Source organism: Lepidochelys kempii, chromosome 9 (assembly GCF_965140285.1).
Source record: "Lepidochelys kempii isolate rLepKem1 chromosome 9, rLepKem1.hap1, whole genome shotgun sequence".
Classification (NCBI taxonomy): Eukaryota; Metazoa; Chordata; order Testudines; family Cheloniidae; genus Lepidochelys; species Lepidochelys kempii.
In genome coordinates, this window is record NC_136388.1 from 5,177,742 (window position 1) to 5,249,607 (window position 71,866).

At 48.4% G+C, this 71,866-nt stretch overlaps 1 protein-coding gene and 1 pseudogene across 1 annotated transcript; both read left to right on the forward strand.

Moving 5' to 3' along the window:
* The first annotated feature begins 16,774 nt into the window (after positions 1-16,774).
* On the forward strand, positions 16,775-18,730 carry SST (somatostatin). The gene is made up of 2 exons (XM_073358735.2): positions 16,775-17,016; positions 18,334-18,730. Exons 1-2 carry the CDS (start codon positions 16,879-16,881, stop codon positions 18,544-18,546), a joined length of 351 nt encoding a protein of 116 aa, XP_073214836.1. The 5' UTR covers positions 16,775-16,878; the 3' UTR covers positions 18,547-18,730.
* A 17,814-nt stretch (positions 18,731-36,544) lies between these two features.
* Positions 36,545-40,768, forward strand: LOC140916848 (cytoskeleton-associated protein 5 pseudogene; annotated as a pseudogene).
* Positions 40,769-71,866: the final 31,098 nt, after the last annotated feature.

Here is a 71,866-nt window from a genome sequence, read left to right on the forward strand (position 1 = left end):
GTCCAGTGTCTATGTGGAAAAGGACAATATTTGTGTAGGGGAAAAACTAATTGCATCCATGTATAAATAATACCCAGCAGCCTAAGTAATAGACCAAAATACTGCACTGTCCAAGGGCCCTGTTTTGCTATGAACTCTTCTCTTTATCGGCTACACCCCACTCTGCCTCTCAACTCTCCACTCAGGCTAATGAAGCCTGGAGCGTATTTTGAACTAAGGAGAGCAACCCCGCTGCTGCTCAAGCATTATAAGCGTGGCTCAAAGGCCACTGGGCTTTAGCTGTCGGATCACCGTGGTGCCCGCCACCCTGCTAGCATCTGCTGCATTGTGCAACAGTGAAACTGAGCTGTGTTTGCAGCCTCTCCAGGAAATGAACGATCCAGAGCATGGGGGTGGGTTACGTTATTGCACTGTCTGGGCTGCTGGCCAAAGGTGGGACAGTCCAACCTGTCTGGACCCTAGTGCAACATGATGAAAGAAACTCACTTCCTCTGTTGATAAACCACTGGGCAAGGCTCCCGTTTGTTAATTTAAGGCCAGGGTTTCCAAACCTGGCAACGTAAATGAAAAACTATGCAGCACCCCCAAATTCCACAGACCTCAATGGGAGCTGCAGGTGCTCTGCATTTCCTTAGGTCAGGCGCCCACTTGTGAGATGCCTGGCTTTATCTTTTTAAAGGCACATGCAGTCTGATCACCACACCACGAATGTCCGTGCAGCTGGACACTGCCTCGGCAACGTGCCAGATGATGAATGAGCTACGTGGAAAAATAATCGGACCTGCTACCTTTCACTCAAAGGGGCGTCGCAACTAGAAACAGGCGGGAATCTTTGGGGTGGAGAGGGGCCACAATGAAGCCAGGAGTGGCGCTGTAAAGGCAGGGATGAGACGTTTAAATTTGATGCAGCTCTGAAGGGGGAACCAATGAGGAGGAGGAGAGATGTGGGGAAAGCAACGAAGGAGGGTATGACACAGGGTGTCCGATAGGCAAGGAGAAGGCAAGAAACAAGACAGCGCCTGGACAAGCATTTTAGCTACCGGAACAGATTTTCCATTGACACTGGAGGAAGGTGTGACAAGACCCAGGCCAGGCCTGGAGGTGAGTGCTACCAATCTGACACCACCCAACGAGTGCTATGTTCACAGAGGACGAGCTCCTTGGGCAGGGGGTTCGCCTGAGTCTGCAGCATCTTGGGCTCCTCTACCAGCATGGAAAGTTTTTCTCCTACCACGAGCCAGAAGAGGTGATCAGTGAGGCCCAAATAAAGACCAGGCCTGCTACCACGTGGCCACCAGCTCACCACCACTGTCCAGCTGAGAACAGAGCTGGGCTAGAGATAAACCGGGGGGCCAGGGCTACTTCTAGGGGTGGGTCAGCAGGGCAGTTGCCCTGGGTACCAAACTGCTGAGCTGCTTGCCTTTTTTTTTCTTCATCTCTGTGCTCTGATTGACTGGCCATTTTTGCTTGACCAACTTTTTCCCTTTTGCTCAACCTCTTGGGTTGTGGGGGAGCCATTTGCCCTCTTGGGCCAGCTGACAAAACAGCTACTGCCTGGAGTGCTTCAGTCTGGATCCAATCGCTCCCATGGATGGGACTCTGGCTTGGGCCCATGAATGGTGTTTTCTGGGACAAGAGCGAGGTGAGCAGCTGGACCTAGATGGGATGGGCCAAAGGCGTCTTTCCCAGTTGGTGGCGATCAGTGACAGAGCACAGCTGGCCGTCTTAGTGCTCCGGCATCATATCTGCTCAGAGAATCCAAGGTTAAATACACTCCCAAATCCTTCCCCTCTGATGCGTGAAACCTTCATGTCAGATAACACTTGCACATGAGCCATGTTACTGTGGTACCATATTCGGAAAAATGTCAAAATAAAACATCTTGAAAAGCTTGAAACTTTTTCTTTTCAACAATTTAGTGGGTCAGAAAATGCTTCCAACTTGACCATGGGTCACAAAGTTTGTTTTTTGCCAAATCGGTATTTTCCAACCAAAAAAAACACTTGGTTGCAAAACTCCCGACGCTTTGAGAAGAGCTCTGTGTAAGCGCGAAAGCTCTTCTATCTCCCCAACAGAAGCTGGTCCCACAAAAGATATCACCTCCCCCACCCTGTGTGTTTGTTAGCATGCCACTTGGATCTCTCCCTGGCACTCATCTGGTCCCTGTTTCCATAGTCTCTGAGCGTTGCACAGTTGTTACTGTATTTTGGAGGATTGAATGTTTTTCTAAAAGTTCTGCTCTAGGAATTATTGTAGGAAGTTCTCTGGCCTGTGTTATGCAGGAGGTCAGACTAGGTGATCACAGTGGTCCCTTCTGGCCTTGGAATCTAGTTAGGCTCAAAAAACCCCCTATACGCCGGGGCTGCGCTGTTTTCCCCATGTACACATGGGAACCAAAGCACCGGGAGACAAAGTGACTTACCCAAGGTCTCCCAGGAACTCAGTAGCAGAGCAGGAACTTGCACCCAGGTCTCCCAAATCTTAGCCTAGTGCTAACCACTGAACCATAGCTTCCCAAGTGGGAGAGTTGGACTGGATTCCATCCCCCACAGACCAAACTTTGAGTTTTCAGGGTGCAGAGAGTTTTGCCCTCTATGCAAATCAATCCATGCAGAGATCACACACAGCCCCAGTTTGACTCTAGTATTTTTATTATGCTCATAACAAAAAATGTCAAGGGCCCGATATTCCTCATTTGCATGCTTAGCTGCATGCACAAAATCGGTGTTTGCATGGACTAGTGGTCAGTGAAACACAGCAGGCCGCTTGTTCCCATGTGCACTCAGTTTTGCCCGTGCAATTGCAGTGGTGTGACTCCACACCAAGGTTTGCCTGCAGAGTTGTGTACTTGCATTTAAGGATGTTTGCATCTTGAAGAAGTAGTTGAAAATGGAGTGGATCGAGCGTTTTTCAATCAAATGTTTTTTTGGTTGAAAAATGCCCATTTGTCTAAAACAAACTTTGTGAACCAGGGTCAACTTGGGCAAATTTCCTTAAAAGGCTGGGGAAAAAGAGTGTCAAAATGTTCAGAATGCTTTGTTTTGACATTTTCAAAAGGAAGCATTCCAGTTTTCCAGGACAAAATGACTTTGCGTTTCAAAACGTAAGCTAATTAGACTGAGTGGGCGAAAAGGGCAAAATAGAAAGTACATGTTCTGAAATGATTGAAAGAAAACTTTCTGAAACCTTTCAATGGACCCAAAATTTCAGGTTTTCAGTTTGTGGATACTTTTGTGGAGAGTTTGACTGTTCGTCCAGATTTGAGATTTTTGGGGGGTGGGGTGGGGGAATTCCCACATTTGAAAATATTCACAGGACAGGAAACAGTTTCCCACACAGTAATAGTTGATTGGTTTATTTATTTTTATGAAAAATACCTTTCTGATAAAGCAGGCGTTTTCAGAAGGTCATTCCTGATGTGGTCAAAATTGGGGGAGGTTTCATCTAAAACTCCCCAAACCTGCAAAGTGTTTGTTTTTCACATTTTCAACATCCCCTCCTGATATTTCTGGAGGTGCAGCAGGAGCTGGCTCAGAACGGGATGTGGAAATCAAGCCACCAAACACTTTTAATGGTAAAACAGATGCAAAATCACCTTGTTTGAAATTTAAGGAATGTTTACACATAGGAATTATCTTTGCAACTTTCCAAATACATGGAAATTGCCCTAAATATATTGATGGATGTGATAATTCCAACACCTGTATTTTATTTATTTATTAAGGCAAATAAAAAATAGCTTCTTCAGGCTTTAAGGTGCAGCGTTTGTCTCTGAGTTTTGGAGCACTCTGATAATATCAGCTATGATTTATAACGATTATGATTAATATTACCTAGCTGTTACATAGCTCTTTCCACCAGTAGATCTCAAAACACTTTACAAAGGAGATCAGTATCATTCTCCCCATTTTACAGATGGGGAAATTGAGGCACACAGAGGAGAAGTGACTTGCTCAAGGTCATCCAGCAGGCCAGACTATCACAAATTGTATCCAGGTCTCCTAGAGTCTAGTCCCATGTTTCTATCCACTAGGCAACACTGTCTTAATATGAAGAAGTTGTTTGATAATGACTTTAAAAGTCTCTGTTGACTGGAGGTTAGCGAGAGATAAATATATATAATAATTCTGGATACCATATAAGACCTTATATAAACAGATTACATAGAATAATAATGATGATGCATATGGGATAATCCAATTTTTATTTTAATAATTTTCCCATGAATTAATTGGAAGTCTTAAACACATACATCAGCTGCTGACAACTGCATGTACATAAGTTAGTGTGACATGCCTTCAGTGATGGAGGAATTTTGTTATTATGCAGATAGTGTGAAGTGTGATTTTCGGGAATGCTGTTGTAATCTGTCAAAGTGCCACAAGGTGACAGTGTAGGACAAAGTTTGAGTGTACAGTAAAACAGCTCTAGACTGAGAGCTTGAATGTGTTAAGTGTGTTGTGTGTATACACACACACACACTCTCACACACACACAATGATTAGGTCCAGACTGTAAAAGAGGCCTGTACCTTTCAGTGTATTTTCTAGTTAAAATAGTGTTTAAAGTTTTAAAAAAATAAGCAAAACAGTGCACTCAGTAGGATTCATTGACCTCTCACTCTTAATACAAGCCAGTTATTTATTTTTTTCATTCACCTCTGGCCTCCCGGATCCTTTTATCTGGCAGGAAGGCAAAATTCATGGTCAGCAGCGTGAGACTCTGTGTCCACAGAGACAAGACCCTCTGAGCCCTTGTTACAAGGCTTGTGCAGCTGGGTATTAATTTCTCGGGAAAGTCCGGGGTAGCTTAGAGGAAGGAGAAGATGGAGCCCAATAGTGGTTCTCTGTGTTCCCCCATTTGTCTGTAGCCTCCTGTTCTCTCTTGTCTTACGTTTACACAGTGAGCTCTTTGGAGCAGAGACTGTCTTTTTGATTCTGTGTCTGTACAGCGCCTAGTGCAATGGGGTCCTGGGCCATGACTGGGGCAGGTGCTACTGTAATACACCTAATAAATACTAATAATAGATTGGAGCCCCTTTTTCACTGCAGAACCCTGCTCATTCCTTGAGGTTTAACAAGTCAGTGGGGTTTGTTTTAAATGTCAAGAACATAAGAACGGCCAGACTGGGTCAGACCAATGGTCCATCTAGCCCAGTATCCTGTCTGCTGACAGTGGCCAATGTCAAATTCTTCAGAGGGAATGAACAGAACAGGGCAAGTGTCGAGTGATGCACCCCATCAGCCAGATGCAGCTTCTGGCACTCAGAAGCTTAGGAAAGCCAGAGCATGGAGTTGTGTCCCTGACCATCTTGGTTATTAGCCATTTAAGGGACCTATGCTCCAAGAATTAAGCTAATTCTGTTTTGAACCCAGTTATACTTTTGGCCTCCACAACATCCCCTGGCAATGAGTTCCACAGGTTGTCTGTGCATTGTGTGAAGAAATACTTCCTTTTGTTTGTTTTCAACCTGCTACCTATTAATTTCATCTGCCAACCTCTTGGTCTTGTGTTATGTGAAGGGGTAAACAACACTTCCTTATTCACTTTCTCCACCCCATTTCTGATTTTATAGACCACTGTCATATCCCACCTTAACAGTCTCTTTTCCAAGCTGAAAAGTCCCAGTCTTATTAATCTCTCCTCATATGGCAGCGGTTCCACACCCTTGATCATTTTTGTTGCCCTTCTCTGAACCTTTTCCAATTCCAATATATCTTGTTTGAGACAGGGCGACCACATCTGCACGCAGTATTCAAGGTGTGGGCGTACCATGGATTTATATAGTGGCATTATGATATTTACTGTCTTATTATCTATCCCTTTCCTGTTGGTTCCTAACAGTCTCATAGCTTCTTGACTGCCGCTGCACACTGAGCAGCTGTTTTCAGAGAATTATCCATAATGACTCCAATGTCTTGTTCTTGAGTGGTAACAGCTAATTTAGACCCCATCATTTTGTATGCATCACTGGGATTAGGTTTTCCAATGTGCACTACTTTGCATTTACCAATGTTGAATTTACTCTGCCATTTTGTTGCCAGTCACCCAGGTTTGGGAGATCCCTTTGTAACTTTGCCGTCTGCTGTGGACTTAACTATGTTGTGTAATTTAGTATTGTCTGCAAACTTTGCCACCTCACTGTTTATCCCTTTTTTCCAGATCATTTTGAGCAGCATTAATCCCAGCACAGATCCTTGGGGACCCCAGTATTCACCCCTCTCCATTGTGAAAATTGACCATTTATTCCTACCCTTTGTTTCCTGTCTTTTAATCAGCTACTGGTCCATGAGAGGACCTTCCCTCTTATCCCAAGACTGCTTACTTTGCTTACGAGCCTTTAGTGAGGGACCTGGTATTACCAGGCTCAGGCATTCACAAATCATGAGCTTTCCCCGTCTTCCCCCCAGATAATGAGGTTGGCGTAAAAATCATTGGAAGTTAATGCAATAAATTAAGGGTTCTGTTTCTTCACCTTGTGACAATAGAGTCTGTAAGGGTCATGGTTTCAAACTTTTCTCGGCAACCATGTGGGCTGGCAACTGACTTGTTTTAAATAATGAAAGTTGAGCTTTTCTCATAATCACTTAAAGCTGGGGCCTTTAAGAAAAACACCAAATATCAGATGACTTGTGATATAAATCATGAAAGTTGGCAACACTGAAAATAGGGGCATTTACGTTATCATTTGCAGTGGAGAGATTTAAACATTCCCCTAGCAAGATAAGTAAGGCCACCACACATGTTAAAGGGCCCATCTCACCCAGCCGTTTCCACAGTTTGCTGGGATTGCCTGATTAATATTATTTAACATACTGGGTTTAGTGTATGAGCTGAAAACAGTCTTCCATTCCATTTTTTGTGACAAGATCAAGGAAATGTATATTTCCAAACCTCGTTACCATCTTCACTTGGAACCATCTTTCCACTCAAATAATATATTTTGGCTTTTCCCACCCCTTTGGTCTCTGAATTATACATTTTAGAAAAGAAGGAGTTTTAATTAGAGAGGATTTGGGATCTCAGATTAATTGTTCCTGCCAAGATGCATTGGAGAAATAACACTTTGTCAATAGCGTACTATTGAACAGTAATTTCGTGAGATTCTGAATTTATAGGTCCATCAATGGCTATTAGCCAGGATGAGCAGGGATGGTGTCCCTGGCCTCTTTTTGCCAGAAGCTGGGAATGGGCGACAGGGGATGGAACACTTGATGATTCCCTGTTCTGTTCATTCCCTCTGGGGCACCTGGCATTGGCCATTGTCAGAAGACAGGATACTGAGCTAGGTGGCCTTTGGTCTGACCCAGTATGGCCGTTCTTATGTTTCCTTTCTCGAAAAGCTGAGAGTCACTTGCAATGTTATTATCTCCTAATTTCATAATTACTTTGGGATTGCTAAATAAAGAATTTTTAAAACTGGAGGCAGTGTTGTCTAGTGGACAGCGCATAGGACTAAAACTCAGGAGCTCTGGGTTCTAGTCCCGGCTCTTCTGCTGGGTGACCCTGGACAAGTCACTTAACCTCTCTGTGCCTCAGTTTCCAATGTTTTGCAAATGGGATGAAGAAAGTGCTTTGAGATCTACTATGTAAAGGTGCTGTGTTCAGAGTAGTAAAACTTTTGTTTAGTATTTGTTCTGTGGTTGTAACTAGTAGTCCCAATCAAGGATCAGGGCTCCATTGTGCTAGGTACCATGCACACACAATCAGTGAACAAACCGCCTTGCCTCAAGGACTGTACAATCTAAGTGTAAAGCCAGAGTGCAAAGGAATTTTATCTTGACAGTATCCTTTTAAGACTCTCATTTTCCAAGGGGAGGCACATGTTAATTTCCCATTAATAAGAATTTATTGTCCGGAATATTTCAAATGACACTATGGTAGCCAAAAATAAACTGCTAGGAGTGGCCATTGCATTTGAGAGCATGCTGGCTCTGTAGCCAGAGACTCCCCAAAGGGAACCCCTTCTGTTCTTCTAGTAGTTATACACATTGGCACACAGCTCGGGTTCATGCAGAGCCCATTCTGTGAACAGCCCTCTCCCAGGGATATGCCAGATACCAACCAGAATGGGTTTTCTAGCTCTTTTCTGAGCTCTGCCTTCTCATTATCTTTCAGGTGTAACCAACTGCTCCTCTAATGCCAGCATGTGTGTCTCCCGCAGGGCACAGTCACACGGCTGCACAAATGAGAGGCTTGTTGTGTTTTAAAGGCAAGCTGCAAGAGATGTGGTACTCCAGCTGGCTGCCTCTCTCCTCCCCAGAGCTGGCTGCATTTCAAGGGGGTTGTAAGCATTGTCACTAATCTGTGACCACTTAGGAATTCATAGTTGTCATCTTGCTGCACACTGTGGCTAACTGGAATTTCACGGCTACAGCGCTCATATTTTACATCTTCAAAAGCACCAGCTGCTGGCAGTTGAGCTGAAGGAGAATCTCCATTCACTGCTAGCAGTATAGGGTCTATGAGAAAGAACTGAACAGTTCTGATTAGTGGGCAGCAGCCAGATACAACCTAGAGAGTTCTTTACAGTAGATAGTCTGTGAAACTTGGGGAGCATTTCAGATGAAGGGCAACAAATACATTCAAGATCTGATCATTGTCACATCCCCCCAACAAATGCACACTTGCACCAACACAAAAGGGGAGGACAGTGAACTTTGCACAAGCTGGGTGGCCTGGCCAAAAGCCCTGCTCCATCGGAGGTCACAACTAGAGCTGGTTAAAAAAGAAATGTTTTCAGACTTTTTCCCCTGATGTTTTGGAGTTTCTTTAATGTTGACGTTTTAAAAGTTACCAGCAGTTCTGTAGTGGGTGGGAAAAGTGTGTGTCAAGGGGGGATTTAAAAAAAAAGTAATTGCAGATTTTCTTGTTCTTTATTTTGTTTATTTTTGAAATTTCAAACTTCAAAACTTGTCCACAATTTTGAAGTTGGCACCATTTCAGGCACTGGGGAGAGACCTGGCTCTCTGTGGGAGCATCCCAGCACTTCACAGATGTCCTGAGATCTATGGCATTTCTTGGGTAGAGGCCCAGGCCCCAAGCTGGCAGACTCCATGCACCAGAGGGGAAGATGCAGCAGCCTCAGAGTTAACCACTTAATTTGGCCATCATGGGCCTTGCTTATAAGGCGAGGGCACGATCAGGCCATCTGTCACTTCGCACAGCACTGAAATGCAGCCACCTCTGGGGTGGAACATGGCAGCAGCGAGATAACACTGCCCAGCTGAATAAGGCAGGATCCGGATTGACTCTATGCAAATTGAGGTTTAAGCAAGGCATTGAGCCTGGGTCATGCAGCTGAAAAACACTGTTCATGTCCCTGCTATGACAGCAGAGGGCAAACTTCCCCAGCCTGAGATCTACACTTGCGGCCACGACTGACTGCTTTCAATGATTAATAGCTCTAAGTATCAGCAGAATAACCTGTAAACCTGGGGGTGATCATGGGAACTGGGGCAAGAGGCTGTCACTTAGATTGTCTCCAAAACCACATGCCCAACAGGGCTGCAGAAATAACGGAATAAAACAACAGCAACCCAAAGAGAAATGTCCCTTCAGTTAACTCAATTTCACGCCCTTAAAGACCTATAGCTTTGCTCGGGCAAACCTTACAGACTATGTAAGGCTATGTTCCCAAAGCCGGTGGATCTTGCCAGCTGGATATCTCCCTGAAATCCACCCCTGTAAACCAAGGCCTAGCAGGCATATCTGGGGAAAAGAGAGATGGCTAGCACCTCTCCCCTCCAGCTACCCCTAGTTGCGAGAATGGCCCATTGGCGGCATGGGAAGCCGGGTGTAAGTTACAGCCTCCCTGAGGCTGCTCTAACTTACTCCAGGGACCAAACCAGCTCCTGGCTGCCCCAGAACATAGAATCTGTGAATGTGGCAGAAAGCCACCTCTGTCTCCCCCCACCCTGCACACTCACTTCGCTCATATGCCAAGCACAGCTCTGCCGGGTGTGGGAATCAGACCTGTATGGTTAAATGGTGCCTTTAGAGTCAGCGCTGGGCATGGGGCAGGGAGGGGCTGAGGGCAGAATCTGGACTGGTTTGTTTTTCATTCAGTTGTCATCTCCTGTCTCTGTGTTACTTATCTTTACACCCCCAGCTGATTATCAGCAGGAACTCCCCCCCTGGGAATTTATGAATGATGGGGAGTAACAGAGCATGATGGGACTCAAGTGGTGAAGACATACCCACCCTGGATACTACAAGCCCCCTGCACAGGGAAGATAAGGAGTCATGCTGTCAGTGAGGCCATTGTGAGCATGGGAATCGTGGAATGGGACCAAGACTCAGCACGTGCCTTTAAACAGACACTAACGAGCCCCTTCTCAGGGCACCGACTTTAATGGGAGTTGTGTGACTAAGGCCTGATGCACGACTCAGGAAGTGGGGGGACAAGCACGTCATTATGAGAACAAGGGAGCAATAGATCGACTCCCTGTCTGACGAACAGCAGGAGAATCAAAGCCCCTTCTGAACTGTGATTGCCAAGGGATGGGAACCAGGGAAGACCTGAATGACATGAACATTCACCGTAATGCTCTAACGTTGACTGGGAACGGAACCACGACAAAGACAGTCGCCTCTGACTAGTGTTTTATAGGATTGAGGCTTTTAATTGCTAGATTGCAGGGAATCACTTCCAGGCCGAGTTCAGGTGCAACACACCTGTTAAGCTGCTGAATGCAACAATGTATTGGGGGTGAAATTCACCCCTGGTCAAACACCAGACCAAGGCCCATGCAATGGTGAACCCCTCTACATAGGGCCTAGGTGGGACTTAAAGGAGGCACCAGCCCCCTGCACTAGGATGAATTTCATCTGTGGGAGTTATTGTAATCATTGCTATTGAATTAGGGGTTGTTGTCATTAGGGTGCTGACAGTGTGATCAGCATTTGGACAGAACACGGAGGAAGATGCTGTCAGTCCACAAAAGGAACTGACCTTTTGCGGGCCTGATTTTGATCTCACACCAGTTTGACACCAGTTTAACTTCACTGACATCGATGGAGTCACTCCTAATTTCCACCAGTGCAAGTGAGAGCAGAATCAGGGCCTGTGCTTAGGAGACATGGAAGATTGGTGGAATCTATTGAACAGCTCCATATTGAATTGGGCCTCCTCCCCAGTCTAACCAGATGACGTGCATACACGCCAGGCATTTGAGCACTGATTTCCAGAGAGAGAGAGAGAGAGACCTAACCGATTCCACCACCTCTGGGCTAAAGGGCATATAAATGCAGTGCGACTAGCAACCGTTGTTTCCTTCCCTGAATGAATTTAAGTCGAGGGCCCCAGGAGTACCAGAAGCACTTTACATTTGTTTTCCTTCTTTCCCCAGTGCTGGGGCATGCTGGGTGTCGAACTGCAAGTTAGAGCAGCCTCAGGGTAGCTGTAAGTTGTGCTGCAACCACTACCAACCGGAATTAGTAGAGTGCCCTGACATGTCCACTTGATTTAGTTGGGGGTCGGTCCTGCTTTGAGCAGAGGGTGGGACTAGATGACCTCCTGAGGTCCCTTCCAACCCTGAGATTCTATGATTCTGTGCTGACTCCCTGCCCTCAGCTAATGTTTTAAGGCCGCTTCAGTTCCCTTTGTACAAAAGACATGTGAGGGACCAAGGACATAGCCCTTTGTCTCAATTCCGTCCCCCCCCCCCATGTTTTCCAGCTGGAAGATTCATTTGTACAGCGCTGGCAAGTTCCCTTGCATTTTGAATGCAAAGTAACCGTAATCAGCTCTTGATGCCTGAACCAAACATCACAAAGGAAGAGGTGGAAGGTGTGGGAGGGAAGGGATTCCAGTGAGCTTCCAGAAGCCTCTGCAAAGCTTCCCATCAGTCAGGCCAATGAAATAACAACACTTCCCTCATCCCCACCCCTTCCTGCTACATCATTCAGATAGACTGCTTTGCTACTTAGCTAGTCTGGACTTGGAAACATCACCTGCTGGCTGGAAAACTGGGAGCCCAGATGCCTGGGTTACAGTGTTTGCCGTAGAAAGGAGTATCGCCCAGTGATTAGAACAGAAGGCTGGCAGGCGGGATTTCTGCATCCTATTTCCTGATTCGGGGGGCAATGTGTTCTAGAGGGTAAACCAGAGGATGAGGGTCCAATTTCCCCCTCCTATAGGGACAAGGGATCCCCACTGGCTTCAGTGGGAACTGGATTCTGCTGCAGAGGAAGAACAATTCAGAGGATACTATGAGGGAGTTCAGACATCTCCTGGCTACCTGGGTGTGTAAATTATACCAGGTGTTAGACTCAGTTAGGCACTCTGAGACTCGCGTCCATTCATGAACCTATTGCTTACTTTCCCATAAACACCACCGCAGATATGGTCCAGGGAGCCAGAGAGATTAGAACGGTGGCTGATAGAATTGAATGTAGAAGGGAATGCAACTGACAAGAGGGTATAAAACAGCTTAAAGTGAAAATTTGGGGTGGCCGGCGGTGTAACCCTGGGCAAGTCACGGCACCGCCCCGTGCCTCAGTTTCCCCATCTGTGAAATGAGGCAAATGAGCCTTATCTCACGGGGGCGCTATTCCTTCGTGTTGTCAAAATCAGTTGGGATCTTCAGCTAAAAGCAAGTCATTGATACCAATGTATGCTCCCAGGAATACAAGGCACAAGGTTGCTTGGAACGGCCCCTCACCACTGGCTGAGTAGATCTTAGTTCTCTACCGATAGTGATGGCAGGGATAGACCCTGCGGTCCTTACTTCGGCCAGACTTGTATGGAAGGAGGGCATCCCCTGTGTCACTGCAGATGGGCCCTGATCCCACAAAGCACTTAAGCCCATGCGTAACTTCAAGCACATGAGAAGTCCCATTGACTTCCAGGGATGAGGCGCACGTTGAAAGTCCCACATTTGCTCGCTCAGGCCCGCCGTGGGAAGGGCTACGCCGAGCTGTGGATTCCCCATATCTGGGGAAGGGGACCCTTCGGACAATGCCTGGAGATTTTGCTCTTTTTGAAGAGGTAAGCTGAGAAACACGCACTTACTTCCTATTTTCCCAGTACAAATGATTCATGCAAGTGGCTTCATCATTATCTTTTGTCTCGGAGATCCCGTTCTGCAACGCTCAGCCATTCCGGCGCTGATCACAGGTTCATTTCCTGTCTGGCAACGGCACCCCCGCCAAGCCGATGAAACTCACCAGCTGGAAAGCAGGGCCGGATCAAAGCGCCTTCTGTACAGCCCTATGGACCAGGTTTCCTTGGATGCTAATGAAGTGAGGCTGCCGCTTTATACCAGCTAAGATCTGGTCCTGTATCGGGACAGCACGTGGGAGGTGATGCCAGACGAATCACACGCAACTCACAGACTAGACACATTTTGTGGCATTTTCTCCAGCACCCCAGATCACTCTGGTGGCCAGTTCCCAAGAGCCCTCCAGCGGCAAGCGCCCCACAGAAACCCACCAGACCTTCAGACAAACAGAGCAGGGATATCGTACCCGGGATGCTGAAAGTGACAAAGGGCATATTTAATGAGGGCAAAGCAGGTGCCAGCTTACCAAACGAGCTGAGCCGATGGGACGAATCTGTTCTAGTGAAAATCAAGTGAACCTGCTGCCAGAGACAGTGTTTGCTGTTACATCGAGGAGGTGCCTGGAGAGCAGGAGACGGCAGGATGGGAGACAGACAGACAGAGAGAAGGGGATGCGGGGATGGATGGACAGACAGATTTATCTTCTGATGTTCTAACTGGGTCAAATCTAGATACCCTTTGCTCAGGTGGAGTCCAGCGCTGATTTCAGTGAGGGGCTGTCCTTAGCCCAGGGTTATTACTGATTGATTCTAGGATCATTTCTGCAGTGCAGAGGTGATTCAGTTCAAACATGAATAACAGTGAAACAAAACACGAAGTAATAATCAATGCTGACCAGCCCCCCGCCCCCGGAGAACAGACGCTCTTGCATATTCCAGCTGCTGCAGGAACAGGGCAGAGCTCAGGGCCGGCTGGCTGGCACTGAAGGTATTTACCAACAGGGAAGGGACCTACCTCGGGTTGCCAAGCCGCCGGGAGTCTCCAGGGATCAAAGATCAACCTTTAATGAAAGATTGTGTCGTGGGATGAAACCTCAGGGAATGTGGGCAAAACTGGCAACCCTAGATCTATACCAACTGGATCACTTGCGGGACCTGCCTGGTGCCCAGGGCAGAGTGCCTGGTCTGAGCCAAGGTGGCCCCACGTCGGGTCAGATTCCCCCTGCTGTGACTCAGTGGGGTGGGGCTATAACAGGGGTGGATTTATAACAGGGGTGGCCCACGATCAAGGCTGGAGAAGAAGGCAAGACTCCTATGGCGTTCGCGCTAGTCCCTCTGACGCACTGAGCAGTGGAGACCTGGCCCTACCCAGAGCAGTTGCACCCGGCTGGGATGGGAACAGCCAAGCCTTTGCTGCTGCCCATTATGGATCTCTAAAGAGGAACGCCTCTGGCTCCTTGGCACTTAAACTCAAAAGTTTCCCCTGCATTTTATTACCCATCACGACCCACCACGGCGTTCCTTAGACCCTGGCCGAGTTTAACGTTGCTAGTAGGGGACTTGTATCCGTGCCAAAGAAAGAATCTCAGAGAGACGCTTACAGGGGGGATGTGAACTCCATCGGGAGACATGGGGCCAATGCATGATAAGCAAAGAGTGTCTTTGAAAGATCAATGTGTACATTTCATTCCCTGGATTGTCTCTTAATAACCGACCCCCCTCCCGCCCTAGATATTTGCATTATAGTTGTGTGGTGTTGGGTTTGTTTGAGCTGGAAGATGACACTCTTCTCTCAGGAAAGAGAAGTCTCCCGTTTAGCAAACATCCACTGGGTATTCCCTGCACCGATTGTTGTATCGCTTAGGAAAAAAGTGCCATCAGACGGGCTGTAAAGGCTGATTTCAACATGTTTAACTAAAGATGCAAATCCGAGTCCAGTCCCGAAGCAGATCCCAAGTTTGCCCGCTATTGAAAGTCCAGGAAGGGAAATTAACATACCAATCCATTTATAAGACAGCGAGACAGAACGATCTTGAAATGAACGGGACACGGCTTTTGAAACCCATTCATGAAACATAGTTGGGGGAAAGGAATAATGTCATGGCAGAGAGATGTAATTTAAACAGAAGACACTGAGCGGCTTGAAAGGTGGGGAACAGTCACTATAGGGAAGCTGATCCTAATAAAAGGAATTAAAAGCCTAATTCCTTATTTGCCTAGTTCTTCCTATAACGCGGAGCAAATGATGGTTGTCTCCTGGAAAGTGTCATCTTTGGCGCAGTTTTCTTAGAACTAATAATCCCAATCATTCCAGCCGGTTACAGGTCTTTACACAGACAAATCGATGTGAGTCTGGGTGAATATTTCGCACCTCTGTGGTCTCTACGGGTGGGCACAATTGTTTCTGTTCAGCCCGTTAGACGGAAATCTGAACAAATCTGTACATTTCCTCTAAGCGTGCTAAGGTTCATTGATGAGAAAAGATGCATCTTCCAGAGGTGAAATCCGCCCAGGTTTTACAATGGTGAATACGAGGCAATAAACATTATGAAGACGCTTCATATCATGCAGCCATTAAGCTCAGGGGCAAAACTATTTCCTTGGGAATGAAAAGCCTCTTAAAGCTAACTGATGCTGCTGGTTTCATCAAGTTTTCTCTCTCAGATCTTTGCAATCCTGTCTAATATTTCATAGCCCCTTCGGGGCTAAACAGATTCATTGGAGATAGGTTTTAAAAGGTGGAAATAAACTTAGAGCCTTTTGGGGGGAAAAAAAGAACAAAAAAAGCCCCCTGAAATTTGGCACAGGTAAATAGCCAGAGGGACTGACAAACAGGGAGTCGGTGTTCATGGAGGGGTTTGGAAATACATGATAGTTACACTGTATATGTGGGATATTTTACTTTTAAATTCATCTCCCTTTCATATGAACACCCCTTTGCTCAAAATAGCCTTATTTCGCAACAGGGCTTTCGCTTCTCATGGGGCTCATTTGAGCTTCTTTTATAGGAGTAGCAAGATGCACAGGTGCTGGAAGTAGGGGTGCCCCTGCACCCCCTGGCTTGAATTGGTTTCCATTATGACCGGAGTTTACAGTTTGGGTCAATGGCTCTCAGCACCCCGCACTGTAGAAATTGTTCCAGCCCCCCTGGCAGGATGCGAAACAAACGATCCAATATGGAGCGGAGAGAGAAAAACGTTTGACAAGTTCAAAGAGAAGTGATGAGCCTGTGAGATGCGCTGCACTGATTCATCGGCCAAGTGATTGTGAAAACAAGCCATCGGCTGAATGTTCAAAAGCCACACCAGCGAGGGGACTGAGCCAAAGGACACCCTTGCCACGAAAATGTAAGGGACGCATGAACAGAGAGAGTCCCAGCCCATTTCATAGTTCTCCCTCCCTGAGTCTTCCCAATGGGTTCATGAAACTTCTCGAAGAGCATTTGCAAGCCCCCGGGAAGGAATCAAAAGAGCCCCCCGGCCCCATGGATCTGCCCCCAGAGTTACTTTTTGGAGACGCAATTGTTGCTTGGGAACCCCCACCCCCAGCCCCCCGGTTCCTGTTCATTGTCACAACGAGGGACGCTCCGAACCAGGGAAGGAAGCTCGTCAGCCTCCTGGAATTAGTAAAACCCCCTTCGCCTCGTGTCAACGCCAGCATCTGGGGTGATTGATCTGCGCGCCTAATGGTGCGTAAAAGTGGTGGTTACATTTGGCGAGGGGGGCGCCTCCGCCTTGACGTCAGGAGATGGGTTTAAAAAGGGGGTCGAGCGGGGAGGAGATCCCAGAAGCAGCCACCGTCTGAGAAGTGGAGACACTGAGCGGCACCCCGGCCCCTCCCGTTCGTTGTCTGACTTGCTGGCGCAGGTTGGAAAGATGCTGTCCTGCCGTCTCCAGTGCGCCCTAGCCCTGCTCTCCGTCGCCTTGGCGGTGAGTAGCGTCTCCGCGGCGCCCTCGGACCCGAGACTCCGGCAGTTCCTGCAGAAGTCACTGGCTGCGGCAGCGGGGAAACAGGTAAGTCCCTCCCGCACCTTCCCCCGGAGTGCGCCGCAGGGATCCGAGCGAGCTGCGGGCAGCCAGGGGCCGTTAGCGGGTCGGCACCAAGTTCTCCCCCGGCTGTGCCGGGCATGGCTCTGCAGCGCGCTGGCTTTGGCTGCTGCCGTGGCGGGGTGGGTTTCTCAGGGGCAGCAGGTCCATACACAGGTGCATTTCACCTGCACCGGACCGAGCTTAACGGGCCCCGCAGGGGAGGGTTTTTCCAGGGCTGATTTCACACGAAACCAGCCAGCAGGAGCGCGGGGGATTAACATGCGCCCGCCTGCACTTTTCAAACTGAGCTCTGCAGAGGAATCTAGCGGGGGGCAGGGGGGAATCCAGCTGCGCCCGGTGCTCCTTCCAGCCGCGTCCCAGCCCCAGGAGCTGGTGGGCCAGCGTCTTCCGAAGGAACAGTCCCGAGGCTGTTGAGGAGCAGTTGCAGGGGGCAGCCCGGGGCTAGCTTTCCCACTAGGCATTTAAAACGAACGCAGGGTTAATGTGGCCCTGCCAAGAAAGCTGTTAAGCCTCCAGCCGGAATAGGGGAGAACTCTCCAGGGTGCTAGGGAGCAACCCGGGGGACAGGCCATGGTGGGATTTCTCCAGGGTGCTGAAACCAGCCCCACTGCCAAAGCCTCCAGCTCCGCGCAGGGGTTCCAGGTGGGGTCGAGCTGGCCAAGGCGCATGGGGGTGGCTTTAGAGGCATCTGGTGTTGGCTTTGTGTGTTAGCTCCCGAGGAACAACGGGATAGCGGATAGGTCCCATTCGCCCCACAGGCTTCTCTGGGTACATCTGCCTCCAGCCCCCGCTTTCCAGGCGTGTCTGGACAGAGACTTGATAGTCCATCGCTGTGTTTTAATCCGCCTGCTTTGATCAGCGATGCTAACCTCCTTCCCCCCCCCCCCACCCCCAGGGTGCCAGGTTACAAACCGGAGGAAGCCCAGCCCCTCTCAGGGATTTGGTGGATTAAAGGAGAATTCAGAGAGAATTTAAAAAGTTGAGGGGGCGGGGTGTTCCTTTCGACCTTCAGATGTAGCCGTGTAACACGCCCTCGTTCCACACTGGGCAGGTGTCTCTGCTGGGGGGCGCTGGGTTGACACTCTCCTGGCTAGGGATGGTTTGATATGCAAACCTCGGCTCACTTGCAACTAGCAGCTGTCCAGGGGGGTGGGCGCTGGCTTTGGAGAGATGGGACTTGCCCATTCTGATGCTCTGGCGGTGGGAGAAACGCTGCCAGGCAGATAACCGAGCTGCGCCCAGCTTGTCATGGTCTCTCTGTCTCCCTCCCCACCCCCCAAGGAACTGGCGAAGTACTTTTTGGCAGAATTGCTCTCAGAACCCAACCAGCCGGACAATGAAGCCCTGGAGCCCGAGGACCTGTCCCGAGGGACAGAGCAGGACGAAGTGAGACTGGAGTTGGAGAGATCGGCTAATCCCAACCCCGCCTTGGCGCCCCGAGAACGCAAAGCCGGCTGCAAGAATTTCTTCTGGAAAACGTTCACATCCTGTTAGCTTTAGAAGCCAGCCGCCGCCGCCCCGCCACCCCTGTTCCCCCCATCCCGAGCAAGACCTTCACGACAGGAGCCGAAGACTGTAAATATACAATCCACGGTTATTGTGAAATTTAAACAACCGCCGAAATAATTGAGTTGATTTCCACTTGTTTTAATAAAACTTTCCGTTCGATTGTACCCGAGTTGTGATTTCTGACTAGTTCTTTCTCACAGGCGCTCTGCAGGTCTCCCACATGTACGATTTTTAGTTCTTTGCCGCAATAAAGTTTAAGTTTCAAATGGTGCCGCTTCTTAGAGTTGTTGGTTTACTGAAAAAAAAAACCCAAAGTGGCCTCTTTGAGATCGGCTTTCCCTTTAACAGCCACAGACAACTACAGTACAGAAAAAACATCATTTAAACACAGCCCTTCAAACTATGGTCCCTCTGCTTTACCCTCTACATGGCGTACAGAGACAGAGAGCTATCTTCCAGAATGAAGGTTGCGTTGAATTTCGCACTGCAAAACATATAGGTTGATATTTCAAAGCCGTCTAGGGGATTTAGACACCTGTCAGGGACTATGTGTTTAAACTCCTTGACTGCTTTGAAAATTGAAACCATGCAATCTGCACGGATGAGTTACACACAGGGCATCCCAAATCAGCACCAGTTAAACCTGTCTACCACACTGGGATGCAATTTATTGATGCAAGGTTGTTAACTAAACACGATTTTTTGCAATATTTTCGGAGAGTTAGGGGGAGGGGTTAATTGGTGTTCGTTTTTGCATCTCTATAAAGCCACTCTGTTGAACCCAACTGCACCAGCCTTTAAGGGGGAGAAAATGTGTGAGTAAATAGCAGAGCACTTTAAAACGAGTTACGGTTGCTTTTCTATATCTCGAATGTCTGGTAATTCCTGGTGTATTTCATGTTAGCCCAGGAATAGGAAGAAGTGACCTCTTTAAATGGAAAGGAGATTGGGGTGCATCTCCAGTGAGATAAAGTCTCCCCCTGCCCCACTAGTCTTGATGGTTTGCGAGATCTTGAGGCACCAGCCAGTTACTGATTCAGGACTGAATATTAGCCATCCTGCATTTGGGAGCAGTGAACCTCTGAGGAGAAATTACACCCTTGGAGAAAAGACAAAACATTCCTGTAGCAGCTGATTCTTTAAAAATTGCTGGCTGATTGAAAGCTGCTATCTTGACACCTTAAATGACTGCTTCTTGGAGCATCTGGTCCTGGAACCCACAAGAGGAGAGGCAATTCTTGATTTAGTCCTAAGTGAAGCACAGAATCTGGTCAGAGAGGTGAATAGAGCTGGACCCCTTGGGAATAGTGACCATAATATAATTAAATTTAACATCCCTGTGGCAGGCGAAAATACCACAGCAGCCCAACACTGTAGCATTTAATTTCAGAAAGGGGGATGACACAAAAATGCAGAAGTTAGTTAAACAGAAATTAAAAGGTACAGCGCCAAAAGTGAAATTTCTGCAAGCTGCATGGAAACTTTTTAAAGACACTGTAATAGAGGCTCAACTTAAATGTATCCCCCAAATTAAAAAACATAGTAAGAAAACCCAAAAAAAGGGCCACCGTGGCTCAACAATAGAGTAAAAGAAGCAGTGAGAGGCAAAAAGGCACCCTTTACAAAGTGGAAGTTAAATCCTAGTGAGGAAAATAGGAGTATAAATGCTGGCACGTGTAGTGTACAAATATAATTAGGAAGCCTAAAAAAGAATGTGAAGAACAACTAGCCAAAGACTCAAAAAGTAATAGCAAAAAAATGTTTAAGTACATCAGAAGCAGGAAGCCTGCTAAAGAACCAGTGGGGCACTGGACAATCGAGATGCTAAAGGAGCACTCAAAGACAATAAGGCCATTGCAGAGAAACTAAATGAATTCTTTGCATCAGTCTTCCCAGCTGAGGATGTGAAGGAGATTCCCAAAGCTGAGCCATTCTTCTTAGGTGACAAATCTGAGGGACTGTTCCAGATTGAGGTGTCAGTAGCGGAGGTTTTGGAACAAATTGATAAACTAAACAGGAATAAGTCACCAGGACCAGATGGGATTCACCCAAGAGTTCTGAAGGAACTCAAATGTGAAATTGCAGAACTACTAACCGTAGTCTGTAACCTATAATTTAAATCAGCTTCTGTACCAAATGACTGGTGGATTGCTAATTTGATGCCAATTTTTGAAAAGGGCTCCAGAGGTGATCTCAGCAATTACAGACCAGTAAACCTGACTTCAGTGCTGGGCAAACTGGTTGAAACTATAGTAAAGAAGAGAATTGTCAGACACACAGATGAACATAATTTGTTGGGAAGAGTCAACATGGTTTTTGTAAAGGAAAATCATACCTCACCAATCTACTAGAATTCTTTGAGGGGGTCAAAGTGCACTTGAACTTTCAGAAAGCCTTTTACAAGGTCCCTCACTAAAGGCTCTTAAGCACAGTAAGCAGTCATGGGACAAGAGGGATGATCGTCTCATGGATCAGTAATTGGTTAAAAGACAGGAAATGCAGGGTAGGAATAAATGGTCAGGTTTCACAATGGAAAGAGATAAATAGTGGTGCCCTCCCCACCCCCTTTCTGTACTGGGCCATGTATTAGTCTATATAGTCATAAATGATCTGGAAAAAGGGGTAAAACAGTGAGGTGGCAACATTTGCAGATGGTGCAAAATTACTCAAGTTAGTTAAGTCCATAGCAGACTTTAAAGAGTTACAAAGGGTTCTCACAAAACTGTGTGGCTGGGCAACAAAATGGCAGATGAAATTCAATGTTGATAAATGCAAAGTAATGCACAGTGCAAAACATAGTCCCAACTATACATCCAAAATGATGGGGTCTAAATTAGCTGTTACCACCAAGAAAGAGATCTTGGCGTCATAGTGGATAGTTCTCTGAAAACATCCACTCCGTGTGCAGCAGCAGTGAAAAAAGCGAACAGAATGCTGGGAATCATGAAGAAAGGGATAGATAATAAGACAGAAAATATCATATTGCCTCTAGATAAATCCATGGTATGCCCACACCTTGAATACTGTGTGCAGATGTGGTCACCCCATCTCAAAAAAGATATATTGGAATTGGAAAAGGTTCAGAAAAGGATGACAAAAATGATTTGGGGTATGGTATGGCTTCTATATGAGGAGAGATTAATAAGACCGGGACTTTCCAGCTTGGAAAAGAGACAACTAAGGGGGGATGTGATAAAGGTCTATAAAATCATGACTGGTGTGGAGAAAGGAAATAAGGAAGTGTTATTTACTCCTTCTCATGACACAAGAAGTAGGGGTCACCAAATGGAATTAACAGGCAGCAGGTTTAAAACAAACAAAAGGAAGTATTTCTTCACACAATGCACAGTCAACCTGTGGAACTCCTTGCTAGAGGATGTTGTGAAGGCCAAGACTATAACAGGGTTCAAAAAAGAACTAGATAAGTTCATGGAGAATAGATCCATCAGTGGCTATTAGCCAGGATGGGCAGGGATGGTGTCCCTAGCCTCTGTTTGCCAGCAGCTGGGAATGGGTTACAGGGGATAGATCACTTGATGATGACCTGTTCTGCTCATTCCCTCTGGGGTACCTGGCATTAGCCACGGTTGGAAGTCAGGACACTGGGCTAGATGGACCTTTGGTCTGATCCAGTATGACCGTTCTTATGTTCTTGTGGGCAGAATGGAATTTGGAATGGAAGGCCCAGTGGAGATGGATTCATGGGTGGGGTGCAGTGAGCTAGTCTAAGGTGTAGGTTTTCACCTTTTTTTTCCAGTTTTTTTTCCAGGTGGTATCTATCTAGCTCTTTCTGTGTGTGCACATATGTACTACGGCAACCTTGATAGCCAAATTCTGCCCTGTCACACCTGAGTGGTCACGGGGGTTGCAAGTCAAAATGTGATCCTTTCTTTCTATCTACAGGTCCGTGAAGTGAAATAACACACAATAAAGATTTTAGCTCATTTGGAAGGCTGGGAAACAAAGCTTGACTTGATTGTTAAAATAGACTACCAGCCTTTCAGTTTAATCCCTCGTGTTGCTAACAGCCACCTAAAGACACGCCATTTGAGTTTCGGGATATACACCAGATCTTTTGAATAGATGGATGGCTTCCAAAGAATCAGGGCATCATTCTGTTCTTTTTCACCAGCACTGACTCAAGAATCCATGTTTGATTTTTGATAATAAAATTATGTTGGGAAATGTGTCCTAGCATATGATGTGTCTCGGAAAGTTATCAGTTAAACATCTTAGTTTTAAGCATGGATGTTCCAAATCCTAGGGCAGATCTCACTTGATAATAGCTTGGAAGAACTAGACTTTGACAGCTCTATAATATTTGCCATTTGATCGAAGTGTTACTTGCTATGTGTTGGGCCTTTGAACCAGTCAGATCCCATTTCTGAAGGATAACCTGAGTCTTGGTATGCAGTGAGACCCCACTTACAGAGCCTGATTCAGCCAAGCACTTCCACACATGCTCAGCTTTAAGTACATGCCAAGTGCTTTGCTGACTCGGGGCCAATACGAAGTGATTGTGGGAAATTTTTGGCTTGAAGGGAGTGATTTTCAATTGGCACGGATGTACCCAAGAGCAGCGTCTCCCCTGCTGGAATTGCCATTTGGCAGTTCATGAGCCATTGATAACAAAACTGGGGCTTTCATTTCATTTCACGATAAATGGCATTTTATTACATCAGGTGTGAAATCCTGCAGCCCTTGCTTACTAGTTTGTGTTACAGTACCACTCACCTGAGACCAGGGTCCCAGCTGCACTCAGCACTGTGCACGGACATAGGCACAAACAGTCCCAACTCAGTAAAAACGTACAACCTAAACAGACCAAGTCTGGGAAGGGAAGCAGGCACGGAGGGGTGAAGTGGCTTGCCTAGGCAGGCAAGACACTGAATCAAGCTTAGAACACAGGCCGCATGACTCCCACACCTGCCTTTCATCCATTCTTGCTCAAGCAGAACTCAGATTGACTAGCGGTGATTGAGGACCCCGTACTCACCCTCTGGGTTGCAGGGATGGGAGCCTGCACCCTCCGAATGGGAGAATTCGTCACTTTGATATGCTCCCCTACAACTCATGCCTCCCAACTCCACAGAAGTCCTGAAGTTTGGGGTTCCAGTCCTGTGTCTTTGCTGGGGAAGAGAGGCGCTGTCAGGCACTGGGGTTGGGAAGCTGGCTAAGGTCCCCCTCTCCACCTCCAACACAAAATCAGCAGGGAAACATTGCCTGACGCAGCTTGGCAGGGGACGAATGGTTCCAGGGGCAACAGGGGTTTGTCTTTCCAATAGAACCACACTGCCAGCGAGCTCAAGAACTACTGCAAAGGCATAAGACACTGTGTAGATGATGCTGTGGCCTGTAATGAATACTCTGAGATCAGCAGGGATCTTGGAGTTTCTGGGGAGGCAAACCCCAGCCCCCAAGGTGAGAATTCCTAGGACACTATGAGGCTTTTTCTCCCTCTTTCTTACAAGAAACATGGACCAGATGTAGAAAGTCCCAGTTCAATTCCCTGCTTTGCCACAGAATCCCTACAGGACCGTGGATGATTCTCTTAGTCTCCCTGCCTCGGTTTCCCCATCCATAAAATGGGAATGATAATATTTTCCTACCTTCCTGGGGTGATATGAGGATGAATGCATTAAAGCCTGTGAGGTGCTCAGATAATATGGTGATGAGGACCAATTAATTACCTAAAATAGACGGGGAGAGAATGGGTCCAATGGCTGCAGGAACCAGCTGCCCAAGTGGACTCCACTGTATTTCCCAATGGAAAGGGGCCTTCTTCAGCTGCAGAATCTCCACCTTCTGGCTTGTCACTGGCATCTCAATAGAAACCCTAAACAGCTTCTGAAAACAAGCTAATTATTCAGCGAGGAGACAGCCATCAGGCCGGAGCAACAGGAATTTAAAGGAAACGGAGACGCAGCAGGCTCAGATAGTCTCATTCTAGGCGCCGGCATTTTGTGGTGTATAAACAGATGGCTCCTCGCCTGTGCTTTCTGTTTTGGTCACCAGGCTCAGCCAGTGCTTTTTGAGGCAGCATCACGTTGCTGATCTCTGGAGTGAAGCCATTGCAAATAATGCTCTGGCAGATCCCCAAGCAGAGCCACACTGGACAATTCAGCTGCAGCAAGCCAAGCTTGATGAATGCTGCTGGCTTCATAGCATGGTGGTGTCTGCATAGCTGAAGAAATACATTCTGGAGGAGGCATGTTTAGGTTTCCTTGTCTCAGAGAGACAAATGCAACAATTCAGGGCCACTGTACCTGTATTCCCCATCTGTGGGACACCAAGGGTTAGGCTTTCGGCTTCTCAGCCACCACCTCTATTGCATGGAGACTCGCGTCTCTCGCCTTCCTGACTGGGGGTCTTCCAGGCTGCAGAGTTCCTGCCTACACTATGATATCCCCAGCAAGCCAGACTGCCCAAACAGGCCAGTCTCTGCAATTTGCTTTCTCTTTGAAGGCTATGAACTGCGTGATTGTCAGCAGTTATATGTTACCACACAGCTCTTTCTAAGCAAGCACATTTATTCTTAAAGTGAAAGCATTACAGAGAAAACGTATTACAACAATAAAAGAACCTACACACATGCTAATAAGCTTACCAGAGATCACCCCCCGCCAAACTCCAACAAGCGCTCTGGCAGGAGTCAGTCCTCCAAAGCCCACCCAGGGTCTTTCTGTGTTTACAAGTTCATATACAGCCTCAGCTCAGAACTAGCACCCGCATGAATAGTTCAGTCTTTCCTCTATACAGCTTTGGTCTTTGATCTTGGCCTCCTGGGACAGGCAATCAGCAGACAATGGTTCCCTTCTCAGGGTGTAGCTTCCAAAGGCTGAATTTTTACATAACCAGAAGTGGGGAATGCACATTCACCTCCCCCAGAGATTCCCCAGGCAAAACACTTGACACTGTCCTAAAAGTTCATTCTTGTCTGGCCCACTGTTCCAAGTTCATAACACTGCCCAGGGTTCACACAATCCTGGCCCATGATAATACATAAACCGGTCATTTACTACAGTGGACCTGAAACATATTTAAATCAAATTCAATAAGGTCTCCCAAGGATACTGCAGGAAATTGCCAGGAAATCACTGCCACCAGATCACTTCAGTCAGCTCATGGCGTACAGGACTGCTGACGATTTTACAATAAGATTCCACGGCCTATTTATTATTATATGTGGGTTGTTTATTCGTATGACAATCTACATTGTACTAGGCATGGTACAAACACAAAGTAAGAGATAGCCTCTGCCCTCAACAGCTTACGATCGAAATGCAGAACTAGGAAAATTTATCATCCCCATTTTACAGATGGGGAACAGAGACCCCAAGAGGTTAACAGACTTGCCCAACCCTACACAGGGACTTTGGGAGAGAGCCAGACACTGAACTCAAATCTCCTGAGTTCCAGTCCACTGCCTTCACTATCAGACAAATCTTTATGTGACACTCCTGTAATACGCTGTTTACGCTGTGCATACCTTTGTCTGCTGTGCAAAGTGCTTTGGGTTGAGTCTGGTCACCTCTTCAACCTAGCTAGCTAATCTAGGAACATTTCCTGCAATGGGCCAGCTTGCACGAATAAGCCCTCTTTAATCGGAGTAAGGTTTGCAGAATCAGGTCATAAGAACATAAGAATGGCCATACGGGATCAGACCAAAGGTCCATCTAGCTCAGTATCCTGCCTTCCAACAGTGGTCAATGCCAGGTGTTTCAGAGGGAATGAACAGAACAGGGAATCATCCATCCCGCCGCCCATTCCCAGCTTCTGGCAAACAGAGGCTAGGGACACCATCCCTGCCCATCCTGGTCCCTAATCCAATATCTATGTACACATAGGAGAAGTCTGTGATGTTGTCTGGCAAGTCTGAGCATAAGAATGGCCCTTCCGGGTCAGACCAAAAGTCCATCTAGCCCAGCACCCTGTTCTCTGACAGTGGCCAATGCCAGGTGCCCCAGAGGGAATGAACAGAACAGGGAATCATCAAGTGATCCATCCCCTGCCACCCATTCCCAGCCTCTGGCAAACAGAGGGTAGGCAAACAGAGGCTTGCAGCAGGGTGGCGGGGTGAGGGATAACGGTTTTGTTTGTCAACCTACAGAGGATTGACTTTCACTTTAGTCTGCTCTCTACTGCAGCTAGCGTTACCGGCAGTAGCTGGAACGAGTCACTGTGTGTGTATTCATAGCAGTGGCTTCTTTGAGACACTGGAGGGAAATGTCTATGAAGAGCCACCCAAAGGTCTGGAAGCTGTAGCCTAAAGTAGAGAAAATCCACAGGTGGGTGGATTGGGCCTGGAAAAATAAAGTTACTGATGGTTTTTTCAAAGGTGCTGAGCACTGATGACTCCCACTAACGTCAGTGGCGCTGAAAAGGGTTTTTGGATGCGACTGGTTAGAGGGGGAGTTTTGCCAGGCTCAGGATGCGAGACTGCGACAGACAGTTTGCAAATATCCCAGCTCTGTGCTATAATAAAGGCATGTTGGCATCAAATGTAAAGTGTGGCTGTACTCCAGAAAGTGACTGTCACCATCTTACTCCACATGCCTTCTGCCTGCTGTGAATTCAGACTTCGCTCTGCTGCCTTCACTGAATAAATTATGGCTCTGCCACTTTGTACTTCAGTTAGCCCTGCTGAACTAAGAGGGAGAGAGCTGGATTCTATTCAGTGCTGCATGTCCCAAACAGAACTGCTTACTCCTGACCAAGTATCAGGTCAGTCACACCCTGCGCCCCCAGTCCCATGAACACCCGGTGCCCTGGATTCTAAGGTCCCTCCCAATGTTCTTAGCTTCATTTCTCGCACTCCCCACATCCGCTTCCAAATAAAGCATAACCTGCGTTGAACTTTCTTTGGCTTTTTCCATTGTCATAAGATGACAAGAAGCCCCAGGAGAAACCCTGGTCTTTTCCACACTCAGGAAAATCATTTCTGTGCCAATACATGGCTGGGCATTATTGATGTCCAAACGTTATAGAGCAGGGGGCTACTTCTGCCACTCAGCATGGCCCAGAGGTGAATCAGACTCTCATGCATGGAACAGAGTATTCAGAACAGAACAATGGCCCCGATTCTTGGGTTCAGCCAGCCTAGGCTTGTAGCAGACCTCAGGGTAACTCTATATCACCTTACCACTTCCCTAGATCCTGGGGACCCCCCCCCCGGTGTAAATTACAGCAACCTCAGGGCTGCTCTAACCTACAGGCACATGCAGCCAGCTGTATCCCTGCCTCCCAGTCCTATGTAGTATTTTTCCTTCACCAAGGAACTTTAGGGGTTTGATCCTGCAGGGTTCTCAGTGCCTCCTGCCAGGAGTGGAGCACCCTCAAATGCCACTTCATGGAGCTGGAGTCTGCAAGGTGCTGAGCGCCTCCTGGGAGGGGTTGAGCCCCCTCCGCCCCTCCACAGGAGCTGAGGCACGGAGTGCCTATCAGAACCAGACCCAAAGAGGTATGTTGCAAGAGGCATTTAACAGCAGGACTCAGCCCTTGTTCTCCTAGAATAAAGCAGAGGGCGTTTGATAGATGGATGGAAAGGTTGTGCACAAGCAATAAAAGGACTTGCACTTACTTTCCCAACCCAGCACACTTCAGGTTCTCTGAGAGCTTTTCACTCAGCCAGAACAACGCAACACCCCTAACCAAAGCTGCAGAGAGAAAAAACATATATGAATCACTTATTACCCCGTGACAAATGCTAAATGCCATTTCCTAGAACAAGTTATTTAGAATCATTTATTTGGACAGAGATAGTGGCTTCCTTGGAGCAATTTTTAGACTCGAGATCAAGGGGCATTTTGTGCATCAACCATTTGCAGAACAGGATATTGACATGCCAATTCCAAACAGGAGGGTTGTGTTTAGACCTAGCTGACTCTTTTTTGTGCACACAGAACTCGCCCCGTCCATGCCTTGCACCAAGGCCCCACAGGTCAGTTGGTGAATGAATCCACCTGTGTATCATTTTTCTTGGTCCTGCAGCTGACTCAGCTGACAAAATGCATTCGACTCGGGTCACTTATGAAATGAGGGACTCAAAGAGAACAAAGGCACAGACACAAGGGTAGATGAGATCGCGATTTGGGGCCACTGCATCCACTGGATCCCCAGGGCAGCTGGGGACCCACTTGGTCCTCACTGCAACTTACAGCTGCCTCTGCACGATTGTGACCTGCAAGAGCATCTCAATGAATTTAGTGCTGAAGAAAGGTGCTGTGTTCATGGCCCTGGAAAGGGAATCCTCTTTTTGATCACGGAATGGGTACAGTCCAGGCGGCAGCAGCCTGAGTTCACCCCAAAGCTGCCTCCTAACTGGGCTCCTTATCACTCCTTATCTGGAGTGACAAAGCAGTCTGAGGGAAATTGAGTCTCCATGGCCCATTCCATTGTCGGGCTCTCTACTGAATTTGCCAAGAAGGAGGCCAGTTCATGCCAACTGGGAGGGTGACTGCAGGAGCTTGGGTAGATGTCAGCGACCTCTCCCTCATATGCCCCTTTATCCAGGGCTTACCTTCTTGACTCACTGAACAGCCAGCCAAGATTACACCAGACAGGGTGCAAACTGTAGCTTGTCTTCAGCTTCACACAAGGGGGCCCCTTTCCCCATTTAGGCCATTGGACTGTGGTACACCCACCATGGAGAAGAAAGTCCTGTTTCTCAACCTCTGCCAAGCCCTGCAGCTGGCAATGTTATTCTGGGGTGCAATCCATTCCGAGCCAGGCTTCCATCCCCAATGGTACGCCAACCCTCTCCCCTGCAGCTGCTTCAATCACTGTCTAGGTCATCTGGTTAACCACAGGGACAAAGAAGAAGGGAGAAGCATCCAGCTGCTTAATGACTACTCCAGAAGCCACCCGCTCCCTAAAGCCCCCGGTGCAGCCGCGTTGCTGAGCTAAAAGAGTCATTCAGATCCAGCCTCGGTACTGGGACAGATGCCTGGGCAGGCTTTTGCTATAGCCCCAGTGAAACCTGATCATTGTTGGTTCTGAATGTGTCCGTGTTTTACAAAATGTCAAGACTTTTCAGTGCTTTCGGTTAAAAAGAGACTCACTCTCCTGAGGTTTTGGGGTCGTAGCTTTACCTTTGGGTTTTCTTGGTTACTCTTTGTGGTTTGTGATTCCCTCCTATCAGTGCAAACATAATATTCCTTTCCCAGCTGCTCCAGTCCTTTCCTGGACTTCTCCCCACCCTGTGTCCTCTAGGCAGGTTGAAATTCCTAGATTCCGAGGCCAGAAGGGACAATTGTGATCCTGTAGTCTGACCTCCTGCCAAGCACAGGTCAGAGACCTGCCCCAAAATAATTCCTAGAGCAGATCTTCTAGAACAGCGGGTCTCAAGCTGCATTGCACCGCGACCCCCTTCTGACAACAAAAATTACTTCACGACCCCAGGAGAGGGTACGGAAGCCTGAGCCCATTCGACCCCCCACTTCCCCGGGTGGGGTCAGGGGGCAAAGCCTGAGCCTCACCACAGTGGGCAGATGGGCCAATGCTGAAGCTCAAGGCAAGGGCTTCAGCCTCAGGCAGGGGGCCTGCAACCTGAGCCCCACTGTCCAGGGCTGAAGCCCTCGGGCTTGGGCTTCAGCCCTGGGCCCCAGCAAGTCTAAGCCAGCCCTGGTGATCCCATTCAAAGGGGGTCACGACCCACTTTGGGGTCCTCCCAACCCACAGTTTGAGAACCGCTGGTCTAGAAAAACATTCATTCTTCATTTAAAAATTGTCAGTGACGGAGAATCCACCTTGACCCTTGGTAAATTGTTCCAATGGTTAATTTACCCTCGCTGTCAAAAATGCATGCTGTATTTCCAGTCTGAATTCATCTAGCTTCCACTTCCAGCTTTTTGATCGTGTTTTACCCTTCTCTGTGGGACTGAAGAGCCCATGATTAAATATTTGTTCCTGTGACAGGTGTCGGTCGGTCCTCCGAGCCCCTATGGGCGATGGAGAGCTTTGGTCTCCGTGGCCGGCCTCGGCCACACCTTTGGGGCACTGGGGAATTAGCGGGAAGGTGTGCCGGCCGGAGTCCGCAGCGCGCCCCTCAGGCAGGGGAGCGCCGGGGTAGGGGAACGCAGGCCCACCCAACTCCACTGTGTTCCAGCCCAGGGCCCTGACAGTGGCGGGAGGCGAAAGTCCCGCCGCTGGGTCAGCGGGGCAATCCGCACCCGCTGACCAAACACACCCACCCCATGGTGTAGTTCGGCCCCTGGGCTACTTCCTACCTGGTCTCTCTCAGGCGGGCAGCTCCGGATCCTCCGGATCCTCCATCTCCTCCGGGTATTCCGCTGCGGGCAGCTCCGGATCCTCCATCTCCTCCGGGTATTCCGCTGCGGGCAGCTCCGGATCCTCCATCTCCTCCGGGTATTCCGCTGCGGGCAGCTCCGGTTCCTCCGGGTATTCCGCTGCGGGCAGCTCCGGTTCCTCCGGGTATTCCGCTGCGGGCAGCTCCGGTTCCTCCGGGTATTCCGCTGCGGGCAGCTCCGGTTCCTCCGGGTATTCCGCTGCGGGCAGCTCCGGATCCTCCGGGTATTCCGCTGCGGGCAGCTCCGGTTCCTCCATCTCCTCCGGGTATTCTGCTGCGGGCAGCTCCGGATCCTCCGGGTATTCCGCTGCGGGCAGCTCCGGTTCCTCCATCTCCTCCGGGTATTCCGCTGCGGGCAGCTCCGGATCCTCCATCTCCTCTGGGTATTCCGCTGTGGGCAGCTCCGGATCCTCCATCTCCTCTGGGTATTCCGCTGTGGGCAGCTCCGGATCCTCCATCTCCTCTGGGTATTCCGCTGTGGGCAGCTCCGGTTCCTCCATCTCCTCCGGGTAATCCGCTGCGGGCAGCTCCGGTTCCTCCGGGTATTCCGCTGCGGGCCAGTCCCACTCCCCCTCGGTATCGGACTCACGCTGGCCCGGGCTGCAGTCAGGCCCCTCCAGGTCCTCTGGGTATTCAGCGGCCGGCAGCCCTGGTTGCCACAGGCCTTCCCCCCGGTCAGGCTCCTCCTTGCCCAGGGCTTCGCCTGGGTCAGCAGCAGGATCGCGAGGGAGCAGCCTGTGTCTGTCTCCCTCCCTGGTGCTCTCCTCCCTGGGCAGAGGGCCCCGCCCTTTGTACTTCCTGTCCCATCCTTCCCCTTCCGGGGATTGGCGGAAGCTTGCCCTGGCCCCGCCCACTCAGGCTCAGAGGGTGGCTCTTTACCCTCTGGTTAGGAGGGGAGCCACCCTGGCTCCCTACAGTTCCCCATGTAGATACTTACAGACATTGATCAAGTAATTCCTTACCCTTCTCTTTGTTAAGATAAATAGATGGAGATAAATATCACTACACGGCAGGTTTTCTAATCTTTTAATCATTCTCATGGCTCTTCTCTGAGCCCTCTGCAATTTATCAACATCCTTCTTGAACTGGAGACAGCAGAACTGGGCAACGTATTCCTCAGAAATTGCACCAGTGCCAAATACAGAGGTGAAATAACCTCTTTGCTCCAAATCAAGATTCCCCAGTTTGTGTAACCCAGGATCCCATTAGCCTTTTTGGCCACAGAGTCAAGCTGGGAGCTCATGTTCAGCTGATTATCCACCAAGACCCCCAAATCTTTAACATCTTGTAAATTAACTGGGCCTCTTTTGTCTACTTCCTCCTTTGTGCATTAGCGTCACTGAATGGAGCCCGAGCCCGAGAATGAGGTGCATTTGCTTTTACAGGCCCTGAAGACCCAGCAGAGGGAGCTCAAAAGCACAGAATTAGGAGATGTACTCCCGACTGCCTGTATTATGATAGCACCTTTAGGCAACCAATCAGCTCAGGGCTCCAGTTTGCTAGGCACTGCACAGAGCCACAGATGGCAAGACAGTCCCCTGCCCCAAGACAAAGGGTTGGAGACAGGGACGATTATTATACCCATTGCACAGAAAGGAGCTGAGACCCAGGTAACTCGCCCAGATAACTCTCCCAGTCAGTTGGTGTGGGGTAGCTGGCACTGTGGGGTGAGGATGCGGAAGTGGCTGCCGAGGCCAAAGGTCACTTTCCAGTTTGGAAGGCAGGGCTCCGGACTGCAGGAGCCAGGCCCCAGTGAGCAGCATGGTCTGCTAGAGGGCTGGGTCACGTTCGATTAAAATCAACGTAGTTGGTACCTAAATGCCTTACTGAGAAGAACAGCACAGAGCCTGCTGCAGAGCTAGGAACTCAGCTGGGGTGTCCTGACTTCCAGATAGCACCTTAAGCATGGGACCATCCTTCCTCTCCTCACTGCAGCTGGCCCTGGGGAGGAGCGCAAAGGGAGAGAGGGCGAAAAGCCTTTCTATGCCCAGGTGCTGCCCTGTTGCAGTTGTTATGGTCCCTGAAGGCAAGGACCAGGGGCATTTGGAACTACTGGCAGCACTGGACTTCGAAAAGGTGTCTTATGTGTAAGGAGGGGTAGGTTGCGATACGGGTTTGCCCTCTGTCCCACATCCCCTTCCGTACCAGCCAGTGCAGCCGAGCCAGCGGAGGGGTGAGGAGCATGCATTGCAGCCCGTTAAAGAGTCTCTTAAAGAGCATCAGAGTCCCCACGCCGGCTTGCCCTCTCCCCCACGCCTCAGCCCGGCCTGCGCCTTCCCACCCGCGACACCGGCCCGCACAGCACAGCACTGTCAGAAGACGTCAGGTGGGCGCTTAGTGCAAGCCGTGCCAACGGAAGATCGTTTAAAACAACCGAGAGAACTTGTTAGCTGCAGAGCGGGCACAAAATGACCTTTCCTCCCCACGGAGTCAGATGTTTCTGCTAAAGCAAGCTGTAGATGTAAGACAGAGGCTCTGAAGGGACTTCGTCACGTCTTGGGCTGGAAAACTGAAGAAACACATGGAAAGAGGACAAGATACTTGAATTGAAACTGTGTGTGTGTGTGTGTGTTTTTCCTGGCACCGGGAAAGGGAACAGACCCTTTAGACTGTGTAACTTTCATGGGCCAGGGACTGTCTCTCACTGTGTCTTAGCACAGTAGGGCCCTGACCAAGGCCAGAGCCTTTAAGTGCTGCTGTTTTACAATTATTACTCCCGACCATTTCAGACCTCAGGCATTAATTCAGATCTGAACTAGGCTGGGAGTGACCAACAGGTGTTCACCTCGGATAGTTCAGTGGCCCCCTTCGGGGTCCCCAAGCTGAGTGCTCACATCGCAAAGGGTGCTATTCTTAGAACAGAGGCCAAGGATTAAATGAGCCACTGAGACACTGCACCCCTAGACATGGTTCCTCCAGGGCAGGAGGGGGCTGTTTGAGGGAGGGGGAAATTTGTGCTGCTCATGCCCAGCCTTTGGCTGCACAGAGGAGGCCAGAGCAGATGGGCAGAGTGATGGACTAGAGTCACTGAATGAGATAGATACAGCGCACAGATGCTGGTTACGATCCAGCCGGTTTTGGTTATCAGCAGTACTTTGGGCCAGGTCATGAAGTCTTGTTTGCTTCGTTAATACCCCGGGTAATGGCAAAGGTGACTAGCTGAGTAAGTGCTTAGTAAAAACTGAGTGTGCGTTTTAAATTCTGGCTGGTGGCATATCTCCAGCACCTGCCTGCCAAAGGGCCTCGTCAGGGCTTCACAACAAACACTGCAGCCGTCGCCGTTACGTCAACTTTGGCACAAGGGAGTCGAATGTCAGGACCCACCAACCACACAGAATTAAAAGCAGAGAGTCTACGAGCTCACCCCGGGTGACGAGCAGCAATTAAATCCTCTTCAGGACAAAAGATAAAAACAAAGGTGCTGCTCTGTCATAAAACAGGGCTTGGAGCCGGATTTCCGGGTCCATCTCAGAATCAAGGCGAACAGGCATTCTTCACAGGACTGGGGTCCTATGGAGGCAACATTATGAAGGTGGGATTTTCAGATGAATAGAGGTAGGTGCAAAGTCTCGTTCCTCTAGAGCAATAGAGGACTACTGATTAGTGATTGTTAATGGGTAACGATCACTTTCCCGTCTTTCTCCAGTTTGAACACGGACGGTTTTTGTACCTCCGCTGCTGCTTTTGAATTGACCATCACCCTCTCTCCCCCCCCGCCCCTCCCCCGAGGCCTATCTCTTTTCTTTAGGCAAGGGGCAAGCCGTCATGCTTGATTACCCTTTCTTGGTCCTTTCAGTTCTGCGTTCTCTACCCACTGCCACTTTCCCTCCATGGCAACGTACATAAACAATCCTGTCCAGGCGCAGGAGGGTTCGTACCTCACTTTGACATTGCACCACTAAGATTGCGTTAGTTGCAATTGCATAATCATAGGAACGTAGTGAAGGGCGGCATCGGCCTTCCCCTTCCCCACCCCCCACCCCGTTTGTACCTGATCCTAATGGGTGACCCCAGCTTAGCGTTACAGGGGAAGGTGACACTCCCACAAGGTCCCTGTAAAAACTTTGCCTTGGAGAGAAATTCCTTCCCACCCCCACAGAGACAGCATCGTCGAGCAGAGTAAGCACAGGACAGAGAGCCGGGAATTCCTGCGTTTTACTCCGGCTTCTGCGTCTGATTCACTACGGACACTACAAAGTGAGGGCGATGTAAGCCACCACGCATCAACCTCGTTGCACTTGTGTCTACGCGAAATCTGTCTCCCCGCAATGAGAGCTCTCCAGGATGCCGACATCGTAACGCCACCTCCCCGAGTGGCACTGAGCCATGGTCCATGTACTGAGGTCAACACAGCATGGGTATAGACAATGAGTTAGCTATGTCGACCTAACAGTCCTCCAGAAGCTATCCCACAATGCCCCTCACCGACTGCTCTGGTCATAAGTGTGAACTCTGCTGCTTAATGGAGACCGGAATCCCACCCCTCCCCCCGACCTTTAAAACCCCACAAAGTTTTGAAATGCCTTTTCCTGATTGTTCATCTTGGCAAGCACACCTAGCAGCTCTCCATTGCTGTGTGCAACTGCCCTCTATTAGCCCGAGAAAGTCTCTCAAGGGCTGAGAGTCTCTCTGATCTGACCGACTTTAAGTGCTTATGTCTTATAGAATCATAGAAACATAGAAATGTCGGGCTGGAAGGGACCTCAAGAGGTCATCCAGTCCATCCCCTTTCACTGAAACAGGACCAACTAAATCTCCTCCACCATCTCTGACAGGTGTTTGTCTAAATTGTTCATAAAAACCTCCAGGGATGGCTTAGCTGGGTTGTTGAGGTGGTGTCTCCTTGCGGTTTGTCTGGGCACAACTCACCCCATTGTGGTTGCATCATCCCTCACAGATTTGGGGTTGGTCCGAGTCCAGAACAAAAAGAGAAACGGTGAACTTCAGAACCAGGCTCATCTGCAGGTGTGTCAGGAGGACCTTCGCTCATCTGCTCTGGGCTTGTCTTTGGGCAGCTAGTCCCTTTCTGTCAGTTTCCCTGGGCCTAGACATCCCAGACCACCAAATGGGTTTGCTCCGAGAGCATGCTATCCTAAGATCTCAGCGAGAACCAGGCTTCCCTTGTCAAGCAAGTAGCATAGCTCTGCTTTTCTTCCTGGTCAGCCCTCTCTATGGGGATTCCACAGTCTCCATAGGTCACCAGTTCCAGGACTTCATTACCCTATCATCAGAAAGCTTTTCCTAATTTCTAACCTAAATCTCCCTTGCTGCAAACTAAGCCGATTCCTCCTTATCTTACCTCAGTGGACATGGAGTATGGTTGATCGCCATCCTCTTTAGAACAGTTTCTTACATATTTGAAGACTGTTACCATGTCCCCACCCTTGGCCTTCTCTTCTCTGGACTAAACATGGGTGGATGACGTCACAATGACCTGCAGCCGTCAGACCGAGCGCATCAGAACTCACAAGCAAGAGCAGCAGATGATCACCAGGAATCCGACGCTGCGGCTGGAACATCAGCAGCTCCTCCAGCTGCTGCAGGGGGCAAGGACATCGGGAAGACCCTCTGCAGCTCATTTGGAAGCTCTTGTCACCCAGCCTGGTCACCCACCTGAGAACCGATGGTGCAGAAGGTTCTGGCGCCCAAAGCAAACAAAAGTCAGTGCCAAGCAACATGTCTGAACTTGAGCTCTCAGAAGAATCGTGTGAGAAAGTGGTTGCAGCTGTCCTTCCGGCCTCCTGCATTCGGCAGCTAGCCAGCCGCAACTGGAAGGAGAGGTTTTCCGGCCTGGAGGCATTTCAGAAGGCTGTGGAAGAAATAGAGAAGAGCAAAATGCCCTGCCAGGCCCTGGTGAGGCTGCTGGAGAAGGATCGTGGCTGGGAGGAAACCAAACTCCCGGTGGTGCAGAAAAAGCTTCACATCATCACCCTGATTGCCCAGAAGGGAAACTTTTCCAGAACGTCAGCTCAGGTCGTCTTGGCCAGCCTGGTGGGGAAGGTGGGCGACGTGATCTGCAGCAGCGACGTGAAAGGAGCCCTGACAGCAATAGCAGAGGCCTGTGCGCTGCCATGGACTGCTGACAAGGTCACGTCATTGGCTTTCTCGCAGACCCAGCCCAGGACCCAGGCAGAAGCCCTGAAGTGGCTGGCGAACGCCATTACAGAGTTTGGCTTCACTGGGATGGAGGTGAAGGCCTTGGTCAGTACCGTAAAGGCTGCTTTTGCTGCTGTTCACCCAGATGTACGGGCCTCTGCCTTTGTCCTGCTGGGGACCATTTCTCTGTACGTGGGCGCCCCTCTGAGAGCGTTCTTCGAGAGCGAGACGCTGCCCCTTCTCTCCCAGATAGATGCCGAGCTGGAGAAGATGAAAGGCCAGAGCCCACCTGCTCCCACCCGGGGCAGCTGCAAGCACTGTAGGGGGAGAGGGGATGAGGGGAAGGAAGGGAAGCCCCAGGACCATGGAAGGACTGAGACTGTGAATATCAGCGACAGGATCACCTCAGCGCTGATGTTGAAGCTGCGGGACAAGAGCTGGAGGATCCAGAAGGAGGGCCTGGACGAGGTGGCAGATATCCTCAGCGACGCCAGCTTCATCCAGCCAAACGTGGGCGACCTCCCAGCTGCCCTGAGGGCTTGTCTCCAGGACCCCAATACAGTCCTGGTGCAGCAGACCCTGAGAATCCTCCAGCGACTGGCCACCTCCATGGGTCCGAGCATCAAGCAGCATGTGAGGAAGCTGGGCATCCCCCTGGTCACCATCTTCAGGGACAGCAAGAGCAGCGTGCGAGCCTCAGCCCTTATGGCCGTGAATGCCTGGGCCGAGCAGATCGGCACGAAGGACTGGCTGGAGGGGGAGGACTCTTCTGAGGAGCTGAGAGAGGAAAATCCTTTCCAAAGGCAAGAACTGCTGGGCTGGCTGGCTGAGAAGCTGCCTGCTCTCCGTTCTGCCCCCTCAGACCTGCTGCGGGGAGTGCCTCACCTCTACGCCTGCCTGGGAGATTGCAATGGTGATGTGCAGAAGGCAGCCCAGGAAGCCATGCCCTTCTTCTTGATGCACCTGGGATTTGAGGTGATGGACGAAGCCGCTCGCCAACTGAAGCCGGCTACCAAGGACCACGTAGTGGCCATGCTGGAGATAGCCAAAGCCAACCCTACCTCCAAGCCCACTGTTCCTGTTAAGTTGCCTTCCAGGCTGCCAAGGGTCACGGCCGTCCCAGCCTTCGCCTCAGCCTCAGCCACATCCCACCTGGCATCAGCCTCTTCTTCCCCAGCCCCTGCTGGAGACTCCGTGTCCAGCAGTGCCCTGGAATGGAAGCCTGGACCCAAAGACGCCACATCAGAAGCGGCTGCCCTGAAAGTCAAAGGCTTGCCTGATGGGGGGAAGGTGCAAACAAAGGCCAGCCTGAAGGACAGTGGCAACAAGCTGGGTCCTATTTTTATCACCGTCCCCAAAGGGAAAGAGCAGAGGGCAAAGGACGAGAGAGGGGGGAAGGTGCTGAGGTGGAACTTCACCACCCCCAGCAACAGGTATGCGGAGCAGCTGAAGGCTCAGATGTGCAGCTGTGTGTCCAACTGGCTGCAGGAGGAGATGTTTCACTCCAACTTCCAGCACCACATCAAAGCGTTGGCCATCCTGGTCAAGCACTTGGAGAGGGAGAAGGATGGCCTCATCAACTGCCTGGACCTGATCCTGAAGTGGCTCACCCTGCGGTTCTTTGACACCAACACCTGGGTTCTGACGAAGAGCCTGGAGTATCTCAAGCTGCTGTTCACCTTGCTGAGCCGGGAAAGATACCAGCTGACTGAGCACGAGGCAACATCTTTCCTCCCCTACCTGGTCATGAAGATGGGGGAGACAAAAGAGGTTCTCCTCAGGGAGGTGCATGCTGTTTTGAAGAGGGTCTGCCTGGTCTATCCAGCCAGGAAGATGTTCAGCTTCATCATGGAAGGGACCAGGTCCAAGAACGCCAAGCAGCAGGCAGGGTGCCTCGCTGAGCTGGGATATTTAGTCAAAGCCTACGGCATGGAAGTGTGCCAGCCAAGCCCTGGCAAAGCCTTCAAGGTGATATCTGCCTTCATTGGAGACCAAAACAATGCCATCCGCAGTGCTGCCTTAAACAGCATTGTGACCGCTCACCATGTGCATGGGGAAGGGGTGCTCAAGCTGATTGGGAGCCTTTCAGAGAAACACATGAGGATGCTAGAAGAGAGCATGGAACAGGCAGCCACCAGGTCAGCTGCTTCTCCGGTCAAACAGGCCATGGAGAGACCGCCACATGCGCTAAGCGCAAGTGCTAATGACAGCATGGGAACAGCAGAGGGCATGCCCTCCAAACCCAGTCACGCCCACAGCACGGGAGAAGACATGGAGATGGGGCAGGCAGCTCCCCAGGCATTCCAGATGGACATAGAGGAGCCTGAGAATGTGCATGACTCTCTCCAGTGCAAGAGTCCCAAACCGGATGGCATCACTCAGCCAGGCGCAATTCCTGAACCCCAGCCCAATGCTGTCTCCCTGCACCCTAATGGCATGCATAGCAACGTTGCCTCCACCATCAACTTCATTATCCACCATGTGGCCAGTGGCGACGTCGACACCATCATCCAGGCTCTGGCACAGATCGATGAGATCCTGAAGCAGGAGGACAAGGCAGAAGCCATGTCTGGCCACATCAACCAGTTCCTGATAGCCACTTCACGGCAGCTCCGGTACATCCACAGGCTGCAGGTGGGGGAGGAGAAACTGGGGAAGGACCAAGTCATTCAGCTGTATGGCTGCATCATTCGCAACATGATGCTGCTGTTCCAGACAGAGAGCCTGGCCCAGGAGGCCTCCACAGGGGTTTTGAAGGACCTGCTCCACAGTCTCATCACCTTGATGCTGGATTCCCTGGTGGTGGACCTGGAGGAAGGTCAAGATGTCATCCAGTCCATCAATCTCCTAATGAAAAAGGTGCTGGAGCAGTCTGACCAGACCAGAATCTTTAGTGCCTTGCTCGCCCTGCTCCAGGATAGCCTGACGGCTGCAGCCAGCCCCCACAAGTTCCCCGAGCTGGTGGCCAAGTGTCTGTGGAGAATCACGCAGCTTCTCCCCCGAACAATCGGCACTGTCAACCTGGACCAGATCCTACTGGACATCCACCTCTTCATGAAGGCGCTCCCCCACGAGAAACTAAAGCAGTGCACAAGCCAGTTCCCCCAGATAGCTCTGAAAACTCTACTGCACTCCTTGAGCAGGCTGACGGGGCCTGGGATTCTGGACCACCTCACCATGATAGAGAACAAGGGGGAGTCAGAGCTGGAGGCTCACCTCTGCCGGGCAACGAGGCTCTCCACCATGCAGGCTGCCAAAGAGACCAATACAGATGCCGGTCAGGGGGTCTCTCATGTGGCTGACAAGTCTGCAAAGGGCAAAGTCAATGACATGTTAGCAGGCATCTTTAAAAAGATTGGCTCCAAGGAGAACGCTAGGGAGGGTCTGGAGGAGCTGTACGAATACAAGAAGAAATGCCCCGATGTGGACTTGGAGCCTTTCCTGGAAAACTTCTCCCTCCTCTTCCGCAGCTACGTGAAGCACGGCCTGGCAGTGATGGGCATGGAGCGAGAGGGCAAACAGCACCTTCCCCCCGGCACAGGGATGCCCCTTCAGGCTCAGGCTCCCCCTCCCACTAGGAAAGCCTCCTCCCCAGGAGAGCATACAAATGGGGAGGAGGTGGGGCCATCTCTCTGCCTGGACAGGCTGAAATTGATGAGGCGACAATGTAGCGGCACAAAATCCTGCAGCCAGCTCCCCCTTCCCCAGCGACCTTCAAAGCTCGAAGACCCCTTGGCCCTGGTGTCCCCAGACAAGCACAGCAGCAAACTCCCCCGCTATGTGAAGATCCAGGAACAGAAATAGCACCTGGACCTGGCATCCTGCCGAGTGTTTCTCCGCTGGCTTCGAAACCAGCCAGCCCTTTTTCTTCCTCTCCCCATCAGCCACCATACATGATGGGAACACACAATAAAAAGACAAATATAGAGCGGTCGCCAGTGAATGGCTCACGGGACGAGGGCAGCTTTCACTGACTCAACTAGAAGTCTTCCTCATTTAGAGTGGCCTCATTTAGGCCTTCAGTTAAGTGTGGATTTAGGTGGGGAGAAAGGAAGGGGACAGTAAGCAGGAGAGCTGGGGGGACACAGCAGTAAGGAACGAGGGGGGAATGCTGGTCTCAGCACACCAGGGTTTTTTCCCCCCACAACGTGAGCAGATTCTAACAGTTGCTCTGACTTGCCAATTTCTTGCTTAGTGTTTTATGACTGTAAATGGCAGGAGCAGATAGTACCAGCACAGAGATTAGCGGAGGATAGCCATTAAAATCATGTACCTCCCTAGAGAGACAGACCAACCCATAACTGGCAGGGCAACTTGGAAGGAACTTCCTCTGTAGGCGAGGCTGTTCCATAACTGCGTTCTAGGGGTAGGTTCCGGATGGACCTGCTGAGTGTGGTCACTGATTTCTAGGCTCTTGAGAAGCTCTCAAGAAGGTTCCAGGCAAAATGCTGCCCTGATTTACATGGCCCTGCAGAATGTCACACCCACGCACGTTTGCCATTGGGTTATGCGGGGAGAGAGTCAGGGCTGGGCTGGGCTTTGTGAGTCAGCCCTATCAGCGGCCCAGTGTCAATCTACTTGTTGACCACGGAAGTGCTCCCAGCTCAGGGGCCTTAATCGTGGCCTAGCCTTCCCCATGCAACTTGAGAGGGATGATACAGAGCAGCCAGCCCGAAGTGTTTGCAGAATAAAAATGTTCCCTGTTTAGCGGAAAAGGAAATACACAACCCAAAGCGTAACTGGAAATGTACCCGTGGGACCCTGCAAGCAAGTCGTGCTGATATCACCACTTTACGGTCCAGCCAACAACACTCTTTCCCCCTACTTCCAATCCCTACAGCCACGGCCAGATTTGGAGGCAAGTGATCCAGGCGACCACCCGGGGTGCCGGGCTTGGTGGGGTGCAGGGCCTGGGGTGCTGTTTTTGTCATTAGCAACAAAGGGGGAAAATAGAACATTTGAAGTAACACGTTTCAGGTATTCCATATATGGATTCATTTTCACTAACCTCCTAGAATGTTGTGGATCTTTATAAAATCTCCAAACTTTCTGAGAGCTACATTTTCCCTTGGACCTCCTAGATGTTGTCAGCCATGCCCTTGCGAGTATATTAGGGTCAGGGCGTCACCAGTCAGTCAGTGGGTTATAAAAACAGATTTATAGAACCTAGCGTGCAAATTTATCACCTTATATGACAGGGCTAAATCACACATGTAAATAGTATGACAAAGTTGTGAAATGGGCGACAAATGCATAAAAAACAAGATATTCAAAGGTTTAACAAATGGGGGAGGCGCCGAAGACACTCCTTGCCTGGGGCGCCATTTGGGCTAGGACCGACCCTGCTTACAGCACAGGATGAGATGGGCCACTGCTCTGGTTCAGGGTGGCTATCGTCCTGGAGATCTCATGCAGGTGGGAGGTGCCCGCCTGACGAACTTGTAGACCAAAGTGGGTTCTGCGGCCACAGAGTAGCCAGTAAACATTTCCCCCACCCTGTCCTGGAGGGACCACAACAGGGGATGACCGGCAGCAGTTCAGTCTCTATTGCTCACTCAATCCGTCGGCTCCTTACCAAAGTTGCCTCCAGAGATCCTACGAAGCATCATAAACTTGCCACAAGTGTTTTTTTATTGTCTGCCTTGTGCTGTTATTTATACTGCAGTAGGGCCTAGAGACCCCAGTCTAGATCAGGGTCTCATTGTGCTAGGTGCTGTATTTGCCCCCTCAGAGACAGATCCTGTCCCAAAGAGTTTACAGTCTAGATAGATTTCAGAGTAACAGCCGTGTTAGTCTGTATTCGCAAAAAGAAAAGGAGGACTTGTGGCACATTTATCTGAGCATAAGCTTTCAGGAGCTACAGCTCACTTCAACGGAGGGACAGTTCTTGCCATTGCCACAGAGAGGAGCTGAAGCGCAGAGAGTAAATGCCTAACACAGTTTGTGGTGAGCCAGGAACTGAAGCCAGCTCTCTCAAATTCCAGCCCGGTGCCGGAACAAGACCATCCACCCCTCTTTCCATGCAGAAGGTGTACTGTTGATTTAAATCAGCAGCAAGGAGTGAAGCGAGAACCAACACCGCTGGAGAAGACTCAAGACAAGCTCTGCAGTGAAGGAGAGAGGGGCTTTAATGCTGCTTTCCTTATGCTGAGAAAGTTCCTTGTTCAGTGTCCGAAGAAAGTTGCTTTCTGTGATTCTTTACCATTGACACCCGCTATTCTTTCTTTCTTTCTTTCTTTCTGCTGCACCCATCACTGTAGTAACTGAGGGCCTGATATATTCCAGCCTCTGCTCCTTGCTTTTGTGCCACTATATAAATATTTATTTAAACCCATTTTTTTGGCTTACAAAAGAGATTGACCTTTTGACATTCTGAGAACTATGGCCCCAGTCCAGCAAAGCACTTAAATACACGTTTAACTTGACGCCCATTAGCTTGAATAAGACTATGCATGTGCTTAAAGTTAATCATATGCTTAAGTGGTTTGCTGGATCAAGGTCAGAGTGCTCAGTTCTGGCTTTACTGAGTCCCTCATGAGCAGAGCCGATCCTGCCATACATTGCAAACAATTTATGGGACTCATTTAGCCCTGTTTTCTGTTGGCAAATTATCTGCAGCCAGACCACGACTTTTATATATTTCTCCATTTTTTTAAATTGACTGACAATGAACCTTCCTGAGTCAAGGATCGTAACAGGGAATGCATTCGGGAAGGCGGTTTGTACCAATCTGTGTGTTTTCTCTTAGGGAGAATCAATAAGACACAGAATTTCAAACCCACTTAACACTTGTCAAACTAAAAGTGTCTAATGCAGTGGGGTTGCTATGGACAACCATAGAATGCCAATTTGTTCTACAGAACACTGATACATCCCTCTGCCATCACAGAAGAGTTTCAAGAAAGCCTTGTAGCATTATGTTAGTTTGACAGAAAACCTTATATATTTAGTGTGTAAAATGCCCACTTTCTCACAAGCGCCCCAGAACAGGACTTATTTTTGTGTCTTGTGCAGCATGAAGCACTTTGGGAGAGGTGCTTAATAATAAATATTGTTTGTAGACAATTAAGCATAACGATGAAATGCCTTTAAAATTCTGAACTCAAACTGAGCATTTCAGCTGGCTATTAGAGGAGATGTCATATTAAAAAGAAATATGCTCTCTGAGTGTTAGCCCTGTTTATTGTATAATTTCTATTTTCATACAAAATATACCCCACAGTTTCAAAGATGTTATTACACTTCTTGGGCAGTTAATGTTACTTAGACTCTGCCACGCTCTGACTTCATTACACCACTATAATCAGCCGGTGAGGTTTTGCTGTTACACCTCCACCACTTAGTACATGCTGAAGTTCCTGTAACAAAGGCCACCCTACTAATGCTCTGCCATCATAACATTACTCAACCCATGCCATAGTCTCTCAGCAATGCAATGCCCTGTTTCACACTGCAGGAGAAAATAACCCTTTGCTAATAGACACAGATCGTACGTGTATATTGTGGCCACACATTGTTATTGTGGCCAACAAGGGCAACCTGAGGGCTGTCTCATAACAATGAAGGTCTCATAGATTTTATGGATTCCAAAGCTACAAGGGACCGTTAAAGCGGCAAAGAGCCCTGTGGCACCTTATAGACTAACAGACGTATTGAAGCATAAGCTCTCATGGGTGAATACCCACTTCTTCAGATGCATCCAATACATCGGTTAGTCTATAACGTGCCACAGGACTCTTTGCCGCTTTTACAGATCCAGACTAACATGGCAAACCCTCTGAGAAGGGACCGTTGTGATCATCCAGTCTGACCTCCGGTATCACACAAGCCAGAGAATGTTCCCAAAATAATTCCTAGAGCATCTAATCCGTTCCTCAGGCTCCTGAACTATACAACCAGGAAAATGTCGAGCGATTTTAGCACATCGTTTTCCTAGTAGTAGTCAGCACCTAGCTAGGCTATTATTGCTCTTAGTTACTATTTGCATTCCCAAGTAGTCACAATCTTGGATCAGGACCTCATTCTGTGAGGCGCTGTACAAACACAAAGAAAGACCATCCTTGTCCGAACGAGTTTACAATCTAAGTAAGCTCTGGCTAACTTTCTGGCATCCCATGATACTGAATTGTTTCTTGGAGCATCTAACTTGGCTTGCCAATTTAAAATGTAAGTTACAAAAGGAAATCTTAATTGTTTAGATCTCTTGCAAAGATGTTTTCTGTTGTTTGTCAGTGTTGTGTGGTTATATTCCATGTCTGACTTTGATTCTCACACTGGTGTCTCATCAAAAATGTTACTTGTTTCTTATAAACTAGCAGAGGATCAGTCATATGATGGCATGTAATAGAGACACTGGTCCCAACCAACAAAATCCGATCCTGATCCCCGCCTAGGCTTCCTAAGGCAATACAGGTTTGGTTTTGTCCACTAGAGAGATAGGAATCTGGATGTGGATCTGAACTTCCGCAGATTTGGGGGCTCTTTGGATCTGGGGTAATGGTTCAGTCTCATCACTTGTATGATCAATAAACTGTGGGCTGGTTGTGGTCGTGCTTTATGCCAGTCCACATTTTTTGAATTCTGCCTCCTGCGCTATTCATGTTTTTGTGTTTTTCCAGCTGCTAACTCAGAGTAAAAGCAAGCAAATCAAATAGAACTTCATCTCTTTCAATCCAAAGAAGGAAATTCCTCTGCATTCTTCTGTTGGAGGAGTGGGTCAGTGATGAGATGGGACTGCCTACACTGGCATATAGCTGATCTGTGACCGCTAGCAGCAAATATCTCCAACGGCCGGTGAAAGGACACTAGATGGGGAAGGTTCTTACTACAGTTCTTTCCCAGGTGTCTGGCTGGTGGATCCTGCATACATGCTCAGGGTCTAACTGATCACCATGTTACGAGTTGGGAAGGAATTTTCCCCAGGGTCAGACTGGCCGAGGCTCTGGGGGGGTTTCTCTGCAGCATGGGTCACTTGCAGGTTTACACTAGTGTGAATGGTGGATTCTCTGTAACTTGAAGTCTTTAAACCATGATTTGAGGATGTTAGTCACTCAGCCAGAGGTTAGGTGTCTGTTACAGCAGTCGGTGGGTGAGGTTCTGTGGCCTGTGGATGTGTAGGAGGTCAGACTAGATGATCACAATGGTCCCCTTTGGTTTTAAAGTCAATGAGTCTGTGAGTCTCCCCACCATGTAGGAGATTCAGAGTCCTGCCTATGGATCACACAGATCTCTGGACCTCAGGGGATATGGATGAAGGCTCAATGCCTACCAAGGAGAGCCCACTTTAAGGGGTTTCCCCAGCACAGTAGGGGCTACTCAGGAAAATTATAGTAAATGAATTTTCTTCTTGTGTTTGCACTGGGCGTAATGGGTGGTGGTGCAGGATTATTCAGCCTAGCCACTCCACTGGCAGCCCTCCTCATGGCTTTGGGGAGGAGGGAGAACAAAGCCCCAGAGCTGCTGTCTGCAAGGGGATGGGGATATACATATTCCAGGGTCCTCTCCACACAGCTCTCAAGGGAATGATCTGGCCTGACAGCTTTCACTGGCTGTTTACTCAGGGCAAGCTCCTGTTTAGCTTGCTGGAGTATGCCCCAAACACAGACATCAGGAGAAAGCAGGGTCAGGGAGATCAATGAATTATAAATAAATATAGCAAAAACAAATCCATCAGCGTGATAAAAACAGTAGACGGAGCCACACTAATTAAAAATACAATAATCCAGACAGTGGAGATTTATTTAAAATAGGGGCAATTACAGGTTTTAATATCTTGGTTCAAATTAACAGTAGCCGCCAAGCGGCTGTGGAAACATGTTCTTTATAATGAGCTGATGGTAGAAAGGCAGCCCCACACGCTCTCACTCCAGCTAATTTTCCTCCTCTCCTCATAAAGCAACTTGTCTGTATCGTTTCCTTTTGGAGACTGAAGTCCTCATGTCCAGCCACATGCCTCTCAGGCACTGGCAATGCAGACATCCCCCATGGAAGAGCATCAAACCCAGGCGAGAGGATAGCTCTGTCTCCATGGCCTATTTCTTCCCTGACCCCTGTATCACAGCTGTCAACAAGGAATCCCACTAGGGCTAGCTGTGGTGAAGCTGGTAAAGTTGTGAAAACTACAGACTCATTTCAAATGAGCCATTACATGGATCTGCTTTCAAACACTCTCGTCCTCGGAGCTCCATTTGAACCGGCGGCCAAGAGGACGGGGAGAGTAAATAGAATGGATCTCCTTAAAAAGATTTCAGCATGGAAAATGAGCAAAGCAGCAGTACACATGTGTGCCACCATTTCTTCCCTATCTGTTCACCCACTCCTATTTCCTGCTCATTGTGAAATGATAATTAGCTGTGAACCTCCTGCTCCCCTGCCCCAGTTCATTTGCATATCGTTCTGCGCATGAGATTAAAATCAGCAGCCCATTGGGAAGGGACCGGTGTCTTTCTAATTAGCGGTGAACTCTCCTCTCTTTCCTGTTTACCCAAAGGGTGCGCAAACATCCCGCAAGAGGGACTTGGCATTGCAGCTGGACTAGGAGATGTAATTATCTGGCCTGTGCATTAAGATTAATAAATATTAACTTTACTTGGGTTTTACTGCCTGCCTAAAATGGAAACAATGAGCTTTCCTAATTAATCAAATTACGGCTATAAAATGATTTCCTTTTAGGAGGTTCATTTCTGTTTTTCTGGCAATTAGTGCCGATGACATGACCCCCCTTCTTTTGAATGTTTCGAAATACGGAAAATGGCAGAAGTGCCACCGTGTTTTAATGGAGTCGTAATACATATTAGCTAATCAAGTGTGAAGAGCCTGTTCACTCTGAGTGCTGTAATTATTTGAGAGCTTTTAAAAAAAAAAACACATGTCAAACCTTCATTTTATTTGCATTTATTATGTTTAAAAAAAAAAAGAAAAGAAAACCCTGACTGCCACTTGTGAAAGTCCACAAGGTGACCAGGTACGAGAGAGATGTTGAAATGTCTGATTTTTCCTTTTGATTGTCTCCTTCCTTTTATCTTCCTATGGTTTTCATAGAACCCAAGGCCAGAAAAGACCTCTAATCTGTGATCTTCTAATCTGTGATCTTCTAATCTGACCTCTGGCTTCAAACAAGCCAGAGAATTTCAGCTAGTGATTCCTGCATCCAGCCCAATAGCTTCTGATTGAGCTAGAGCAGAGCTTTTCAGTCTTCAATCGATTTATGAGTTAAAGTTGTGAAGAATCCCCCGCTGCCTCCCTGGGTAAGTTGTTCCAATGGTTAATTACCCTCACTGTTAAATTTTGCATCTGATTTCCAGTTTAAATGTATCTACCTTCAACTTCCAGTCCTTGGGCCCCTGTAATGCATTTGTCTGTTAACGAGGCTTTACAAAGTGATCCTGTCTGATACAACCTCTTTGGCTGGGGAAAATGCCATCAAATGGGTGAGAAAGGTTCTAAATCTGCAAAAAGAAAAGGAGTACTTGTGTTTTTGCGAATACAGACTAACCCGCCTGCTATTCTGAAACCTTTCTAAATCTGGGTGATTTACCCTGGCTCCTTTGTACGTGGGGAAACAGTGTCCAAGATGCCACCTAGGAGATTCCATGCTTCCCGACCACCAGGGTTCAGTGTTCTGCAGCAGCCCTTTCCCTGCCAGACTCGAGGGGCTCATGGAAGAAGAACAAGAGCATGGCCAGGGGTCTGTGATTCACTGGCCAGTCCCGGGCACAGAGCTGCAGCACAGGGGCTGTGGTAATGGCCACACGGTTGCTCCATAGCTTGGGAGATAGGATTCCAGGGCCCTGGTCCACCCAGAGAGCCCCTGCACACAGGCTGCTTGCTCAGGGGGCATTTGTTCCAGCATGAGCTGAACATGGCCAAATCCAGGCCCTGAGCTAGAAGTTTGGTGATGGTTAGAAAAACCCTACAGGATAAAAATGATTTCCTGGCAGCATACCCCACCCTACTCTACTGGTGAGTGCAATATGGCGTGGCCATCACCCAAGCGGCCCCTTGTAGCCAGGGCTGCCCTCTGCAGAGCCCTGCCCCTTCTTCAGGGCTCCTTAAACAAAACTCCACACAGTGTTGTTCACCTACTCACAGCCCTTCCTAGGGGCTGGTTCCTTTGGGAGCACAGAGTTCCAAACACAATCACAAAAACACATCTCTCCGCCCCCCCCGCCCCCCGCCGTTCCTGAGGTGCCATCCCTTTCTTGTGTCTGAGCAGGGGGACAAGATGCGAGGCCTCCCAAAGGAAGAACAAAACCTTCAGCTAGGTTCTCCTTACCCAGCCTCATCTCCCTTCTCCAAGGCCCACAGCAGGAGAGCTTCACCCCCTTCAGCTTCACTCTGCAGTTCTCCCTCCTAGCTCTGCCATCACTGAACTCCCTCTGGCTCTTTAGAGCCCAGATGCGGTCCTCCATCCCATTCGTTGGCTCAGCTGGGAGCCCCCGCTCTGGCACAGGGACTAATTTCAGGCCAGCCACCCTGTGAGAATGAGTTTCACATTCAGGTCTGACCCTGACTGCCTGGTTCTAGCTTGGCTCTGAAAACTCCACTGTGCTATTTTGGCATCTCACATCATCAACTGGCGTGAAAGACTCTTCATCCATAACCTAGCGGGAAAGAGGGATGAATCGTAAGGGGGAACAGGGTCCAGCTCTCCCTTTACAGGTGTGAGAGCGGTCAAACTGCTGTTTGTCTGCAAGGAGACATGCATGGAACAGAAAAAGAGCCAACTCCTGGTTGCCCTTCTCCTTCCATTCATTCAGTGAGGTCAGTGGTAAACTCAGTGAGTTTAACATGAATAAGTCGAGCAGGATATGGCTGGGGCAGGTGCTAAGGTCCATATTTCACAGAGCCATTTGTCTGACTCCAGATGTTCCTTAACTGGTTGCCCAAGGCTAACCAAAGACCTGGGACCTAATTCTCTCCTGCCTTGCACTTGGTGTGGTCATTTATATCTGCGCAGACTGAGTGGCTCTCCCACTTCGCACTAACCTAGCCCAGCAGTGATTGTACAAGGTGCAAAGCTGTGGAGAACCAGGCCGCTGGTTTCAATTGTGTGGTGTTTCTAAAGCAAGACTTGTCACCCTGTCTGAGAGCAAGGGTGGCTTTGCCAGAACCCAGTGCGTTTGTGACACTACATGAGGCAAGAGAAATTGGCTCAAAAAGTAACACAAACTTTTCAATTACTTTAATTACTCCTTGCTCGACAGGAGTTCAGCATTGCTACCCCGACAGAGAAGTCAAGTATTTCTCTCCAGGGTAGACATTTATTATTTCAAAAACCATTTAATTTTCCATCTGAACAAAGCTTAAAAAAAGGTAGATCTCAGACAGCACCAGGGTTCTGTTCAATATCAAACTGAGCTATACATCATGTCAATTACACATGGTAACTGACCAGGGGAAAATTTCAATACATAGATTCCAGTGGGTTTGAGATACATGTCATGAACGCACATTGCCAGGAGTGCACCCAAAAAAGCCAAACAGAGGTTGGAAAATACCTCACTAAGCCCAAGAAGCACATGCTCAATGCTGGAATGCAGCAGGGACACGTGTTGCATGTACCCACAAGCCTGGTAATAACCTGAGAAGACTCCATGCTTAAAAAACTAAACTGGCTCTTCATTGATACCTATTTACAGACATGCTGCAGATGCAGCTAGCATTCCAGCCATGTGCACACAGACTGACTTCCTGGTGCATTCTCCAAACTCTTCCCTCCTGCAACCTGTTCCCCTCCCTCTAGGTTCCATGAAGGTTAATTGAACAGGCACTGTCATTTACTATATATTTGGACAGCGCCCAGCACACTGGGACTCTGACCTGGATGGCCTGTAGATGCTATCTGCTGCCACCATATAAATGTTAAACAATCTTTGCAAATCTTTATTCAGAAATGGAGGCTGCATCCACCCATAGCTGCAATCACACACCTGCAACAATGTGGAATATCCTTCTGTTAGAAAAAGCCGATGCTCCAAATGATTCTTTGAGCCCATTGAAACATATGGAAAGACACCCACTGACTTCAGTGGGATTTGGATCAACCTGTCCTGAGCCTAAATTGGGTGTCTTTATCAGATAACAATAAAATTGTTACAGTCAGAGCTGCAACATACTGTGGACCTGCCCCTGTGGTATTTTCTGCACCTCTTACATTGCTTCAGATATTACCAGGTATGCAAGATAGGCTGTGGTTTGATCCAGACACACTACGATAATTACTGCTGTTCTAAACAACCACGGGACACACATTTGATAAGGTGCGGGGCTCTCCAGAGCTCCCAGTGGAGGCGGGGGCGGTGGGGGGATTACTGTCTCATTGCTTGTTGGGATTGTTTCTTAATGACACAACTGGGCCCTTAGATTGTAAACTCCTCAGGCCAGGAGTGAGTCTGTACTATCCTGGCTGTATGGAAGTTTATAAGGCAGCTTTCCCCATTGAACACAGATGTAGGTGTATTCCACCTGCGGTCTCCCGTAGGGAGCTGGGGGGTTGACATGCCGGTGCTTAAATCAGCTCAGCACAATGTCATGAGTCATGTACTTGGGCAGAGGAATGTCACTTGCGCATCAAGCTATTCCTGGTGCTACCCAACCCCATTTGACCGGGAAAGTCTACCTGGCACCCAGCAGCAGCTGCAGATTTCCTCGCTGCAGTGATGCGAGTGGAATAGCACCAAAGAGATTCCCACCTACACACTGCCAAACAAATATGAACCGTGGGAGGAGGCCAGACTAAGTTTCTCACTTGGGTAGTTCAGCAGAGCCCCAAAGAAGAAGCTGCAGCTGGCTCTGAAAATAATGACAACTGCAGATTGCGTCAAGATGGTTTAGCTTCGAGCCTTGTCTGCATGCACATTCGTGCTGAGCGGCTGCTTGGCGAGATTCTGCCCTGTTCAGAGTCCCAGCACTGGCTTTTGAAGGACTAAAATCTAGTGATTCTCTCTTGGGTTACCACTATTCATCTTAATGTTTGACAGCGGTAAACTGGGAGATTCCCCAGTCAAACAGAGGCCTACGGTAGAGTCAAGCTGCTGACAACCAGGAGCTCATTTAAGCTTTGTTCAAATCAGAGCACAAAGCAGGTGACCTACTGCCACCCTCCACTTTTGCAACATATTGGTCCCAGCTGGCCACCTCTAAAGGGACCCTCCCTCGGTGCATCGCAAGGAGAGAAACGAATGCACATGCATCAGCCAGATAGCGTGCAGCTAGTCAGCCATGGGCAAAGGGTACAATAGGCATGGGGAGGCACCCAGGCCATAGTCCCATCCACGCTCTGCCTCTAGGCCCTGCCCTCACTTCCCCTTTGAGCAGGGACTCAGCTCTAGAAGACAGCCTGGAGCTCAGGACTTGGCCAGCCGGCGGCCAGGGCCAGCTTGGGCCAGCACAGGGCTCAGGCCGATACTCAAGCCAGCCAGAGGCCCAGGACATGGAGTGGTTCAGCTGGAGCTCCTCTGGCTGCAGTGGGGGTCGGGGTGGGGCCTCAAGTGGAAGGGGTGGGCTCAGGGGACTAGCCTCCCCAAAGTGCAGGGGGGTTCACCCACTGCCCATGTAGACAGCTGGAGCTGCCAGATTTTTTTTGCACAGGGAAGCCTGCGTGGGTTAGAGCATGGCTTTTTGCTATGGAGACTTAGCTACTACCTACCTTTGGGTTCTACACTGCCACCCGCACCATAGCATTGGAGTGCCTCCCATGTAAAACCAATTCGAGACGGAGAGGTCCCCAGTGGGCTTTGTGGAAGATGTGAGTTGAAACGTGACTGGAGGGAACGTGAAGGCAAGGCAAGGCAAGTGGGCTCAGATTAGTCCCTAGTGAACAAAAAGAGCAGAGAATTTGGCAGCATTGTCAATCTCTGCTCAGCAGGAGCCCAGCACTGGAACAGCAGGGGATTTTCATCGATGTTCAGGCCAGAAGGAACTGTTAGGATAATTTAGCCTGATGTGACAGGCCAGAAAATTTCACCCAGTGATCCTCCCCTCCAGCTTGTAACTTCGGGCTGAGCAAGAGCAGATCTGGTAGAAAGACATCCAGTCGTTACTGAGGCTGCAGGACACAGACAGACCCTGTAGTTCTTTCTGGGGCTGATAGTGTCTCCCCATTAGCTCTGGCCTGGAAAAAGCAGTCACAGGGTGGACATCTGGGTACATGACAGAAGCCACCCAAAGGCCTCCGGGCTACAGAATAGAACGTTATAACATGGATCTAGGTCATCACAGAACGGGACAAACTACGCTCACAGGAAGAGAAGATTCTGAATGTTTATGGCCAGGGATGTTAGTTCTCCCTGACTACCTCCACCCCTTTACAAATGAATCACTGATCTAATGGGGGAAGTGGGACCCAAGTCGTCAAATTTTGTCTCTTCCGTTAAAGCTGAAGCCCTTGCACCCTGAACCTGTGAATAGATTTGCACAGACCACTGAGCCCTCAGGAATTCCCACAGGCCACATGTGGCTGTTAGGCCATGATCTAAGTCAGCAAAGGATCCTGGGCCCAAACCACCCTTAGCATGAACCGTGCGCGTTCATTTACACCAATGCAATGCAGGGATGAAACGCCGTGGTTCTGATCTGGTAGCACTTTACAGTGGTACGCATGCTGAGTATTGAGGAATCAGGCCCCCTTGTCCTTAGCAGCTCATGGCTGCTGTAATTGTTGTCATGAGCTCTCCAGCATTTCACTGGGCACAAGGTAAATATGCCCTTTGGCATCTAGCTGGATGTGCGCAGGCTGCTGCAGTGGGTTGTTTTTGGGCTTGTAGCAGGGAGGGATAGTTAACACGAAGAGTTAGAAGGCTGGAAATGACAAGCACTCTGCAAATTAACGTCTCCTGCAACAAGCTCTGTGTAGAACTCAAGGGAGCCAACCTAAAAGTTTGGCTAATTGGAAAATCATTTCAGATGACTGCAGAGGTAAAGGACCGTTCCCAAGTAACAGCTGTAGGAGAACCATTAACAACATGGGAGAAGATAAAACAAAAATGTATCTGTGATTCCTGTCTCCCCTTCCCCCCCCTGCACCCCCCGCGCCGTCTATTCAACAGATAAATAATTTGTTCCTTTATGATGCCCCAAAATTATCACAGGACTGTAAATGCCTGGTTAGCACCTCATTTCACAAACACTCCCAGATGCCCTACGAGAACATATATACAGCTCTCAGCTCAAATAGAAGGAAAGCTTGATAGCTTTCAGGTGTCATTGTCCGTTTGTAGGAGTGATATGGGTTCTTTACGGTCATTTCAGGATTACACTTGCATTTGCTGATAGCCTGTTGCAGGTTTAACCAGTTTGCAACCAGATCCGCAGAAGAGTCCACTGACTTCAAGCTGCCATGGAGTGACCCTGAGGTAGGCCAGCTGAGCCCTGTATTCCAACAGTTTGGAATGTGGTTTTCTAAGTCTGTAACTCCGATGCATGTGTTGTGAGGTGAGCCAGAAGCAGAACGCTGAATCCGAACACCACCCAAACGCTGGTGAAGCTGGAACATGGATCCACATCCAGATTGACCTGTTCAGATGTTTATACTGAACTCCACACAGAGGCATCTGCGTGTCTAGGCTCTGGCTTGAGCTTTGCAAGTGAGGTCTGTGTCTGCGCACCGAGTCAGCCGTGAGGAAGTGTACGTTTGGATCTGAGCTTTGCGGACGTGGCCTCTATCTAGGCTACATGCAAACAAACACACATGCAAAGTGTAGTCCTTTTACCTCTACCTATGTCCTGCTCTTGAAAACAAAACATTTAATAATAAATAATAAATAATAAATAATAAATACTAATACTGTAGCATCTGTCAACTGAGGCTTTCCTGGCAGGAAAAGAAATGAACCATCTTGAGCTGATTTTAAGAAAGGATTAATCCTTCTTCAAGAGGATTCAATGCTCTGTAACGGACTATGGCTCTTACCAGCCCTGTGTAATATGTAATAATACCTATCATCATCATTATTATTATTTATATACAGTAGCAGCTATAGGCCATGGGCCCATTGTGCTAGGTGCTGTACAAGCATACAACAAAGAGACAGTCCTTGCCCCAAGGAGCTTGCCATCTACATGTAGGTCTACAGGCAGCAGGTGGATACAATGAGATAATAGTCTAGCTTAGGTTTTAAATCTTGCCCTTCGTCTTCTTTTCTCTGATGATCAGCCACTCTCCACAAAACACCTGACTCTGGATATAAGAAGAAAACAATGTATATAATTGGTTCTGGCGAGGTGATTGGCTTAATTGGTTATCTCTGGAACTCCTTTGTTGACTGAGTTTCTATAGCTGATCAGTGAATTTAATTACACTGTACCTTGGGGCACCTAGCTGGCTGCAGGGGCATAGTTACGGGTAAGCCTGGGTGGGGCGCCGCCCACCGACTTAGCATCTGGGCCCACCCAAATCTGAGCAGGGGTGCGGAGTGCCACAGTGGCCCGGAGCGTCACTCAGGCTCCTGAAATGCTCTGTGCCTGCCCTTCAGGAAGCCACACTCTGGCCATTCTGCCTGGCCAAGTTCTGAGCCACCCCATGCGCGTGCCCAGCTCGGCAGGTGACGCCCTGTGTCTGGGGGCCCCAGGGCTAGCAAGCGGGCGTGGCGGCGGGGGAGAAGCTGAGCTAGCCCTGTCTGTCATTCCCCGGCCACCCCCCAAATTTCCACTCCGAGCTGGGCCACTGGTTGGATCAAAGGGTAAAACGGAGGGGCGTTTTTTTTTGCTGATTATATCTTATTTGCTGACTATCATTCAATAAAGCTGTGATCATGGGCTGCTGTTGCTGGTGAAGACACAGATAGACAATAAATGGCTTCTGAGGGTGTTTAAACACCCAAGGGAAGCTAAAACTCCAGCCACCCATGGCGTTAAGCCGAGAAAAGATTCAACAGGCTTCAATGGAAGAATAATGACTTTCCTGCCCCACACGAGTCGGAGAGCTCCATGCTGCTGATGATGATTTTTTGGTCTTTCCACTTTCTGGGTGGGGCTAAAAATTAATAATTATTTGAGGGTGTGGCCTGAGCAGGAAAAGAGAGATGAGCCTGCATCAATATCAGGCCAGGTTCTGATTTCATTTATAATTATGTCAGTCCAGAATATCTTCCCTGAGGCCTGATTCCATCTGCAATTCCAGGGAGCCAACAATATTTACAATATCCCATCCTGTGGCTATATCTCTGTACTGATATATGAATACCCAGACACCTTACACTGCACTACCATGTGCGGATGCCTGCATGAAAGGGTGACCCTGTGTGGTTAAGGCACTGGACTGGGGGATCAGAAACTCCGGCTTCAATTCCCTGATGTGTGTAGGAGACAGCTTTCTCGGAGGCCAGCCCAAGACGATGGAACGAACTCCCGGGGGAACTCAGCACCCGTAAATCTGCTCACCTTTCACTCTAGGTGCAAGATGCATTTCTTTGATCTGCCTTCTCTAACAAACATAGAGCCTAGGTAGATAGTCTTCAAAAATCCAAAACAAAATGCTCCACTGCACACACACCTCCCCCTGGGGAGAGGCCGCGAGAACAAACATGGTGGCAGATGAAAGTCACATGGCTTCATACGAGTCACATGGCTTCATGGATGGTGCTCAGATGCTACGCTGGTGAGTGCAGTGTGAGGATCTCCAGAGAAGGGAATGGAATAGCTCTGCCGCTGACTGCCTGTGAAACCTATGTGTGTCTCAGTTCCCCCTTTGTAAAATGGAGAGAATTTGACAGTCTTTTCCCCACCCTGTCTTCTCTCATCTATTTAGATTGCAAGCTTTGGGGATCTGGGACTGTCTCTTTCTGTGTGTATGCACAGAGCCTAGCACAATAATAGCCACCCTATTGTTGTATTGCTGATACGCTTCTTTGCACCATCCCCTCCACTCTGTTTGTTCCCCCCACTCCACCTCCCAGGGTTGCATCCGACATTCCCTCTGTAAGCTCTTTCAGACAGCTGTGACTTTCCACGTCGTCGAAGCAGGCCATTTGCCACACTTTAGATCACAATCAAGGATTTCAGATTTGTTCTTTGGAAGATGAGACTTGATTTGGGAGCTAAGACTGGTAAAAATATTTGTTCGAATCATGTAACAGGATGGAATTTTCATTGGGTTCTGTGTTTGTACAGCACCTTGCACATAGGGCCTCTAGGCACTATGGCAATACAAATAAGTAGTAATAGTCCTCTAAAAGGATATGTTATATGAACAGATTGAATCCCTCCCCTATATCTAGCTTAGCATTTATATCACGCTTTTCAGACAAAGACCTCAAATTAATTGCGCCTATCTGCAGTTTAACTCTATCATTTAAAGCTGCTAAACTTTAGCAGTGGTAGTAGAGGGAGAATCAAATAAGTTAATGAACTTTATTATGGATTTACATGATTTAAGACTCATCCCTCTACTCTGAAATTCTAAGAACTGACAAGAGATTTTCAATACATTAGATCAGGATTATTTTGTGGCTGGTTGCATGATGAAATAAAGTATTTTGTTCTGTGGTGAAAAGTTCAAGAAAGGTCTCCCCAGACATAGATATTTGTTTGGGGTGGCAAATTGATCTGCTGTTGGAGGAAAGCAAGACTTTCCTTGGTGATATGTCACAGGCAACATGCCCAGTGAATGCAAGAACTCCACTGTGCCAGCCATAAGGTTAAATATGCAGATCAAAGCTCAGCAGAGAATTCTAGTGCAGAAAGCCTCAGACCATGAGCCTTTCCTGCTAGAATTGGAAAGGTGTAAACAGCATAGAGGGGAAAATTGTTTAGAGTGAGCTGTGGGGAAGGGGGTCTATCAAAGTGAAACAGGATGAAACTGAGCAAAGGAAAAATGAAAATTTAATATCAAGGAATGTTTCCTTCAGGGAGATATATTGGGCTGAATAAGGGCCTCCCAAGGGAAATGACAAAAAAACTAAACAGGGAGAAAACAGGGAAGACTATACTGTAAGGAACAACTCTGGCTTGGGACTAGGTGGGACCTAGAAGTTCTTGTCTATTTCTCACATCCATGATGCTAGAGAAATCTCCTAGCTACTGCCATCCCCCAGAAATCCCCTTGCTAGCTTCACCACTGCTCCCACCTCTATCCCATCTTCTCCTTTCCTAAGGTAACCCCAATAGAGTATTTATAAGACTCTGCCTCCTCCTCTCCCAGGTGCTTGCACTCAGGGCTCATTCTTGTTCAGATCTCATGCCCTCTAATAATGAGTGGGGGCTGTTTCTCATCACCAGCCAGCCAGAGCAATTAAAGCCAGGGATGTTTTCTCCTCCTGCCCAAAGAGCGAGTGGGAAGGAACTTACCTCAGACCACCCTGATTATTCTCTACAGTCTGAGGAGTCTGGTCAATTTCCCACAGGAACTCAGTGGCCTGGTGAGCCCCGATATAATAGCATTTAGACATGGAATGAATTAATTAACTATCACAGCAACATCCATAAAGCAGAGGTAAATAGGCCACCAGGCACAGAACACAGTCCAGTGGGAAATCACACAGAGTGGGGCACATGAGTACACACTTGTCCCCCCTCTTCTTGCTCACAATGAAGCCGACTCAGTGTGTCTTTGGACAGAGACTGCTATGGCTTCAATTGAAGGAGACCGAGCAGGCTCCAAAGCCCACAGCAGTCAATGGAAAAACTGCAGGTGAGAAAGCTGAGATATCAGTCAAGTCAGAGGCAAGTGTTTCTAATGATGGACAACGGATGGTGTACTAGGGAATGGAGGCTGATCCCACGTGTACTGGAGTCCCTGGGAAAGCTCCCACTGACCTGCAGGATCAGGCTGTAACAGCATAGCTCACCTGATTTTGGAGAGAGAGGATGGGGAGCTCAGAAAAAAGGTGAAAAACCTTTTATTCAGAGAGGCAGTGGGGTCTAGTAGATAGAGCACTGGACTGGGCCTCAGGAGACCTGGTTCAATTCCCAGGTCTGCCGCTCCCTTGTGGGGTGACCTGCCCTTCCCGGTGATTCTGCTTAGATGATCAGGTCTTTGGGGAAGGGGTTGTCTCTGTGTTTGTACAGGGCCCAGTCCCCAGGGGCCCTCCTCAAGAGCTAGGCACTACTGTAATGCAAATAACACTAGACTGGTGGCATCCTTGATGGAAATTTCCTATAAACTGAATGGGGCTGAAACAAACCAGGTTCTGTAGAAATTTCTCTTTAACCCTATAGATTTAGGAGAGAATGACGTGCTTGTACAGCACTTTGTTTAAAGCCGTCCTCTAGAATGTGTCAATAAATTGTCTAGTCCGTTGCTTCACCACCCTTCGGTTCCTTATGAAATCTATTTAAGAGACAGAGTAACCGATCTCAGTCAGGTTTATTAATATGGTAGAGGGAAAAGGTTCTGTACAATACCCAGTCTCCAAGAAGCCGTCCCGTGCAGCCATGGTACAGTCTCCTTACACAGAAGGTGTGCTCCCCGAAGTCACACTCCGGAAGCCATATTTTATACCCTTCGTGTTTGCAAGGAAAAGGTACTGTATGCATCATTTGAAACTAGATTTCAACCAATCAGCTTTTTTCCCTTGTTTTTCTGGTCCTGTGGTGTACCCCTTCTCTTTGTGCGGCACCCATGCATTTCAGGGACCAGGGGGCGTGACGACACCTCCTAGGCCTGTACCGGGGTACGTAGGCTTGTGCGGGTAACTCCCACTTTGTTGCTATGAGGCAATAATTGTGTGTCCTGATCCTGACCGTTTTCTCATCTACTTAAGCCAAAGCTTATTACAGCTAACGCGAGGAGCTATGGGACACTTAGCATAAGTGAACAGGATTATAATAAATGTACAGGCCAATCTGGCCTGTACAACAGCCATATTTATGCTTAATATTTAATACTTAACACTTAATATCTATTGCGCAGATAACACATATTATGAGTATAACATATGTGTATGGTAGCCAGCGTATATCAGTCAGCAAATTCTACAGGACGCAAATAGGTCTCTATTCAATCCTATAGCCCAATTACTGTGTTTTTTAAATCGGTAGACAAGCCCCCTGCCATAGAGAGCAGCCGGTCTTGTTTTGAAGCGTGAGCCAGCTGCAGCTGAGAGGGGGCGCGACGGTTCAGATTTGTACATGCTGACCGAAAGTGAAAGTGAACGTCACATCTGTGGAAGCTGCCAGGCTGCCGTCCCTGGAGGAGAGATTTTTCTCTTTTTCTCCCTGGGACAGGACGGCCTAGGCAAGTGCCACCTTCTCCAATGCACTGCGCTGCCCTGTCCCCGGCCAGTGAGCCTGAAGCCCTGCCAATCTAAGGGGTGAACAGCCATTCGTATGTGGCATACATCTGCCTACGCCCACAAGCTGGATACAGGGCTCGGCAGTCAAACAGTGAATTGATCTCTGCCGTCAGACTGTGCCACTGAGTCTCTTCTTTTTACCAGGGTGTAACAACTGAACGCAACAGAGCTGCTTTTATTTATGCCAGTGTAAGTGAGGGGCCCCATGACCGCAGGCCAGATAGTTTGGAATTAGCTCACATGCTGGGTTTTGTTGCCCAGGAATCTGCACTTCGTTAAAACAATCCTGAGATAGTGCGCTGGGCTGTAGGGGACAGCCCCGCCAAGAACCAGCTTCAAGCAGCTCACTCCGCCCTCGGTTTGGCGGAGCATCTCAAGCGCTCAGCAAGCAGAGAAGCAGGATACCAATGTCATCAGTGTTAAGAAAACTCAGAAGGAGCAAGCTAAGTTGAAGGGCTTTGTGATGATCTGTGTTACGGGCATGCTCAAAAGCTTGCACCAAGCTCAGGGCTGCATCGTGCTAGGCACTGCACAGGCAAGTAATGAGAGACTGTCCTGCCCCCAAGAATTTACAATCTAAATAGACAAGGCATAAAGGGAAGTGACTCACCCGGCAACAGATCCAGAATTAGAACCCCCATTTCCTAGGTCCTGGTCCATTGTGCTAGTCCCTGGACCACATTAACTCTTAGGGGCCTTTTGGCTAGTATCAAAGGTAGTCTCCATCACACAGCTGTCAGAAAGCTAGATTCTGTAATTGTAGGTGGAGAGACTTGAGCTAATGATCTTTTCCATTTCTAATATCTGTGATCCTGCCTGAGACCAGGCCTCCTTGGTGGGTGTGAAAGGTACTGTGTCAGCCAAACTCTGACATAAAGTGCAGAGCAGAGGGAATTTGTACAGTGGTTAGAGCATAGAAAAGGCCAACAAGACTCTGCTGGTTCTGCTGCTTTGTGATCTTCAGTATGTCATTTAACATCTCTGGCCCAGAGCCTCAAAGGCATTTAGGCTTCTAACTGGAATTCGGTGGGAGTTAGGTATCTTTGAGAATCTGGGCCTCCCTGCCTCAGTTTCCCCATCTGTTAATATGGGGGTAAGAATTCCCAGCCATAAGAAGAAGGGAGGTTGTGAGAATTCTGTTGTTGGTTTTTTTTGGCACCCTTCACCACAAAGCCATTAATGTCTGCAAAGCACTGCAAGATCCTCAGGCAAAAGGAGCTTCATAAAAGCAAAGCATTGTTTGTCTGTACTCAGACTAACAGCTGTGTTAGTCTGTATTCGCAATAGCTCACGAAAGCTTATGCTCAGATAAATTGGTTAGTCTCTAAGGTGCCACAAGTCCTCCTTTTCTTTTTGTCTGTACTGGTTCCCATGAACCGGCAGCTGCTGGAATTACGTCCTGCCCTGCTATGGAATGGTTCTGCATCTCTCCATGGTAATGGTTTGAAATTGCTAACCCCTGAGCAGAACAGAGAGCAGGAAAAGCTGCCTTTCCAGTACCAGCACCGCTTGGAGCAAAGTGCCCTCGGACCCAGTTGACCCAGAGACTCCTCACCTGCAGAGGGGAGTCCGCGCTGACAGCTGCTATTAGTGGATTGCGGCTGCTCATTGCTATCACACAACTCTTTCTCAAGGCTGTTTTTCTAGCTCATTACCAGGGGGTGAGATTTGGGTGGAAACACCCGGTCTGGGTATATAAAAATCCATTGCCTTGGTGCCAGGAACATGGGAAAGATGTGTTGATCGCTTTCCGCTTCAAGGAAAGCGAGAGATGCCAAGCAGTGTGGAAGTGCAGGGGTGTGTGGGAGGTCAGAACAGGTGGGGGGAAAGGCTTGGTGTCAAACAGTGTTTAAAATATCCCCCTCGCATCACACTGGCTGTTAATTGTCACCAACCATGGAGAGACTGATTGAGCCCAGCAAGGATCCAGCAAAATAGATAATTTCTTCCAGGCATCTAAAATTCATGAAGTCGGTGGTGGTCCCATCACACCACTGTGTTGTTGTTCTGCTACCCAGAGTCTCCCTTGCAGGGCTAAGTATCAGGGGGTGGGTTTTTTCCTCCCCCGAATGCAGAATACATTTGAGTTGTTAATGCGCTTCTCTCGCTTTGGGCTAAGAGCCCGGCAAAGAGCCGAGAACTCGTCCTAAACCGCGTGTTGTAAATTAACTCTTAATGTAATGAATTTATTAAAGGGCTGTTAGGTCTGAAGGATGTGCATAGAAATCCTAATGCCCGATTAAGGGCTTGATTCATAAAAACGTTGCACACCATTTACGCAGGTTTCGCCAGTGGAAGCTTTACTTGGAAGGAGCAGAAGAAAATGGTTTCTGAGTGGAGCAGTGTGTTCTTGCTTCCCTAGGCAAGGGATCAGGATTTATCTGTCCCCTCTATATGAACACACACGTATGAACACACTCTCACACATATGGACATGCATGCCCAGAGTCAGGAATGCATATCAACACACAGCCACACGTGCCCGAATGCATGTACGTACATATGTGTCGATACAAATACACGTGTGTGCATGTGTTTATGTAACACACTGCCATGGGGTGGGGTGTCATATGGTGACCACGCCATGCAAAAGGCTAAGCCTACTACTCCAGGTAGATAGTAAAGCTGCTCTATCAACTCATATAGTTCAGGCCCACTTTTTGGTGCTGAAGGTCCCAGGTTCAAATCCAGTCAGTGCCCCATACAGGGAATCATTCCATGAACGCATAGCGTCCATTTTTTTTCAGCTGGCCTATTATCAGAAGAGTTAGCCGCTCCTTTCTCTGGTACTTGCATCTGTTACTCTTGCTTTTCTTCCTTCCTCTACCTTGCTGGGGAACTGGCCCTTTGGGGTATGGGCTGCGGTTTCTGGTGTTCTCTAGCTTTATTGTATGAGGCTGCTTTGGGTCACTGCTGTCCCTCTCAGTCAAAGAGAGACTGTTGCCTGTTGTAAGGAACATAAAGAGGATTCTTTAGGGAGGCTGCCAGAAACAGACAGACCCTATGGTTCTCTCTGGCCCTCCCACCTGGGTACATCTAGTGTCCTCACACAGGGCATGCTCTCTGGCCTGGCCTGACCTCAGCAGTCATGGAATGGACTCCTGAATCCACTACAGTTTTCTGCACTGTCACTGTGGAAAATATGGCACTTGCGGGGAGGTAAATTGTTTAATTTCCCTCTGAGTTGAGAGCACGACCTGACTGTCAGTGAAGTGAGATATTAATCATTTACTATATATTATATATAAAGGGGAACAGTCAGAATTGCTAGAGAGTTAAAAAAATCATATTATACATCTCCTTCTAAGGGGATCTTGATGAATCGGTCTTAAGTGATGCCCCCACACTGTTCCTAACAAGACATGCATTTATAAAGCACCCCCAGGGATTATCCAGCCTTTTGCTGGATGTCCTACGCTAAGTAAGAAACATACAATGGCGTCCCTTGGGTTAAGAGCTCTAAGCAGAGAGAGAGAGTTAGTTCTGTGCTCCTTTGTGTTTGTGGTCTATGATGCAGATAAAGAGATGCCACAACAACAGTGCATTGCACCTACACAGCACCTTCCAAACAAGGCACTTTGCAAATATTGTGTTGGTTTCTCAGCGTCCCTGTGAGGTAGCCAAGTATTGTAGCCATGGGTAAACCATGGCAGGGAGGGATTAATTATTTATCGACGTAGCCCCCCAGATGTGGGAATGGAACTCAGGAGTCCTAATTCCCACATGCCTGTGCTAACCATAAAATCACCCTGACTAGCAGGGCTGAGAAAAGAACCCAGGCATCCTGCTATCCAGCCACTGCACTAACGCATAAACAGCACTCCCAAACCGGGGGATGAGCGCTGGTTTAAGCAGCGAGGACACTAGGAACAACAGGCCAAATTTATTTCTAGTGTAACTACTGTGCTGTCTTTGGAATTAGCCTGCAGCTGGTGTCATCCTTTACACCAATAGAGAGTGAGTGTACAATGCTTCCAAATCAGGAAGGTAGCAGTTTACACCAACTTGAACCTGGCCCCACTTGTTTGACCTCACATTCTTGGAAGTTCACAGAATCAGACGTTTCCCTCACTGAGAATGAGCAGGGGAATTTATTCTGGTTTTAATGATAACTGTTCACGTGTGGGCCTGTGATTATAGAATAGAATAATAGTACTTTTGAACTGCTTGATGCTAGGAATATCTAACCAAACAGTGAGCATACCATGGATAGTCACCTTGGTAAAATGGCAACATATAAGTATGATGATTAGCAACCTCAGGAAAAACTCATTGCATCTCCTGTGATGTGGCTCCTTGAGCCTCTGTTCAGCAAGGCCATTAAGAACATGCCTAATGTTAAGTATGTAAATAAACTTCTTGACTTCCGTGGGACTAGTACTCAGGTGCTTAAAATCAGGCAGATGCTTCAGGACCTGCCTGAACTTGGGCCACTGTGTTATTCCATAGTTCTGATCCAATCAGGTTGCCGTGTTAGACCCATATTGCAGAATGCGCAGGTGCTTAACACCTTATGGTCACAACTGGAGGTGAGAAATAAATCAATCCAAGAATATCAGATTGAACAGTTCGCATACAAATCTGAATTCTCTTTGATTGTGTCCATAACCCTTTTGTGTTAGATTTCTATGCATATTCTAGCAAAAAAAAAAAAGAGTTTCTTGGCCTGAAAATTCATGGAAACAGCAAATTTAAAGTGAATATTGGAGACTATTGGCGTAAAGTGAATTCTGAATTCGAAACACGAGTATCCAGACTGAAAACTAGATTATGCTCATCCAATCAGGGAACAGAAGCAGTATCATTAGGGCCCTATCAAATTCACGGTCAATTTCACAGTCATAGGATTTTAAAAATCATAAATTTCATGATGTCCTCTATTTCAATCTGAAATGTCAGTGTTGTGATAGTAGGGGTCCTGACCCGAAAAGGAGTTGTGGGGAGGGGGTCGCAAGGTTATGGTACACGGGGTTGTGGTATGGCTACCCTTACTTCTGCGCTGCTGCTGATGAAGGGCTGCCTTCAGAGCTGGAAAGCGGTGGCTGCGGGCCATGAGCCCATCCTGGAGTGCTCCTTTAGCATCTCAATCGTCCAGTGGTCCCACTGGTTGTTTGGCAGCTTCCTGCTTCTGACGTACTTAAACAAAAAAAATTGCTATTGCTTTTTGAGTCTTTGGCTAGTTGTTCTTCACATTCTTTTGTGGCCTTCCTAATTATATTTTTACACTTCATTTGCCAGAGTTTATGCTCCTGTCTATTTTCCTCACTAGAATATAATTTCCACTTTGTAAAGGATGCCTTTTTGCCTCTCACTGCTTCTTTTACTCTGTTGTTGAGCCACGGTGGCCCTTTTTTTGGTTCTCTTACTATGTTTTTTAATTTGGGGGATACATTTAAGTTGAGCCTCTATTATGGTATTTTTAAAAAGTTCCCATACAGCTTGCAGGGATTTCACTTTTGGCGCTGTACCTTTTAATTTCTGTTTATTTAACCTCCTCATTTTTGTGTCGTCCCCCTTTCTGAAATGAAATGCTACTGTGCTGGGCCGCTGTGGTGTTTTCCCCACCACAGGGATGTTAAATTTAATTATGTTATGGTCACTATTCCCAAGCAGTCCATCTATAATCACTTCTTGGACCAGATCCTGTGCTCCACTTAGGGCTAAATCAAGAATTGCCTCTCCTCTGGTGGGTTCCAGGACCAGGAATTCATCAGCATCGTAGCTTTCATTTGAAAGAAAAGCAAGATTCTAGCTCTCGTGGTTACAGAAAAATACCAGAGAACATGAAACTCAAAGGTGCACAATACAGGTGGCAAATAAAAAGAATTCCAAATCAGCTCGTTTTTAAATCTCATGATTTTAAAACATTAGGGGTTGTCAGTAAAGCTACTGGACTGCTGTAGGGGCTCATCATTGTTTAAAGAGATTTTTCTGCTTGGAAGGCAAATCTGCAGATGAACCAAACAGACCGACTGCCACAGGAGTTTAATCGGTGTCTGTGGAGGAACAGACATAGGAAGCTGAACTCCCATGAGCAAGAACCAGAGACATTCAATTTTAGAGCTGCCAGTCAACAAAAGGGCATGAAGTTATTAGCTCCCGGGACTCCATTACCTGCCTGTTGAGACCCTGGATAATATCTTTTGTTGGTTTTTCTGGGAATTCCCATTTAGATCATGTCTTTAAATACGAACACACACACCCTGTGTGAGAGGCAGAAATGACTCCACTGTGACTTCAAATGGTCTTCTGCTGTAAGGTGCCATACTCAACGCACATAGTCTCTGATGAATTGTATTTGTAATTCAGATTTTTAAATAACTTCACCCCAATGGGAGGCAATTCAGAGAAGATAGCAGACAGGATCCGCTAACAGAGGAATTTTGCGAAGGAGTTCACTGGAGGAGTGAGAGTGGGGGGCTAGATACGTTTAATATTCTTTAAACTTCAGCCAAAAAACACCCCCCAATAACAACAGAACAACAACAAAGGAACCAGTGGCAGGAGTAAAGAGAGAATGCAGGCAGAAGTCCAACAACAGAGTGGGGGCTACCCAGTTTATTGCACCCCATGCAGCATGTCTGATTACCTGCCCTATGGGCAGGTGACGTATGTGTGCGTTCGGTGCAAGGAGCTCCTGGCCCTCAGAGACTGTGTGTCAGCTTTGGAAACCAGAGTGGCTGAGCTGCAGAGCTAAGGGAGACAGAAAGGTACATAGATGAGACTTTCCGGGAGACAGAAGAACGGTCCCATCTCCGGTCTGACAGCCTCTGTGCTGTTGAGGAGGATGAAAGCCTCAGGGAAGGAGAACATCCAACTGGAGCAGAGGGAAATGATCCTATAGTTGGGACCCTCCTTCCAGATGATGTTGTGGTATCCTCTCACACTGAGGATACTTCTCTGGGGGAGGGAACTCCAGTTATTAGGAAGAGACAGGTATTAGTAATGCATGATTTGATCATTAGAAACATAGAGAGCTGGGTTTGTGATGGCCAGGAGAACTGCATGGTGACTTGCCTGCCTGGTGCAAAGGTTGTGGATTTCTCGAGACATCTAGATAGACTTATGTGTAGTGCTGGGGAGGAGCCAATGACATAGGGAGGGGTAGGAGAGAGGTCCTGGAGGCCAAATTTAGGCTGCTAGACAAGAGATTGAAGTCCAGGACCTCCCTGGCAGCATTCTCTGAAATGCTTCCAGTTCCATGCACAGGGCCAGTTAGACAGGCAGAACTGCAGGGTCTCCATGCGTGGATGAGACGATGGTGTAGGGAGGAGGGGTTTATATTTATTAGGAACTGGGAAACCCTTTGGGAAAGGTCGTGGAGCAGTTTTTAAACTAAGGGCTGGGGGAAAGCCAACAGGTGCAGAGGAGACATCCAGGGAAGGACCTACTAATGGAGATTGTCTATGTCCTAGTAAGGAGGAGAGGATGGAAGATGATAAAATATGGATAGGAACTGGTGAGAAACAGTCAAATGAATTTCCTGGCTTCACCGTTCCCTGCCTACACTGTGATATCTCCAGCAAGCCAGACTGCCTAAACAGGCCACTGTCTATGCTTTGCTTTCTCTTCAGAGACTCTGAACAATGTAATTGCTGCAGTTAGAAGTGACCACACAGCCATTTCTAAGCTGGTACATTTGTTCTTAAGATAAAAGCACCACAGAGAAAACATATTCAAACAATAAAAGAACCTACCCCGGTGCTAATAAGCTTACCAGTGATCACCCCAACTCCAGCAAAGGCTCTGGCTGGTGAAGGCTCCTTCATACCCTAGTAGGGTTTTCTTCTGCAGTCATAAGTTCATAACATCTGTTAGGTCAGGACAAGCACCCCTATGAATCCTTCGTGCAGTTTGCATCTTTGAGAATAGGTAATTCATAAGCAAGAAATCCCTCCCCAAGGCAGAGCTCCAAAAGGCTGGGTTTTTGCATAACCCCCCACAAATTATTTCCTGGAAATCCTACTTGACTTTGTCTAGCACATTGTTTCCAAGAGTCCTCTGCAGCTAATAATACTTCCCAAGGTTCACATTAGTCACGTCTCAGTAACACACAAACATTTGCATTTTTAATACAGCGAGCTCCTCAAATACTTTACCTTAATTCCATGAGGTTCGTCCAGGAGATTTCCACACCCGAGTCATGGGACAGGACCCCAATATGCCAGGCTCTGAACAAACACAGAATGCAAAGATAGACCCTGCCCCAAAGAGCTTACAGTCTAACTCAGGCCCAAGTCTTTGTGATGGGGTCGGGAGAGAATAATTTCTTGGCCAGTTTTCCCACAATATGCAGCGATTGATTTATCCACCTGCCTCTCCTTTTAAAACACACACACACAGCACATGATAGGTTTTGATGGGGGTTGTTTTAGCCTCACCAGCCATTGTCTGCTCTGGTCCTAGGCATATGCTTGTGTTCCCTGGAAAGTATCCTACCTTCCAGCATATAGCTGCCCTTCCTGAATGGCAGCTCAGAAAACACTGAATGGTAAGAAAAGCCTCTATGAATAGACAGCTGCATCCTGCGGGCTGATGTGTCAGCGTGGTGACTTTGGACGGGCACGAGGGAAAGACAGCTTCTCAGACCAATGGCAGGAATGATTTATTGTGCCCGTCAGGGGAAAGAACAAACATGTTCATCTCTTCATATCCTCCCCAGCCAGAGGCATTTCAGATTTGGTGCCTTAAACTGCAGAAGGACTTATCCCTTTGACCAAAACTCTGTGTGGCTCCAAAGAAATACTTAATGAGGGAAGACCCCAGGCACGTCATCGCGCCCTTGCTGACAACGATGTCAATCAGAGGTAACTCCATTGAAATCAATGGAGTTGAACCAGTGTGAGTGAGGGAAGAATCAGTCCCTGTATCTCTGTGTGTGTATATAGATGGACAGCATGAGGAAACTGCATGAAATGGCCCAGCGGAAAGGTACAGCTCACCGGTTCTAACTGAGTGTCTTCAGCAGACACCCAATCTGTGACTAGACAATAGGCGCTCAGCTTGCTGAACCTTTCATTACAGCTCTTTTTGAGTTTCTCCCACCAGTTTTCATCGCAGCTAATCCGATTCCTGCTCTCTTCTTCCTCCCGTATTTCACAGCACAGGGCTAATCCCCATTTCAGAGCAATAGCTGCTTCTCAGAACGCAGCCGAACAAGACCAGCACCAAGCTGTCATTTGACAATTAGTCTCTGGGTAACCGAGTTAATACGACGGCGCAACCAACTTGCAGTTCACATCCTAATGATTTTTTTTTAATTAATACGCAGATTGCGGAATGAAAGTCACCCACATCCATCCTTAAATGAGGAGCTGGCGCAGCCATTCCTAAATCAATTTGGAAGATGAATCGCAAAGCGCTTTAGCAACAGAACCTCAAAAGTATTTAAGCACCTAACTTCCCCATGGAAATGAGGAGTCTAAATAGTTTGAGCATCTGGGCTTAATTCCCTTTAAACCACTCTGGCATTACGAAGGGTTCCTAAAGTGAGTGCATAAGCTTTCATGGGCTACAGCCCATTTCATCGGATGCATTCAGTGGAAAATACAGGGGGGAGATTTATATACACAGAGAACATGAAACAATGGGTGTTACCATACACACTGTAACCAGAGTGATCACTTAAGGTGAGCTATTACCAGCAGGAGGGGGTGGGGGGAGAGAACCTTTTGTAGTGATAATCAAGGTGGGCCATTTCCAGCAGTTGACAAGAACGTCTGAGGAACAGTGGGGGGTGGGCGGGTGGGATAAACATGGGGAAATAGTTTTACTTTGTGTAATGACACATCCGCTCCCAGTCTTTATTCAAGCCTAAATTAATTGTATCCAGTTTGCAAATTAATTCCAATTCAGCAGTCTCTCGTTGGAGTCTGTTTTTGAAATTTCCAATCCTGCTTCTCTTGTGATCTCTTAACACGTTCACAGTCTGAAGTGCTCTGTCTGCAGCTGGGAAGAAAGCGAAAGCATCTGTGTGGGTGTTAGCACATCGGATAACACTGGGGAGCATTTTTTTAGCCCTGCTGAACCATTAGGAGAAGTTCCCATCCAATTTATCCACTCTAATCTGTTCTTTCACAGGACTGCTAAAATAGAAATCTTGGAAATGAAGAGAGAGCTGTCAGAAAGCTTTTGAATTGACCGTGGCCTGTTTTAGAACACTGTCCTCCTAAATGGCTTGCTGCTCAGCATTCTGCTCCGATTGCCCTAACGGCACTGCCATATCACACACAACTGGAGACTCAAGCTTCAGGCCCTTTATGAGGAACACAAACATTATTAAGGGGGAAGAGTTTATAGCCGGTGACCTTTTTATCCGCAGTTTCTTGGGCGAAAGTTAATGCTCACAGGCTGAGATTTTGAAAGGATCCTGAAGGACTTAGGTGGCGATTTGCGACTGAAATCAGTGGGAGTTCAATTCCCTTTGAAAATCCTACCCAAGATGCTTTGCACTTATGTGACCGCATTCATCTATGGATCTCAAAGCCCTGAAGACTGAAGTCCTCAGTTCCCCCCACAGCACAGGGAGTGCAAGCTTCATCTTACACTGCCCAACCAATGTGCTACGGCCGTGGCTTGCGGTGAGGTCCTCAAAGCAAGTGGGGGGAGGTTCGCTCTCCATGACCTGCCCCATCCTTGACTTTTGGGCCTGCCCACAAGGGGGCCACATTTTGTGGATGGTTTTCGTAATGTGGAAACTTTGACATCTATAGCTGACTGAGCCCCATTGCAACAGGGTCCACTACTCACCATTCAGCAGTGCCCCCTCGTGGCTCATCTGGTGAATTAGCTTGCCACTGTCCACGCTCCACCCATTGCCTCAGTCACCACCGTCCTTCTCTTCCGGGGTATCACTTCCCCAAAGTCTCAGCTGTCCCCATACCCACTCCATACGTCACTCTTGCAGTGGCTGGTAGGGGAACCTGGGCCCTCCCTCTTCTCCAGTTCCAGGCCAGGGACCCTGGAACCAGCAATAGAGGTCTACACTCTCTCAGACTTCACTGCTCCTGCCCTGGACTGCTTCCTACCCTAGCTTTTTCAGGCTCCTGCTCTCCCCCGTGTATCGGAGAGCGTGACTGCAGGCTCACCTCACTGCCAGCCTCCTCTAGTCTCAGCTTCTAGGCTTTATAGAAGCCCCCCGACCTGTTCCTGCCCAGGTAAGCTTCATTCTCAGTTGCCACTTAGCTCCCCAGAGGTGCAGCCTACCGCTAAGTGGCCTCTCCTGCCACCTTAACCTCTTCGGTGCTGGTGTGTGGTGAGTGCCCCAACACACCCATCCAGTCATTTACACAGGCCAGCGAACAGCCATGAGATCGGAACAACTTTTGGCTACAAATTGGGCTTACGACAAACGACATTAGGAATGATCGAAAATGAATAAATATTAGCAGGAATGGAACGTCCACTGCTTTCCAGGCCCAGCTTTGAAACCAGCTCCAGAAGTTAGTTGCAAAAGGCAAGTCGAAAAGCTAGGACCTTTTCTCTACAATCACGTCTGTAGTGAGTGATGGAAGCAAAGCGGTTGGCTGTGAGGAGCAGCATCTCTGAGCAAATACTTTGCATACCACTGCGAAGGTTTCAGCCCAGACGCACTCCTACTCTGTGATAAATCACTGCAGAGGGAGACGGGTGCTGAGTGGAAAACAAACATAGGAGGAAACTGTAAAACTCT

Coding starts and splice junctions, on each gene's coding strand:
- SST (XM_073358735.2), top strand. CDS start 16,879: ATGCTGTCCTGCCGTCTCCAGTGCGCCCTAGCCCTGCTCTCCGTCGCC. Junction 17,017..18,333: donor CTGCGGCAGCGGGGAAACAG/GTAAGTCCCTCC, acceptor CCACCCCCCAAG/GAACTGGCGAAGTACTTTTT.